The 72,089-nt window shown below is 48.1% G+C and overlaps 1 protein-coding gene across 1 annotated transcript; it reads left to right on the top strand.

Moving 5' to 3' along the window:
* Positions 1-62,244: 62,244 nt before the first annotated feature.
* On the top strand, positions 62,245-65,125 carry TIFAB (TIFA inhibitor; the record flags this gene model as incomplete). The annotated part of the gene is given in 3 exon segments (XM_079770273.1): positions 62,245-62,349; positions 64,428-64,971; positions 64,973-65,125. Coding segments are annotated over 3 exon segments (711 nt in total). The 5' UTR covers positions 62,245-62,335.
* Between the last annotated feature and the right edge of the window lie 6,964 nt (positions 65,126-72,089).

The following is a 72,089-nucleotide window of genomic DNA, read 5'->3' as shown; positions in this document are numbered from 1 at the left end:
ATACTCTTTGGTATTACTTTCACTCAGTATAATGTTTTTAAGATACAATCATGTTGTGTATATCAATGATTCAAACCCTTTTTATTTACCAAGTGGTATTCCACTGTATGTGTGTATCACAATTTGTTTATACATTCACCTGGTGTTGGACATTTGGGTTGTATCTGGCTTTGGCCTACAATGAATAAGGCTTCTATGAACATTCATGCACAAGTCTTTGAGCAGAGGTATATTTTCATTATTCTTGAGAAAACACCTAAGAGTAGAGTTCCTGAGTCATTTAAAAAGGGTATATTTAATTTTATAAGAAATTGCCAAACTGTTTTCTAATGTAGTTATAGTATTTTGCACTCCTGCTAGCAGTATATGAGAGTTACAGTTGCTCCAAGTACTTGCCCAGAATTGGTATTCTTATTCTTTTTAATATTAGCCACTCTAATGGATGTGCAGTAACATCATATTATAGTTTTAATTTGTATTTCCCTGATAACTATTAATGCTGAGCATCTTTTCATGTTCTCATTGGCCTTCTATATATATCTTCTTTTGTAAAGTGCTTGTTCAAGTCCTTTGCCCATTTTTGTAGTTATTTTTATTACAAACATATATTCAATGTATAATCAGATAAATATATCAAATATGATATTAATTCCCAAGCACCACTGTGAAGAAGACAGCAAAAACGAATAAAGTCAAACTCATAATGAAAAGTATTTCTAAAACAAAATCAATGATACATTTTTAAATTTTTAATCAGAGTTAACTACTGCTACTTATTTGTTTCCTTTGCCAATTATTTTACAATAAAAATAAGTTTAATAATAAACCTCTCAAAATGTATACAACTTTGTAACCAAAACATTAACAAAAACAATAATTGAGGCCTCCAGAAATAATCTGGACAACCAGGCAGACAGGCAACTCAACATGTGATGGAGGCTGCCTCAGAGTATGTTGCAAAATACACAAAAATAATAAAATTGGAATATTTGCCTTTGTTGAGCAAAGCAGATATAAGAGGAGCTCTGATCACAGGAGGAAGTGCAACCTGCTGGGGCCCAGAGTCATGCAAGACTGGCAGTATGCTTCCCTGGGGAGGAGCCTCAAGTGCCTGCACTGACTAAGAACTTCCTATCATGCTAAAGGGTTAAAATTTTACTTCTGCTATTCCAGAGCCCCATGCCAAGAAACCAAAACAACTCCATGTTATACTGAGTTCGTTTCCTATGAACTGATCACAAATGAACTCATTGATGTCACAGAAACATTAGTTGTAACCTAACAGACCATATTGGACTTAAAACTTTGGTAGGTTGTGAAACATGGTTTTAGTGAGGAAGTTTCAACATACAGTAGTCTCCCCTTTCCTGAGGGGAATACATTCCAAGACCCCCAGTGGATGCCTGAAACCACAAATAGTACCAAACCCTACACATACTATGTTTTCTTCCTATACATACATACCCATGATAAAATTTAATTTATAAATTAGGCACAATAAGAGATTAACCACAATAGCTAATAAAATAAAACAGCAATTATAACAATCTTACCTAATAATAGACAAACATGTAAAATTGACCGTACCTCCACTATGCCCACAGCCAATCAGAGTGAGTATGCAAATTAGAAGGCCAAAGATGCTGCCTCCCAGCTGCTCCAGGCGCGGAGTGGCCGGGCGGGGCAGGATGCCTGCTATGAGAGGGAGGGCAGGGGGTGAAGGGATCTACAGGAGCGGAGTGCCACAGCGAAGACAAGACTGCAGACTCTGGAGTCTGCAGTGAAGACGAAGATGGCAGACTCCAGCCAGAGTCTGCAGCGAAGACGAAGATGTCAGACTCCAGCCAGAGTCTGCAGCAAAGATGAAGAAGGCAGACTCTGGCCGGAGTGAAGGCCTGGGTCCCGGGTGCCGGAGGAAAACCGGTGCTGGAAGCCAAGGGAAGGAAGGCCTATTGCACAAATCTCTTCATGCAATGGGCCTCTAGTCTATATATAAAACCCTAATATGCAAATAGACCGAACGGCAGAACAACCGAATAACCAGTTGCTATAATGTACACTGACCACCAGGGGGCGCATGTGGAACATGGTGGGCATCGGCAGCAGGCTGCAGAGCACGAAACATGGTGGGCATTGGTGGCGGCGGGATGGTGGAGCAAGTGAGCAGGGGCATTAGGCGAGCCTCTGGTGGTTACTGAAAATTCTTTGCTCCCACGCACCGCAGTCCCGCTGGGCACTTGCACCTGCTTCTAGCACCAGCACCCCTCACACCCGCTGTCGGCGCCTGGCGCCAGCCCCAGCCCCGATTGCTTGGCACCGTCAGCGGATGCGAGTGGCAACTGCCAGCCCTGATCACCCCTCATGGTTTCTCCACCTCTCCCTGCTCCTGAGGGGTGATCAGGGCCGGCAGCCGCCGCTCGCACCCACTGCCGGCACTAGCCCTGCTCGCACCCACACCCGGCACCAGTCCCAATTGCGGGTGTGAGCAGCGGCTGCTGGCCCCGATCGCCCCTGCTGGCTTCTCCATCTACCCCTGCTCCTGAAGGGCAATTGAGGCAACAGCCGCCACTTGCACCCACTGCTGGCGCCGGCCCCAATCGCTCCATGCTGTCAGCGGGTGTGAGCGAGGCCAGTGCCATCAGCTTCTTTGTCAGATATATGCATTCCATCTATTTTTTTCCCATTCTGTGGTTTTGCCTTTCCATTTATAACAGCTCTATGACAAGCAGAAGGTTTTGATTTTTATGAAGTCCCATTTATCTTTTTCTATTGTTGTTTTATCATTCATGCTTTTTGTTTCCTATCTAATATATATTTTCCTACCCAAGGTTGCAAAAATTTTCTCCCAGGTTTCCTACAAAAATATTATATACTAGAAGCCCAGTGCATGATTTAATCATGCACGTGTAAGCTGTCTGTCCGCTGGTCGGCAGCTCCGAAGTCCCTGGGCCCCTAGGGCGAGGTGAGGCGGGCCGGGGGCGTGGTCCTCCTGCGGCCGGAGCCCAGGCCAGGGTCTTGCCTTTGCCTCCTGCCCAGGAAGGCTGGGCCCGCCGCCGCCACGTGCTCCTGCGGCCCAACTGCCGCCAGACTCCTCCCCAGGGAGCCGCGCCGCCCACCCACCGCCCGCCACCTCCAAACCTCCAAAACGCCTTCTCGGCTCGCTGCCCCAGAGGCCTGTCTGTGCCGCAGCACAGCCATGGTGCAGACGCTGAGCTCGCGTCTCCGCTGGCAACGCGAGCTCAGCGTCCTGCCGGCCCAATCACCACCCCCAGCCACCCCGAGTCCCGCCCCCTGTGTCACCCGCTGGCCCAAACATGGGCATAGCGGAGTGATGGTAATTTAAATATTACCTTTTTATTATGTAAGATTTAGCTTTCACATGTAAGTCTCTGATATATTTTGACATAACATATTCTTCTTTTAAAAAGATATCATGCTTCTCAATGGAGAAGACTAGGGACCTGAGATCCTTACCCTAATGGAGCTGGTGTCAAGGGCATGAGTTGGAGTTAGATGGAGACTAGTACAATTTGCACAAATTAAATCCCCATCCTTTGACCACACACCATTCACTAACCCAAATAATTATCTCATTGACTGCTGAGTGTTGGCTGTCAACAGTCCACAGCTACTTCCTTCAGAGAATTTCCCTCAGCTGGTGGGAGAAAGGAACAGGTTAGGTGGCTACCCTGTCCCCTCAGGCAGCCTGCATCTAATAGCCAACCAATGAAGGTACAAGATGGGACAATTTTTATGTACTATTCACACTGCAGAGCTTCATGTGGGATCAGGCTGAGACTGGACTTCAGCCTGACTTGTCTTGTTTCCCTCACCCCTGTACAGTTTTTACCTGAGAACACTGATTGATTCAATTAATCACTTCTTCAAGAATCTGATTCAGACTCTTTCCACCCCCCCCCCCCCCCCCCCAGGGAAGGCAACCTAAGGCAATTCGCCAGGCTTTCAGAAAAATGTGCATCTACCTGTTCGGTCTACACTGAAAGCAGGAGCTCAATATATTTCCTTCTTGGGGCTTAGTCTCCCCATCAGTCAGGGGATTTATTAAGATCCTTTTCTGTGCTCATATTCTGTCACCTCTAGTGCGGACTCTGTGCTCTAACTAGGACAAATGATGCCCTGTCCCCCTTCCTCTGCAGAAAAAGGTCCCCAGAATACACCATTACATTAGTTCTTATGAATCATCAGTATGCCTTCTACTCTGCCAGTTTTAATATAAATTATTTCAACCAATTATTGGGGATGCCTTACATCACTCACCTTAGAATAAGTGGTTCCCTAAGCTAAAGGTAAGCATCTGTTTTTGTTCATTATCCAGAGTATCATATGCAAACTTTGAGATGCATCATTCCACAATAGACTTGATTTGGGTGTCTAGAAAACACAGCCTTCAATTGTAAGCCCATGAAATGCTATACCATAATTACAGTTTCTAGGCACCTCTAATAACCCATTAAGATGGATTTGTTAGAGACTATGCAGCCAGCAGCAGGTGAGACTTTAGAATCTAGTGCTTTCTCTCTCTGAGGGCAGAGACCCATCAGAAATAATCTACTATAGAGGAAAATCATGGGGGAAGATGAGATTTTATTATGTAATACTCACCACCATAGAGAAGGCAAATCCTGAGAGTTTTACATTTCCTGAACTAAAAAATCACTTTGAGAATGAAGACCATCTTGTGCTCAGCTTTTGGGAATGCAAATTGGTACATCACTTTGGAAAACAATTTGACATTATCTTATAAAATGCTATTCACCCATTACCTTGGGCCCAGCAATTCAATTCCTGGTTATATATTCTAGAGAAACTTTTGAACCTGAATATCAGGATACAGGTAAAAGCAGCACTGTTTATAATAGCCTCCAAGTAGAACCAACTCAAGTATTCACTTTCAGGAGAATAGAGAAATACACTAGGATGTCAGCACACAATGCAGTATTAAGCACAAGTGAATACAACTATATAAATCAACATGAGTAGATTTTAAATAATGAATGAAAAAAGCAGGTCACAAAGACTTTATAATCTGCGTAATACCCCTTTTATAAAGCCAAAGATAAGAGAACGATAACCACAAACTTCAGGATGGTGGTCAGGGGCAGGGCAGAGAGTATAAGATATAGGTATAAGATATAAAAAGGAGACATAGATAGACATCCTGGTAATGGTGATTATAGTGGGTTGAATGGTGTTTCCTCTCCCCTCCACCCCAAAAATATGTCCAAGTTCTAACCCCTATGGCCTGTGAATATGACCTTATTTGGAAATAGGGTCTTTGCAGACATAATTAAGTGAAGACTCTTGGGCTGAGATCATCCTGGATTTAGGGTGGGCCCTGAACCCACTGACTGGTGTCCTTATAAGAGAAAAAATCGAGATATTTGAGGCACAGACACAGAGAATAAGGCCATGTGAAGATGAAGGCAGAGATTAGAGTTATGCTACCCTAAGTTAAAGAACACTAGGAACCACCAGAAACTGGAAGAGACGAGGAAAAATTCTCCCCTAGAGCCTTTGGAGGGAGTACAGCCCTACTGACACCTTGATTTTGGACTTCTAGCCTCCATAACTGTGAGAGAACAAATTTTTATTGTTTTAATCTACCCAGTTTGTGGTAATTTGTTATGACAGCCTAAGGAAACCTCACAAAGCAATACTCTAGATCTTAAACTGGAATGTTTCTGATTGCTCACTTTTTAATTTTGTGCCATAACCTACATAACTATACATGTGTTCTAGTGTTTGAAGCAAATACTACAAAAGATTTTCAGAAAAAAAAGGGTTAGGAAAGCATGTACAGGGTGGGGCAAAAATAGGTTTACAGTTGTAAGTATGGAAAATAAATAGTAATCTATACTAATAATAGCCCAGGGCCGTCACGACCAGATGGACAACCGGTCACTAGGAAGCGCATGGAGCACCTCTGGGTCCCGCCCCTGCGGCCCACAGGCTCCTATCACAGCAAGGCTGGCAGCCCAGTGGGCGGGGAGAGGCAGGTGCAGAGAGCAGGGCCTGGCTGCCAGGCACCAGGGAGAGCGTGCAGGCCCGCAGACAGACAACAGGGCCTGGCTGCCAGGTGCCTCGCCCGCAGACAGACAGCAGGGCCTGGCTGCCAGGCACTGTGGCGAGTGAGCGAGCAGGCCCGCAGACAGCAGGACCTGCCAGCCGCAGCGTGCTGACAGTCCTGCCTCTTACACCTGTTCTTACAGCTCATTGGCTAAGCTCCCTGTACACCACTTGCAGTGTTCTTGGTAACATGGGTAATAAGAATCCAAGAAGGTGATCTAGGGTTTTTCCACCTCACTCCTGGAGGAAAAAACGAAGGTTTGCTGCTGGAGGAGCTAAGAAATGTCATATCCTGCCCTAGCCAGTTTGGCTCAGTGGATAGAGCCTCAGCCTGCCGACCGCAGGGTCCGGGTTCGATTCTGGTCAAGGGCATGTACCTAGGTTGCAGGCTCCTCCCTGGCCGGGGCCCAGGTCAGGGCTCATGCAGGAGGCAACCAATCAAAGTGTCCTTCTCACATTGATGTTTCTCTTTGTCTTTCCCTCTCTCTTCCACGCTCTCTAAAAATCAATGGAAAAATATCATCAGGTGAGGAGGAAGGAAGGAAGGAAGGAAGGAAGGAAGGAAGGAAGGAAGGAAGGAAGGAAGGAAGGAAGGAAGGAAGGAAGGAAGGAGAGAGAGAGAAAGGAAAGAAGGAAGGAAGGAAGAAAGGAAGGGAGGAAGGAAGGGAGGGAGGGGAAAGGAAAGGGAAGGGAAGGGAAGGGAAGGGAAGGGAAGGGAAGGGAAGGAAAGAAAAGAAAAGGAAAGGAAAGAAAGGTCATATCCTATGGAAAGAGACATCTTGAAAATGCATAAAGAAAGTTGTCATTTTTGTGTGTGAAGGGAATGGAGACCATGTTGATGAAAACACCTTGGTGGCTGTGGCGGTCGGCAGTGGCAGCAGCAGCAGGGTAATGGGGGCAGTGCCTTCCCCTGATCAGCCCTGTCACCTCCTACAGAGGGAAGCCAGACTGCGGCTTAGGCCCACTCGGGCCTAAACCATCAGTAGGATATCCCCTGAGGGCTCCTGATTGGAGAGGGTGCACATTGGGCTGAGGGACCCCCCCCCCCGTGCACAAATTTCATGCACCGGGCCTCTAGTCTATAGTAATAAAAGCATAATATGCTAATTAGACCGGACAGTCAAACAACTTTCTAGATGACATTCTGGACGAAGCTGGGGCTGCAAGGGCCGAGGCAAGCCGGGGCTGCAGGGCTGAGCCCCTTGCACGAATTTCATGTATTGGGCCTCTAGTAAATAATAATACAAAAATAAACACTGTGTTTCTCATACTGTAAGCCTACTTTTGCCCACCCTGCATAAGCAAAACAAGAGTTCCTAAGCCTATTTAAGGTTCCTGAGAGATATGAGGAATTTCATGGGTATCCAGTCCCTACTATGTGCCAGGGATCATGCTAAGTACTTGACAGATGATATAACATTTGATCCTCAAAGCAATCTTGTGGTAAATAAGTTATCCATTTTGCCAATAAAAAAAAAAAAAGAAAGAAAGAAAGAGGCTGGGAGCAGTGATACGCTTGCCTGATGTAACACAGCTAATAAGTGGCAGAGTCTTAGCATGCACTATACAGATGAAAACAGACTAAAGACCTAGCAGGGATCATGCTAAGTACCTGACAGATGATATAACATTTGATCCTCAAAGCAATCTTGTGGTAAATAAGTTATCCATTTTGGAAAGAAAGAAAAGAAAGAAAGAAAGAAAGGAAGGAAGGAAGGAAGGAAGGAAGGAAGGAAGGAAGGAAGGAAGGAAGGAAGGAAGGAAGGAAGGAAGGAAGGAAGGAAGGAAGGAAGGAAAGAAAAAAAGAAAGAAAGAAAGAAAGAAAGAAAGAAAGAAAGAAAGAAAGAAAGAAAGAAAGAAAGAAGGAAAGAAAGAAAGAAAAAAAAAAAGAAAGAGAGGCTGGGAGCAGTGATACGCTTGCCTGATGTAACACAGCTAATAAGTGGCAGAGTATAGTATGCACTATACAGATGAAAACAGACTAAAGGCATGAGAACTAAGATGAAATCAAGTTTCCTCCTCCTTCTCGGGGTGGGGAAGGGGGTAACATTGCTTCTTCTGTAGCAATGAAGAGACCAGTAGAGCAATCAATTCAAGAGGGATAAACTCTAAGAAGACATTCTTCCTAGTTTGCCGAGGAATGCACCTATCTTAGCTATGCAAATCCCATATCCCAGGAACCCCTCAGTCCTGGGCAAGCCAGGACAGTTGTTAACCCTGCCTGGGGGGTAAATCTCCTTTTCTCCCAGGACCTGAAGTATTTACAAAGGGTGGGAAAGGGAAGCCTGAATCATCTGATTCAACCATCTACATCCTTCTAGGGCCCAGCTTGAAGCCATACCCGCTCCCCACTTTCCCCTATGAGAAGAGACATTTGTCAGACCCTGAGTCCAAGCCAGGATGCTGGGGGACATGCTCCTCCACTGGAACAGGTGTTGGCCTCATTCCTTGCCCTCAGCAATCAGTGGGTTTTGATGAATTGATAACCAAAGATCAGCTTCCAAAAGGGCATCCCAACTCCCAGTGGTCATCAATGCTCCGGAGGACAAGCTGTAGTGACACCTTGGACCAAAGTTCCAAAGCACAGGGTGCCTGGCCCTTGGCTAACACTGGCTCTTTAGATCCTGACTTCAACATTATGGACAAAAATGGCAGGTTCACATCCCTCTGTAGTTTATAAAACTTCTTGCATACAGTGGTTCGGTGGGTCCTAAGGTGAACAGCATGCACTATACAGATGAAAACAGCCTAAAGGCATGAGTCAAGAAATTGGCAGAGTCGGACCTGACACTAGGTCTGATGCCAAGCTTCCCACTGCTTCGTTATGCCAATTTCCTCTCTGAAGGGCTCTAAGAACAGCAGGGAAGAAGTCTAGAAGAAATCACCATTTTTACACCTCCCACATCCCTTGCCCCCTCCAAAAATGTATCATAATCCTGAAACACACACTCAGCAGATGGTTGATTCAGGAATAAATTCAGGGCTGCCAGATTTTTACCACAAAAACCTGACACTTCTCCTCCCCCACCACCTCACATACAGGATGGGAGATGAAGGTCCCTGGGATAAGAGCCAGCACCAGCACCTTACAGGAGAGGGGGTAGGGAGGTGCAAGAAGACCATAGGACCCCTGCCCTGCATGGTCAGTTGGAGGGTTCCCTACCATCCTCAAAGAGAGAAGGTTGGTTCAAGATACTTGCAGGCTGTCCCCCAAGGCCTGCCCCACAGTCCCCAGGCAGGGCATGACAGATGTGCCTCCTTCTGAGACACAAGTCATTTGACTCAAAAGAAAAAGCACACAGCTCATCTTTCGCTTCCCTGGCTATGAACCCAGGGTGGAGAGGAAATGGGGTGGAGACTGATCTGGTATATCCCAATCTTTGTGGGGGGAGGGGGGGCATGCGTGTGTGTGTGTGTGTGTGTGTGTGTGTGTGTGTGTGTACAAATAAGTATTCTCTAAAGATGGGGTTTTAAAACAGTGTTTGAACCCATTTGCAGGGATCATCTACTTACTGGGCCCCTGCTAAAAAGGCTAGACCATGTACTATAGGTTGTTAAGGAAGCAAAGACAGGTGGACAGGCTCTGGTCTCCAGGGGAAATGAATCATGCAACCACTGTCTTTATCCCAAGGGTACACTGAGCCAGGCATAGAGAAAGTGCTGGGAGCACATGGGAGGTTATTGTAAAGGCTTTCATTGCATTTCCAATGAAAGAAAAGGGGAAGAAGAAGTGGTGATGCTCTTTTAAAATGAGTTGCCTCCGTTCCAGTAAAAGAAATCAGGTATAAGGTAAAGAGCGAAGTGGATCAAGTCCCCCTGCCCCTTGTTTTCTACTATCATATAGCCATGTGGTCACCCAAAGCCTCCTCCATTGGCAGTAACTGGGGCAGATCACAGAGAAGGGACCACAGGCTCCTTCCAGATCAGACTGGGAGGGTCTAGGTTTATACTGATGCCTTATATAGGGTTCATTCACGTATTTAGATGGTCTCAATAATATATTACTCTTTCAAGGCCATCCTTGAAATGGCTCTTAGCCCTAGCCGGTTTGGCTCAGTGGATAGAGTGTCGGCCTGTGGACTGAAGGGTCCCGGGTTCAATTCCAGTCGAGGGCACATGCCTGGGTTTCGGGCTCAATCCCCAGTAGGGGACATACAGGAGGCAGCTAATCAATGATTCTCTCTCATCACTGATGTTTCTATCACTCTCTCCCTCTCCCTTCCTCTCTGAAATCAATAAAAATATAATTAAAAAAGAAAGAAAGAAATGGCTCCTAGTACAGGAATAGTGAGTAGAATGTACATTCCAAGGACAGAGAGAAGGGTAAAAAGCCTCTGATTGCCTGGATCCAGCTCAAGATCAACTGGCAGTCACTTCCTCTTGATGACCTCCTCCAACAACCACAGATGGGGTAGCTTATAAACAAGAGACATTTATTTCTCATAGCTCTGGAGACTGGCCAAGATCAGGGTGCCAGCATGGTCAGGTTCTGATGAGGAACCTCTTCTGGGTTGCAGACTTCTGGGTGTTTTTTTTTTTTAACTTTAATTTTTTAAAATGTTTTTATTGATTTGAGAGAGAGAGAGAGAAACATCAATGTGAGACAGAATCATAGATTGGCTGCCTGCTGTACACACCCTACTGGGTATGGAGCCCGCAACCCAGGCATGTGCCCTGACCTGGAATCTAACCTGTGCAACCTTTTGGTGCATGGGACCGTGCTCAACCAACTGAGCCACACCCACCAGGGCTGCAGATTTCTGACTGTGTCCTCACATGGTGGAAGAGTGGAGGAAGCTCTCTGGAGTCTCTTTTATAAGAGCAATAATCCTATTCATGAGGGCTCCACCCTCATGACCTAATCACATTCCAAAAACCTTTTATAAGGACTCACACTCCTTACCAGTTTCTAGAAAATTAGGGCAATTCCAAGGTTCCAATTTATAATGATCTGATTTGGACACAGTTTCCCCAAAATGTATTCTACAGATACAAAAAGCTACAACCTGCCTAGGACATGATGTCAGAGCCCCAGGCAATAAAAGATGGAAAAGGGGGCTCTTTTCCATCAGAGTATTCACTCCTATAGCTGCTCTGTGATTCTTCCTGTTTTTCAGCACTGTTTGTCAGGCTTAGGCTGAGCTCTAAGGACACCGAAAGAAAGACCAGGCCTAGCACATACCATGTACTCAATAAATATTTGTTAAAGGAATATGAGCTGCCCTGGAATGGGTTCCTAAGATGCTTACAGAACTTGCACCTCAATATTCAACTAACCCTTGACCATATAAAAAAAGAAAGAAAATAAAACTCCACTGTTGGTGATACCTCTGGAGCTCTCCCAGCCAGTGCCTTGCCCAGGCCCTCTAGAGGGAGAACTCCCTGGCATCTCAGGACAGCCAAGGAAAATGGCCTGCTGCTTCCCCAGGCATCCATCCCCAGCTCTGAAGCAAGTCTCCTGCATCTCTGTGCAGGACAGAGGGGCTGTTCCAGCCCTGCCTCCTTGAGAGATGTGGAGGCTTGAGCCACTGGCCATGTCAAATACAGCAGGCTGGGGTGAATGACTTGTGCCTGTGTAGTCACACACAAAGGGAGTCTTAATGATTCATCAGGGCAGCAGGGTAAATATTTAGAAAGAAAAGCCCTTTTCTTAGAGTACCAGCCTTTGTCTTCTTGCTCAAATTGAAAGGACTTGGTCTGATGGGGGCAGAGCAACCAGACCAACACTGTGGCCTAAATGGTGGAGGTGACCCAGTGGTGTGGGGAGAGCTGAATCAACAACTAGAGTGAGAGACCCTCCCCCATGATTCTCCAGGACACCCCTAGTGGAGCTTTGCACATTGCACCGTAAGCCCTGCCTTTAGCTCTCCCATAGTTGTACCCAGGACAATCTAATTTTTAAATGACTAGGTTTTTTAAAAATATAGTTTTATTGATTTCAGAGAGAGGAAGGGAGAGGGTGAGAGAGAGATAGAAACATCAATGATGAGAATCATCAATCAGCTGCCTCCTGCACAGCCCCTACTGGGGATCGATCCCGCAACCCTGGCATTTGCCCTGACCAGAAATCGAACTGTGACCTCCTGGTTCATGGGTCGATGCTCAACCACTGAGCCACACTTGGGCTGCCCAGGACAATTTTCATGCATCTTTCTCTAAAAGTAAATGTTCCCAAGGCTCCAGAGGACCGAGAGGCTCTGCGCCCTCTCCTCAGTACTTTCCAATCCCCTCTTTCCAACTACACAGCTGCTGTCCTCTATTCAGTTAAGCCACCTCTTGAGTCTATTTCCCAAACAAGGCTCCAGGGCCCTCCCCTGACAGCTGGCCAGTAACTCTGGGTGGTTAAATTCTTCCCATTCCTGACTTTTCACCTCAGGATGTTCACAACCTGATTCTTAGAGGGAATACCTTTTAAACCCCTCATGGTAAGAGGCCATTAGTGTTTCCTCAGGGATGTAAAGATTTTTTTTCAGATATAATTGGGAGGAGAAATAATGGAGTAAGTTCAACCTGTCCAAGGTAATTAGGAAGACAAGTTCCTCCCTGTCTTGGTGAATGCCAACTTTAATGGCAACTGTTAGCAGGAGCCATTCTAACCCACAAAGGGGAAACAGAATTCATATCTTGAAGCCTGCCTGAATCAGTCAAAACTTGTCATGTCTCAAAACAGGCTTCATTTTTTATAGCCTAAACCTGACTCAATGGCAAAAAATAGGGTATGGGTGAAGCCTTTCCTCACCCTCCGATCTCCTAGCAGAGCTGCTAGCTACAGAGAAATAGGTCTAAATCTCAGGTGGCTTATAGCGAAGAGAGGTAAACATTCAGTAGAAGCACACTCTGCATCTTGGGATGTCTTGTCCCTCATGGTATGAACTGGTTTTCTGTTTCTGGTAGCCCTCCATGGAAGCTGTGGTGTCTGATTAGATAAAGGTCCAAAAGAGCCACACTCTGCTTCTGTATGGCAGGCTAAAACGTGAGGAAACCAATGATAGCATCTGTGGACCACTCTGACCCCATCTGCCATTAGATAGTCATTCCAGTTTGGGACTAGGAGGACACTAGAGGCTGCTCACAAAGGTCCTATCTCTGCTTTTTGGCAATCTGGAACAACCCATTGGCCCACAGTGCCTATTCTGCCAGGGAAGATGGACATTTGTCCTATGTGGGGTCACCCAAGTATCCCATTTGCCCATCTAAACAACACTTCAATTTATTTTGGGCTTATAACCACTAGCCAGCTTGATATAGTCTGAGTGAATAAATCCAGTGGCCTATTGCTCATCATTGAAGATACAGGTCCATCTACACAGCCAGGCAAGTTTATGCAAGGTTCTCTCTGTAGATTTTGAGTCCTTAGCAAGGCATAGGGTAGAGGGTATACTGCCCAGACTATTCTTGAGTGTCCTATCTCTTGTCACTCAAGACCCCAGACCACCACTGCAAGGGATGGGTATTTGGTTGTGACAGATGTGATAATCTGTCCCCAACATCAGGAGCACAAAATGGGGAGCTCAGTGATGAATGAAGTGAGGGAATTGGGAGAAAAGTGTTAGAGACACAAAGCACATCCAATTTCACTGGACAGGGGAAACTGAAGTCACCAACATATGCTGATACTCATGTAATAAGCCAGGCTACATAGGCACCCAGTGGGGCCTGACATGAAAAAGGTAAAAATCCAGATGTCTTCTCTCATGGTCCTACGTGCCTTTTAAGCAAGTCACAGAGCCAAGTTCAGACAGCCTCCTCAAAGGCGAATAGTCCTGCCTATCAAAAAGAGTTTCCTGATCACCACTTCACATTGCTCACAGTTTAGGTGCCTCTGCCCTGCCCCTGTCCCTACCCTCAGGAACAAAGCTCATCCATCAACCACACCTGGGGTGTATATAGAAGTACAAACTGCAATGACAGAAAAGAACATGGGAGGTGACCTCATTTGGGTAGGGGGTATGGCCAGGGAAGGTAGTTAAACACTCAGATCTCAGTTTCACCTGACCTTTACACCCTCCTGAAGTGGCCCCACTTGTAAGTAAGTACTTATGGTCTCACAATCCCCTATTTCCAAAGGGGCCCTCTCCTGGCCCCAGGTATTCTTAGCAGCAAAGGGCATTCCCAGGGTCTTCCCTTGATTCCCCAAGGCTGCCTCCATGACAGGTTAGGAAATGGACTCATTAGGCGTTCGCCCATCTTTTCACTGCCCACCTAGTCTCTCTCCCCAGCCCGGTTCTTGTCTGCCTCACTAAACCAACAATGACACCTCTCTGGCCCAACTAAGTGGTCCCTAGTGAGGGGGAGGCCTGGCCTGTACCCACTGGTGGACCAAGGAACCCAGAAGCACCTGGCCACAAGCTAGCTCATCTTCAGTGCTCTCCAGAGACCAGGGTGGGCAGTGGGCAGCAGAGCGGCCCCACCCAGATAGAGCAGGAGCAGGAGGCTCAGCTCCTGACCTGTCAATCACAGCTGCCCGCAGCTGCGCTCTCTCCGAAGCCCAGCTCACTGCTCCTCCAATGGAGATAAACATCGAGAAATCCAATCCAGCCCTGCTTCAGAGATAAACAGATGTGCGGGCAGCCATCGGTCAGGAGATAACTCCCCCCGCCCTGCCCCACTCACCCACCAGGCCCTGCACCTGCCAGAGGCTACCAGAACATGCCTCTTGGGAGGCAGGCTGCGTGTCCTCCCGCCTCTGCGCCCCCCACCCCCACCCCCCAGCCTGGAGAAATGGGTCTCCAGCACCTCGAATGGGGGTGGAGTTAGAGAAGAAAGAAGCTCCATTAGTAACAAACTCATAATAGAGCCTGGGCTTTGGAGCCAAGTGCCGAGGTTGGAATCCTGGCTCTGCCACTGACAAGTGACAGCAACTCTGAGCCTGGGTGTTATCATTTGTAAGAGGGGGGTAATAACCACCTCATTGAGTTGGTACCACTGACATTAAAGGAGGTCACACAAAATAAGCCTAAGTAAATAGTGGTGGCCAACATTAGCCGACCTATAATCTGAATAAGCAGCCACTGCAGCCACTCTTTTTGGGCATTAATCCTTTGCACTCCCTTGCTTTTTTCTCGATTCCTTTATTCTAATGCTAACCGTGTCGAGTCACACTCGACATCCGAGTGCAAAAGGTTAAAGGTGGCCCAAGGTGTTTGAGGTGGGTGAAAGCGCTGTGGCCAGACACAAAACCCCAGCTCTAAGAGAGAAGAGACTGGATCACATCTGGAGTGGGCAAATGATTAGTGAAAGTGACACCACAATGGGGGGAAAGGGGCTGGGAGCAGGGAGGGTTGGGTGGGGGGACATCAAGGGAAGGCTTCTCTTTCCCTGGTACCCAAGGCTCCAATGCCCTTTATCCCTGGATACTTGGGAGACTTCCTGCTCAGAGGCTGCACACAACTCATTAATTTATTCCACAAACACCCCAGGAACATCTCTTAAGGGCCACATCCTGTGAGGAGCGAAATACGGCCCCATCCTCATGGTAAAGTTCAGGAACTCAGCAGTATCAGGGACAATGGTATACTATACACCTCCAGCTAGCCCTGTTGTTCCCTATCCTTCAGTGAGGCAACCATTTTTTCTCTACCCTCAGCAACTAGAATTAACTGACTCGCCGATGTATAAAGGGTTAATGGATCTCTGGAACTATATCTAATGTATAGTTTGATTTCTGCCCCTGAGACTACCATGCTGGAAGTTAGATGAGGGAAGGACACCCACCCTCCACCTCTCACTGGCCTCAGCAAATGTGGGTAGTAAGGAAATAGTTCACACAGCCACAGCCAAAGAAAGAGTGTTAGGGAGGAAAGGGGGGCGGCGGGGGGAGGGGGGCACTCCTGGCTCACAGGTGTGCCTGCTCCTGCTTAGCTGCCCAGCTGGCCCCAAGCACATTTCAAAAGTGTGGTGGATAGGAGGGAAGAGCCAGCCTCAGACAGACAAGTTGGAGACTAGCAGCTGTGTCGGTACCAAGGCTGCCTTCTTTTATTTCTTCCTCTGCCCACCTTAAGTCTGGAGTTCAGAAAGTGCCCAAGCCTCTAGGGTCGCAGAGGCGCCCAAGACACAGGGGTTCCAGGCAAGCTAAGGACTGCACCACAGGCCCCAAGGCGCCTCTGCTGGTGAAGTTAGAAGGAAATATTTGGTCCTGTGCACAGCGGCTGCCTCTGGATCTCAGAGGGACGCTGCAGGACAGAGTCTCCATGCCCCCAGGGGCCAGTAGGGTACACGCCTGCTCTCGTCGAGGTGCCGAGCGCACAAAGGGCGCTGGGACGCCATCGTGCTTACTAGTTAAGAGCTTATTAGACCCCTCGAGCAGTGTGATCCCACTTTGTTCCCGAACAGCCCGAGCGCGCCCTTTCATGCTATTGTGTGCGCCGCGATTTAGCGCGGCCTTTGTGGGCCTGAAAGGATCCCCGGCTTCTCGGGGCGCGCGTTCCCGCGACATCAGCTTCGGCGGCACCGCCATCCCCACCAGGCCCCAGCGCCACTGCACCCTCCAGCCAGTCAGTCTTTCGTGCACGACAGCTGGGGTCGATGGCGCAAACCGCAAAACCACAGAATCCTTTAGCCACCACCACCCCCGCCCCCACCCCCCCACCCCCCACCCCCGCTTCCAGTCAAAGTGAAAAAATGCATGGGGACCCTTTTTACCTCTACTTGGAGGCAATTGGACTGGGTTTAAAGGGCTATTGAGGCCTGGAGAGGCCGCCTCTCTGAATGGCTTTGTACAATGTTTGTAGAGACATTTGCATCTGTTTGCGCCTGGGGAAACGGCCCCGAAGGCTCGGTAGCCAGAAAGCCTGAGGATTGTTTTGTGTCGCCCTCCCCCTCTCCCTCCCGGCTCCACTCCGAGCTGGCCCTTTACGTGCGCTGAGCACAGGCATGCAAAACCCGCCCGGTTTAAAGATTGGGCGCTCTCGCTCTCGGCCCACTTTTAAACAATTGCTGTTAACAATGCAATTTTAAGCAGAAAATCGTCTAACTAGATTAAATCCACATGACATAAAAACTAGAGGGAAAAGGTCCGCATGGGCACAGGGGTGCGGACTCATAACAGGATAGAAGAGTGTGAAATGCATGCAAAGGTGGAGCGGTCGGCAGGTGCCCCGGCCTCTCTCTGGTCAGATGAGGGCTGGACCATCGCTCGCCTCCCTCCAGACCCGACGCCCCTGGAGAGTAAGGGGTCCCGGGGCGCAGCCGCACAAGGTTAGTCTACCACAAGGTTAGGCGACCCAGGGAGGAGTGGTGTGTGCCCGAAATCACCTCCTTGGTTCCCCAACATCCCCGCTACGATCCAACCCGGGCTGCACCCTTCCGTTTACAAGGGCCAGGGGCGCAGGGCAAGGCTGGGAAGCCGGAACGCCCTCTCCACTCGGGAGACTGAGCCGGCAGTTTCTTTAATGGAATCGAATCAAAGTCAGGCCTTAGAAAGCCCTATTGCTATGGCAGCAGAGTTCCCTGAAAGCGACAAAGCCCGCAGCCCCTCCCTCCCTTCCCAGACTAGCCCTCCGCTCCCCTTTCCCCGCGCCGCCGGGACGGGTTAATCACTGTAAAAACAAAGAGATGAAAGGCTCTCCAATTGGAGAGCTCTCAGCCGCCCGGGGAAGGAGAGGAGACCACTAGGACCGAACTTCCCTGGCGAGCTGGGAGGGAGCTCTTGCCCTCAACTGGGTGGGAGCCACATCCCACCATCCCCAGGCGACGCCGCCCACACAATCTGGCGCCTCCCGAAGGACAGGCAGAGGCTAGCGAAGCGGGGACAGGCTGTCTCCCCACAAACCCCCGCCAAACTCTCTCCCTCCTCCGCCCCCCTGACCAGCAGCCACAACCCCGCAAAACAGCACAAAGCCCCAAGCTTTTTTAAGACCCCTAGGGAAAGATTGGAGACTTGAAAAAAATTACTAGCTCTAAAAAAACAAAAAACAAATTGATATTAACATTTAATTAAATGTCTGTAATATAACATTGTAATTAGCCAAGTGTAAATCAACACATGTAGCCCTATAAAAATTAAAGTTAATATAGCACCTGGAGTCATTTTTATATCTTTGATATGTTGCAGAGTGCCACTAAGAAGTTTTTAAGGGCTTAAAGGTTTCATTGTAAACTCCTTGCCCCCTCCCCCATCCCCTTTCCCAGCCAGGGGCATGGAGTCCAAGGCAGATAGGTCCTTGTTTATTCTGTGACTGGCCCATTGGGGTCCCTTATACCTCGCCTCACCTCATCCCCACCAAACCTCCCAGGCTGACTAACGGCATCCTTTAGTGTAGCTGGAGACCCCAGATAGGAAGCAGGGAAAGGGCTTGTCTAGTCACTCAGCCTATCAAAGAACAGGCAGGAATGGGTCTGTGGTCTCTGGCTGGTGGTCTTTCCTCTTTCCATCCATTTCTGAGTTTCCCCACTTGGAGAGAATGAGGCATTTGGGGAGGTGGGGCATAGAGAGAGTAGTCTGCAGTGGCCTCAGGGTCCATGGCTCCAGGGACAGCTTTCAGTAACTCATTAGAGCTAATTGAAGATCTTTTTCTTTAGCCTGGACCACCCCAGCATCATCTAAACCAAGTGTCATCTAATCCCCTTTCTATGTTATCAATTCCCCCAAGGTAAAAAAAAACAAACAAAAAAAGCACCTATCTACCTCCCACATCACCCAACCTGATTTACTTCCTTAAAGCTCCAGACTGAGGGTCTAGAACCCTCAGATATTTCCATGGTCAAGAATAGGAGTAAGAAAGTCTCTTCCTTTCTGGGCCTCATTATCCCCACAGTAATAGTAATGGATTCCTGAAAAGCTTTGTGGGCAGTGAATGAAGGGGAAAGAGGCCTGTCAGATGTCCCTGGAAGTAGACCTGAGGATGCCTGGGGGTGGAGAGTGGCATTAGCTTCACTTCACAGCTGGATCATTGTGTGAAGTCTTCCAGGGTGATATGGTTCTGCCACCTCCAGCCCATGCACACAACCATTTGTCCTATCTGTCCTAGCAGAGCCCCAGATTGTTCTAGGGCAGTGGTCAGCAAACTCATTAGTCAACAGAGACAAATATCAACAGTACAACGATTAAAATTTCTTTTGAGAGCCAAATTTTTTAAACTTAAACTTCTTCTAACGCCACTTCTTCAAAATAGACTCGCCCAGGCCGTGGTATTTTGTGGAAGAGCCACACTCAAGGGGCCAAAGAGCCACATGTGGCTCACGAGCCGCAGTTTGCCGACCACGGTTCTAGGGGATCACTGGGGCAAGGCCCTCAATGATACAAATGCCAGGGAGAGAAGTATCTCTCTTGGTGAGCTTTGTGTCTAGCCTGACCCCCTCCCTTCAGTGAGGCAAAGGTTTCTCCTCTCTGCCCATTTGCCTCTCTGGGGACTGCCATCTGTCCCTGATTGCCACATCCATCACTGCTGGGGGAGGGGGGTGATGAACCCCATTGGGAGAGGGAACAGCATGGCCCCCAACCCCACCCACTCTGTCCCAAAAGCCTGTCAAGGAGGCTGCTCAATCCAGCCATTGGATCCACTTTCTTTGTTTTATGTGCTAGACCTTGCAGAGTCCTAGGACCCTCTCTGTGTCCTGCCAGAACAGGCCATCAGAGCAACATCTCCTGCCTTTAAAATCTATTTTCACATCTGCTATTTCATCTTTTGGGGACACAGGCTATCCTCACTTCCACCTTTCTTCATAGAAGAATATAATAAGAGGGTGGGGGTACAGTCTTCTGACTCTAGTGGAGCATCAAGCTCAGGGGCCAAGGCTGGGGAGCCTTGCCTTTCCCAGATTCCTGCCACAGAAGGTAGAGTGGGCTTCCCTTTCTATATGCCTCCCCACAAGACCAGGGGGATGCTGGGATTCCAGTTTCCCTCTTCTCTACCTGACCCCAAATCACTTTCCGAATTGGCTTGAGGCTGCAGGGTAGGCTCATCTTACAGTCATGGAAATTTTTGTTTAAAAGTTCAAGCTCTGAGTCTAAGATTGGCTCAAACCCAGATATACCTCCAAGACTCAGTGGGTTCATTTGTAACAGCCCCTCCCATGTAGCAGCCCCTCCCATGGGGTTGTTGATAGAAGTAAATGCCATAAAAAGTATAAACAGTTGGCACCTGTGCTGGAGGAACCACTCCACTAATATCAGCAATTATTAGTGTTCTCCATCAGTACTCTCATCTCCTGCCCCCACTCTGGGCTGGAAGGGGACTTTCCTCTAACTTTGAACATCCAGTCAATAACCTATCCTCTCTTCTCCTTGTCATTTTTACAGCACTTGTCATTTATTGAGCACTTATCCAAGTGCTTTCACATGCTTACATCATTGACACTTCATTATTACCCCAGGTTATTAATGGAGAGCCCACAAAGAAGCATAGAAATGTTGAGTCACCTGCCCAAGTTTCAAAGCCAGTAATGGAGCTGGAGATTCCTCCTGACTCCAGAGCCATGCTGTGAAACCCCAAAAGGCCCCTGGTCATTCCTGTGTCCACATCTGGTGTCCCACAAGATGGGAAAGGGTGGAACCTGTGGCCTTGACCCAAGACCCTGGAGAGGAGGTTTAGCACACCTCTGAATGGGAACAGAAAGCCCCAGAGGGGAAAGGACAACCTGAGTAATTTGTCTCCCCTCCATTTCCTTCTCAACTACATACATTTTGCTCTCATGGTGCTCATCAAAGGTGCAGCCTCTATGGTGCTTCCTACAGCCACTCACAGTGCTTTATGTACCCCTTTGACCTGAGGCCGATGCCTCTGGGCTGCACAGCTGGCAGGGATGCCACCATCCTGATAGGTATGCCTTGGCACTTCACCCAACTGGTCAGAGGTAAGCAGGTGGAAGAATATTCCACCCACTGGAGGGACTCCACTGTGCTCTTAGGATGAACCCCCAAGCTTTGATCTTGCCCCACAGATGGGGCCTGAGGGATGGACTCTGGCCCCTCTGAATCAGAGCCATCCAGATAAGCAGATGGAAGGGAGCTGAGGCTTAGCTTGGGCTCATCCCCTCAATGCTTCAACACAGACCAGCAGGGTTGTGCTCTGATCGCCAAGATCCCTGGGGAAAACTGGTTTCAGCCCCAACAGGAATGCTGGTCAGGGCCAATCATCTTCCCTGCTATCTACCTTGTCTAGCCAAAATTCTTGTTTGTTTGTTTAATCTTCACCAGAGGATAATTTTTCCATTGCTTTTTCAGAGAGAGTGGAAGGGAAGGACGGAGGAAGGGGTAGAGAGAGATAGAAACATCAATCTAAGGAACACATCCACTGGTTGCCTCCCATACTGGTTGCACCCCTACTGGAGGCTGGGAGCAAACCTGCAATCCAGGTACATGCCCTTGACTGGGAGTTAAACCCACGACCCTTTGATCCTCGGGTGGATGCTCTAATCACTAAGCAAACCAGCCATGTGCCCTGACCAGGAGTAGAACCAGCAACTGAGTCGATGCCCAACCAACTGAGCCACACTGGCCAGGGCCTAGCCTCACTTCCTCTTACTGCCCAAGAGCAGAAATATATTTAGGACTTGACTAGACCAAGACAATGAACTATCTGCCACTGATTGTTAATTAATCACGTCCAAGTTCCTTTTGGAAAGATGGAGAAACGGAGGCCCCGAGAAGCAGTGACTTGCCCTAAACAGAGCCAGATAATTAATAACAAGAAACCGGAGTATGTACCATCCACATGAGGAAGATGGTGTTTCCTTAGCAAATGAATGGACATCCCCTGCAGGCCTAACTGAACTCTAGGTTTCAGGAAAATACCTGTGAGGGACTTGTCTCAGGACTGATGGGTGTGACCTTCTGGGATGGAGGCTTAACCCCTCTTAACCTTTGATCTCTGGCCATCAGAACCCTCTTGGCCCCAACTCCTTCTCCCAGGCTAAGTGAATACAAATCTGGAGTCAGTCTACATAGAGGCCACCTGGGGGGACAGAGAGGCCAAGAGGCCCAGCAGGCATACAGCCCCTTTAAGCCAATCAGCCTTGCCCCAGTGAGCCCCAGAGGGAGCAAGGTGGCTGCTCCATAGGATAATTGCTGCAGGAGGGAAAAGCTGGGCCAGGCCCAGGCTCCCACAAAGGCCCCTCATGCCACAGACCACAGCCCATAGCTGGGATGTGCAAAATTCTCCCAGGACTTAGGGGAAAGCAGGCAGGTTAGAAAATCCCTTGGCCCTGTCTAGAGGGAGAGCGTGATGCCTGGAAAGGTCTCCACAGAGACTTTTAGCCTACTTGAAAGAACAAACAGTTTTCAAGTACTCTCTGGAGCACCTATTTCATGGCAAACTCTTGTTATGCTAATGAGAGGTCCTTCTTTATTCATTGGAGCACATCTCCAAAGACCTCCTCTTAGCTACTGTGTATCTGCATGCCTTTGTGTGTGAGTATCTAAGAGCCAAATGGGAGCTCCAGAAAACGGGGTTTAGGCTTCACAATACACCCCACTGACATTCCTCTAAATTAGAAGTCACAGGAAAGGACATGTCACCAACATAGTACATATTTAGAAGTCATTTCAAGGAAACCTGCCCCTTCTGGGAGCATCACTAAGATACAGGCAGCTAGTCAGAGAGAACAAGCCCAGAAAGAACAGGGTATTACATGTATGTCAAGGCCAGGTGCTTTTGAAAGCATTTGGTATAGGGCCTGCACATAGCAAGTAATCTCTCAAGCAGTCTCCACTGTGGTGGGCCTTGCCCTGGTCCCAGTCTCAGCACTCAGCACACAGATGGACCAACCCAAGATGGGCAGGTTTGAAATAAGACTTTGGAAGGGAAGTCCCTAGTATTTACTGGACGTGTGACTGCCTCTTGGTGACCAATTTGGATAAGTACTCAGGCATGCTCCACAAATTTCCTTTTTGGAAAAGTTAAACAGGTTTTTCATCTGAACAGAAGAGCCAACTTCCCAGAAAGCTTGAGTGCAGAGTAGATTCTTCACTTCTCTCTGAACCAGGCAGGGCTCTACCAGTTACCACATGCCCATGGTCAGTGACTTGGTCATATGAACTGAATTGTGTCCCCTGCCCCCAAGTTCATATGTTAAAGCACTAAGCCCCAATGTAATTGAAATGAGAGATAGGGCATTTAGGAGGTAATTAAGATTAAATGAGGTCATAAAGGTGGAGTCTGAATCCAACAGGATTGTGGCCTTATAAAAAGAGAAAGAAGGTCTCTCTCTCTCTCCCCCCCTCTCCCTCTCCCCCCCCCCCTCTCTCCACTCCTCTCTCTGCCATGTGATGACTCAGTGAGAAGGCAGCCATTAAGCCAAGAAGAGAACCTTACCAAAACCCAGCCATGCCAGTACCCTGAGGAAAAAAAAAATTTGTTGTTGTTTAAGTCCCACAGTCTATGGTATTTTATCATGGCAGCTTGAGTTGACTAATACACTTGCCACTCCATGCTTCAGTCTCTTCATCTGTAAAGTGGGGATAATATTAATAGTACCTTCCTTGCAGAGTTATTAGACACATTAAGGGAGCTTAGCTCAGTGCCAGGCACCATTGTAAAGGTCAATAAATGTCATCATTATTATAATTGTCCTTTCATGATGCTATACATCCTACCCACTATAATCCTGGTGGGAAATGATATGCAGACCCCAAATGATGCAGGGGTCTAGAGAAGCAAAATCTCTCAGGCATCTTCTAGGGTCAAAACTGACTTTCTGGAAGAGAAGAACATTAAACATTTTTCTAGTGGCTTTGTTGCCTTCCCCCTTAGGGGTAGGGAAGGATAAGATTTTAATAAGGGATAAGTAGCCAGCAGGAGGAAACAGCTGTAATATGGGGCTCACCTGTGCCCCCTTCCCCACCTCCCGCCTTACCTCTGTTCATTCTGGGGCCATGCAGGGGCAGGATGCTCACACAGAGCAAGAAGAGGGCTGTTGCCTTGGGGAAGAGAAAGCCCTCAAGAGCAGGCCACTGATCTCAAAGGGAAATAATGGGATTTTCTGGGATTCACATTGATCCCCAAAGGAGAAAAGCTTCTGTTTGCCTTTTTTAAGCCGCCAAACAAGGAACTAAAGCCTCTTTCAGCCCTGAGTCAGGGCTGTCCTTTCTGAAGTCCTTATTATCCCTGGGGCACTGGGAGAACAGGCCCCAGCGCCTGGCCCTCCACACAGGGAGCTTTCCGCTGGTCAGAAGCCTGCCTGGTTTCCTAGCGACCTACACCCCACTGGACTGCAAGCACTGGCACCTTGACCCACAGTTCTTGACTGTGCCCTGGCACGGGCCTGGCTCCTATCCTTGATCTACCCAGTGACATATTTCCACTCCAGGAGTAAACACAGGAAGCAATAGCTCTCCAAGCCACCAGCTGACCACCAATGATGACAATGATAACAGCAGTCACAATGATAGCAGATCAGCTGTTCTTGAGCAGTATGATGCTCCAGGGACTGTCTTCCTCTCCACATGGCCTTACCTCTGAAAATCTCAATATCTGGTGGGACAACCAGCCTTCACCCCCAAATTGTTGCTCACAGCTCTAGGTCTGCCTAAGTGATCCGGAGCTCTCCCTCTCATGGCCACACCCTAGATGTGGTCATCATCCACCACTGCTCCCCCTCTGAAACCACACACACACACTCATGCCCACATACTCACGGTCTCACACCCCTACAAATACAAAAATACCCCAAACTCAGTCTCTAACCTTTTCTCTGTCCGGCTCTTATACTCTCACTCCCTCAGAGACTCCTCCACTCCAAATGCTCTCCCCACCCCTGGCCAACTTCCTCAAACTCAATAAAAGGAAGCCATTCTCTGCCTCTCACTCAAGCCTGGTCCTCCTCCACCCACCAGTCACCCAGCCCAGGAATCTGGTTGCTACCTTCCTCTCCTCTGCCTCCTTCTCCCCCCCTCATCTTCTCATGCAGATGTGACTTCCTGAATGTTTCAGTTTAGGAACTAAACTACACTTTGGTGCAGTTCAGACTCCACACAGCACTTAGAGATAAAGCCAAAATTTCTTTCTGAGGTACATAAGGCACATGACTGAAGACTTGCCCATCCTTCCAGCATCAGCTCTTGATAGTTCCACCCCCCCCCCCCCCCCACACACACACACGGGTGCATATACACCTGCACACACCTCTACGCTAAGGTGACCAGATTTTAACATTGGTAAAGCAGGACACCATTGACGGGGGGGGGAGGGGGGGTTCTTTTCTTTTTCTTTTTTCTTTTTTTAAAAAAATATATTTTATTGATTTTTTACAGAGAGGAAGAGAGAGATAGAGAGTTAGAAACATCGATGAGAGAGAAACATCGATCAGCTGCCTCTTGCACACCCCCTACTGGGGATGTGCCCGCAACCAAGGTACATGCCCTTGACTGGAATCGAACCTGGGACCCTTGAGTCCGCAGGCCGACACTCTATCCACTGAGCCAAACCGGTTTCGGCCCGGGTGTGTGTGTGGGGGGTTTCCTTGATTAAAAATTTGGTCTATATTGTAATCGCTTTTGGTTTTTTAATAAAAGGAAATTCACTTCTTAGATCATCGTTGAATTTGCATCCTCTTTTCTTACTCATTATGTTAAAAATCTAAAAAAATAATTTAAAATTATATATTATAAATTATTATATACATATTGCTTAAAAACACAGTAAGTTGGTACATAATTACATGAACATATTTTATTGTTAGTTTATAAATTAAATTAATTTGATTGTTATAAAGTAACTATATTTTAAAAATTATTTTAATCCTATATTTCTTTCTAAATAATAACAATACTAACTTGTATTATTTTTCCTCTGAATTTGCCGTAATGTAAGTCGTAAGTGTCACTTTCAAAGCCGGCGCTAGACTTTTTGCCGCCACTATAAAATATAAATAATATGAGTACTGTCTGCTAAATTTAAGAAAATTTATGTATTTATGAAATAAATAAATTACTTACCTAAATTATCTGAATAGCTTATTTGTAATGACATCACTTGTTTAACTAGCTTACTAGCACGCAGTACGATGTGTATCGTCTGAGAGACAGTTACAAAATGTTTTCGTCGTTGCCAATCCCAAAATATGCCATTGTTCATTAAGTCCAAACAATGGTGGTCGAATTCTAACAACTGATCAACAATGCGAACTTTGATAAGCAGTTCTCGATAATCAGTTCTCAACAATTATTTGTTATTATTAAAGTTTAACATTATAAAATTAACAAAAATAATATAAAACTCATATCCTGGCTAAATAGCCACATGGCCGCTGAAAACCGTATATTCCCTTCCTGTTCTCCCGCCGTTCCCTAGCTTGTCGTGCATTCTTTCCAAGAAATCGGGACTTTTTTAAAACGGCGCGGGACGCGGGACAAATTGTTAAAAAAATCGGGACTGTCCCGCCCAAAGCGGGACGTCTGGTCACCTTACTCTACGCGCACACACAGCCATGCTGCTGTGCTCGGCTCCTGTGCCCGGCCCACTGCCCTCCGCTGTGATGGCCAGCTGCGCCTCATCTTTTAACACACCCAGGGGACTGCCCTCCCTTATTCCCATAGCGTCTGTGGCAGAGACAGTTGGTGGTCTTTCTCCTCCCACCGGAATAAGTGGAATTTTTTCAGCTCGATAAATGGCCAAGAGATTTCCCAGCCTCCATTGCAGCTATACGTGGTCATGTGTCTAAATTCTGGCCAATGGAATATAAGTAAAAAAGTGGCATGTGGCCGCCTTCAGGAACCTTTTTTTTTTTTTTTGAGAGAGGATTTAAACATGTCTTATTGTCAGGGGTGTCACTGGAAACGTCTCATCTCCTTACACAGCTCCCCCCAAATCTTTACCAACAAACTGGCTTCTTGAAGAATTGTAAAGTTACTTAAGTAAAAAGAATATATTTCAAATACGCGTGTTCTTTTACGTATGAATTATCGTGTATAGCGGACTATAAAGTAACTCGTGGAAGGCTTTACCTCGTGGCACGTCACATAATTTCGGCCACCATACTGGAAAAGTTTACACTATTAAACCACTGCGATGAGAACCACATGGTACAGGGAACCATCTAAAGACGCATTAAGCAGTTGGGCCCCGGGTCCGGCTAGCGTAACAGACAAAAGTCACCTTCTACCTCAGGCGGGATCCCCGGAGCCACCCAGGATGTCACTCGACGGAGAGGAGCGTCCAAACGGCTAAAAAACGGAAACTTGAACTCCCAGAAGCCCCCGCGCGGAGGCGGGGCAGAGGCCTCCCGACCCGGATGCTGAGTCCTGGGCTCGCGGAGGATGGAGGGAACTGGAAGAGCGCAGTTGGCACTCCTCCCTCCTACCCTTCCCTCGGCCTCCCCGCCCCTCTCGAGCCCTCTGCCTGGCACTGGTCCCCAGGGCCCCGTGCTCCCTTTCCCACTGCAGCGGGGCTGGCACTTCTGGGTCTCAGGTGGTAGGAGGCGGGGGAGGGGGGCGGCGAGGACCCGGGGCTGGGGTGAGGGGAACCCAGCCTAGCCAGAATGCAGCACCTAGGCCTCGGCGCCGCCGCTGGCATGAGCTGTGGCTGGAGAAGTTGGGTGCGTGGCTGCCTTCTTGCTCCTGGTACTCAGTGATGCTGTCGGTGCAGAGGTGCCCAGCACCCCCAGCACTCTTCAGGGCGTTGAGGAAGTCAGGAACCTTTCTTAAGAGAGAGCTGGAGTGTGCTCTGTGCCTCTTCTTCATATTCTTCTATCCTGCCACCGGGAACAGTGCTACCATCTTGGAGAATGAGATGAAAGCCATAGACTAGGAATGGAAGGTTCCTGAGGGTTTCACGGAGCAGAGCTGTCCTGTTAGCCAAGGACAGAAAATCTGAAGAGAAAAGGAAATTTTTGCCTTAGTAGCAATTCTTGTTTTGGATTTTGTGTCACTCCAAATAGTGTCTCTGCCCTCTTTTACCGCAGACATTTCTATCACTGTGCCTATCACATTGTGATACAACCACTTTTTTTTTTTAATCCTCACCTGAGGATATTTTTCCATTAAATTTTAGAGAGAGGAAGGGAGGGGGAGAGACAGAGAAACACATGGATTGGTTGCCTCCTGCACGTGCCCCCACCAGTGCTCAGGCGGGGGAGGAGCCTGGAACCTAGGTACATGCTCTTGACTGGAATCAACCCAGGCCCACCCTCTATCCACTGAGCCAAACTGGCTAGGGCAATACAGTCACTTTTAATGGGTTTAGCCTCCCTCTACCCCCCCTCAACCCCACCCCAACTGAACATGGAGCTGCCTGAGGTTAGGGGTTATGTCTAAATCTTCACTGTATCCCTACAATCTGGAGCATGGTAGGCACTCAATAATGAGTGGATAAATAAATGGACACTTGCTGATTAGACCAGACAGATTTGGGATGAAAGACTTATCTGGGAAAGGTACCTGTTAGGTGCAAAGCACAGAGAAACTGTTCCTAGACTCTGATCTGGCCTTGCTTTCCAGCTTTCACTGTTCCAGTGGCTGTTTCGGGACCCTACAGCATGACCAGACCTTACCCCTTACTTCCCACAACCAGTACATTCAACCAGGCCTGTGAGGCTGCAAGCAGGGGGCACTGCTGCTACAGGGCACTGCAGATGCCACCACTGCTGCCTTGGGACCTGGCTTCCCTGGTGACTACTGGAGGGCCAGGTGGCACAGCACAGGACAGAGAATTGATGCTCTAAGGGAGTGAACTTTGACCAATGAGAGACAGAAGCTAGCAGAGTAATTCTCCTTTCCTCCTCTGGACTGTTAGGAGACAAAGTAGTCTCATACCGCCTCTCTGAAGATGTCTTGAAAGATAGAGCAGTCAGGTTGTGCTAGTAACAACAGTGATTAGCTCATAACCCTCTCCCTTTTTTCCTCTCTTACTCCCCTTTCCCCTTACTCCTGCTTTCCTGGAATTGAATTCCCAATAAAATGTTAGCACTTGAGTTCTGTGCTCTATTTTCTAAGGACACTAATGGTTACCATGTTGAGGAGATAGTGAGCTGTCTGCTGTGGTCAGGAAGCAGGAAAGTGATAGGATACAAGGCTGGTAAAATTAGCTGGTGCTGGGTGAGGCACCCAGGAGTGTTTGATTGCCAGGTCAGGATTCTGTTTCTCCTCCTCCTCCTTTTTTAAAGATCGTCCATGTTTATCCTATATAATAAAAGGCTAATATGCAAATCGACTAAATGGCGGAAGGACCAGTCACTATGATGTGCACTGACCACCAGGGGGCAGATGCTCAACGCAGGAGCTGCCCCCTGGTGGTCAGTGTGCTTCCACAGGGGGTGCGTCGCTCAGCCAGAAGCCGGGCTCACAGCTGGCAAGTGCAACAGCTGTGGTGGGAGCCTCTCCCGCCTCTGTGGCAGTGCTAAGGATGTCCGACTCCCCACAGGGAGCGGGCCTAAGCCGTCAGTGGACATCCCCCGAGGGATCCGGACTGCGAGAGGGTGCAGGTCGGGCTGAGGAACCCCTCCCCCTCCCCCTCCCCCTCCCCCCAGTGCATGAATTTCATGCTCCAGGCCTCTAGTATGTGTGTGTGTGTGTGTGTGTATATATATATATATATATATATATATATATATATATATATATATATAAATTTCTGTGAGAGGAAGGGAGAGGGAGAGAAAGATAGAAACATCAATGATGAGAGAGAATCATTGATCAGTTGCCTCCTACATGCCCGCCTCCCCCCCCCACACACACACACACACTGGGGATCGAGCCCGCAACAACCCAGGCATGTGCCCTGACTGGGAATTGAACCGTGACCTCCTGGTTCATAGGTTGATGCTCAACCACTGAGCCACGCCAGCTGAGCAGTCTGTGTTTCTTCTTGAAGCTACTTGGGCATCATGAGGACCATGAGATGCCTGCATTGTCCAAGCCACAAGCTGGCCAGAAACTCCCCTTAGCTCCTACCCTGCCACAAAGCCAAGGACTTCCATAATGCACAGTGGCAGAGAAGGTTGGCTATGCTACAAACGAGCATTCCCTTTGGCCCATCATTTCACTTCTAAGAAAAGATCCTATAGGTCCACCCACACTTGTGTGCAGAGCTGAATATGTAAGTGATTCAAGCCAGGCCAATTAGACTCCATTCCAGGACCTTTGCTGGAATTAATGAGAGATCAGCACCCTCTTTTTGCTGGGTTGTTAAGCTCAAAGGACATAAACTTGGAATAGGATGGTGGCTTTCTTGCCTTCACATGGGGAGAGCCTCTCTGAGAACAAAGCCAGAGAGGAGCAAAGCCAAGAAATGGAGGGGGTGGGGCGGGGAGGGAGAGACAGTGGGGGGGGGGGGGGGGGCTAAGCCACTGTAAGAGCAGCAGGATCCAGAAGTTGAAGCCAGACTCATGGCTTTTCAACCACACAAACCAATACATTCCTCTTTCAATGATTCCACTTGGCCTTAGGTTTCCATCATTTGTAAGTGAAGATGTACTCATTACAATGTACAAGAGTGTTTACAGCAGTGTTGTTTTAATAGCAAAAATGAGATAAATGCCCATCACAGTGCCTTGTTTAAAAAAATTGAGGTATATGCACATAATGGAGCTATGCAGCCATCACCAAGTAGCAGTAGAGCTCCATTTGCCCACACAGAAAGGCACTCATGGTATATTAGTGAAAAAGTCAAGGAGTATAATAGTGTATATGACATTCTTCAATAAGTGTGTGTTATTTAAAGGATGGATAAGCATACATGCTTACACAACACATTTCCTTGGATTTACATGAACTTTTATGGAAATCACAACACAAGAGTTTGTTACTACACATAGTTTTTATGTGTGTACATTGGAGTGTGCTCAATAAAGGCATCATTCTGACCTCTCCACACATATTATCTCCTTTTATTCTACAAAATTCCAATGATATTGATAGAATTATTAGTCCATATTACAGCTGAAGAAACTAAGGCACTGAGAGCTTGAGCATAGACCTAAGTTACATAGTCAGTAGCCCTTAACTGGCTCAGGGTGTTGGTCTCCTCTAGGCAATGGGCATACAGGTCAGGAGGGGTGACTCACTTTTTTACACCGTTCCCTTCCACACTGCTTGTTTAATCATAAAAGTCACACATGTGCAGTGCAAAATGTGAACTAACTAAGGAAGAGCTTAGAGAGGACTTCCGGCAGTTCTCTATGTGGGTGGCAGCCAAAACAACCAAAACAAGCTGGTTTGGCCAAGGGAACAGCTCTGTAGCTCAGACAGGAACCTGGAGTAGCAGTAGGAGCCCCGAGTCTCTTTGGACCTTGGGTCTCTCTGTGCTGAGCCTGAGCTAACAGGCTGCCCAATGTCCCCTTGCCTAAGCAGGCAGAGCCTGCTGTCACCAGCCTCAAGGAGGTCAGCCTCCACTCTCCAGCTCTAAGGAGTCAGAGGGCATCTGAACCCTCAGAGCAAGGTCAGCCAGGGCTGGGAGTGTAGTAGCACCGCCCTTGCTATGAGTGACATTGCCTCAGATATCCAGTGGGTGTCTGTTACATTGGGCCTCCCCAATAGAGGCACAACCTCTCTGGAGGCTCCCACATTGCTGCAGTGACCTCACCACTCGAAGAAGACCTGGCCATCAGGGAGCAGCATGAAGAGCTGCTCTCTTCATGCTGCATCTGGCCATAGGCTGCCTGCTGGGCATTGTGAATGGGCCTGGCCTTGGGATTATCTCTGAGCTCAGAGCCCTCCTGTGTGCCAGGTAGGTAGTCAGCCCTTTGAGGGCATGGGGGTGGTGTTAGGGATGATGGGAAGGGCCCAGCAGATCTCTACTAACTCATTCAGTGCAGGATTAGCCTTCTCCTCCCCCATGCTTTCATCCCACTTCTTCAGTGACAATGTCCGCTGACCCCATCCCAATCCACCTGCAGCCCCAACTTGATAATGAGCCCTGGAGCTTGGAAGCCCCAATCCTCTGCTCCCATGACATGCCTTCTTACGAAGCCCGGGGTGGCCAGGTTGAGAGCCCAAGTTTGTCATCTGAGACCTGAGGGTTCAAATCCTAGGTCCAACACTTTCTATATGCATTCATTCAACAAACATTAATTGAGGCATTGTGCTAAGCCCTGGAGATAAAGGAGTGATAGAGTGATGAGAAAAAACACAGGTCCTACCTTCATAGAGTCTGGTGGGGAGAGAGACGTTTAACACTGTTTGTGTGGATCTTTTGATGAATGTCTTACTAGTACAAAGGCCACAAAGAAAAGGTATAAGTGAGGGGACTGCTGAGGGTGGGAGTGGTTGGGGGATTCTGACCTAATCTAGGAGATAGGCTACTTGGAAGAAAGATGTATAGGAGCTCAGTTTGGAAGAGAGGGGCAAAAGATATTCCATTCAGTAGAAGCAGCATGTGCAAAAGCCCCGTGATTTGGGGGAAGTGCTACATACTAGGGACTGACAAGAAGGCCAATGTGTAGTGCAGAAAATATGAGGGAGAGTGATGAGAGATGAGAGTGGAAAGTTCAGCAGGGACCAGAGCCATGGAGAGCCACTGGGGACAGAGGGAGGTAATGCAGGGGCTCCCAAGATCAGTTTGTGTTTTTAAAAGACCATTCTGGCTGCAGACAATGTAGGAGTGCAGTCTGAACAAGGCACACACCTCTGAGCCTCATTTTTCTGCGCTGTTAGAATGTGATGGCACCATTCCTGCCTTTGAGGTCATCGAGAGGATTACATGAGCTCCTCTGTGAAGCATTTAGCACAGTACAGGGCCCATGATAACAGCTGCTGTTACTGGGGACTGAGGCTGTCCTGGGACCTTGGGGTGAGGGCGATGGTGAGGCTGAGAAGTGGGTCCTGTTCACAGGGTCTCTGAGTCCTCATTTTGTTGAGTGGGCCAAAAGGCTCCCCCGAACACAGATGCTGCTGCAGTGACTTCTTCGGGGAAGGAACTAGAGGCATTCACCAAAAAGCGAGTTCAAGAGATGAGGACCAAGGCCAGAGCCCACAGCCTGTGGGCAGGGCAGGGAGGAGGGGAAGGGGGGAAAGTCTGAAGAGGGATGGCCTTCTGTGTAGGATGCCGCTCACACAGGCCTCAGTTCAGGGGCAGGTAGGGCAGGATTGTCTCCATTTTGCAAATAAGGAAACTGAGGCCAGGAAGGTGAAGTCAGAACCGTCTAGCTGGTGAGTGAACAAGGCAGGCTGTGAGCCCAGACTGTTTACTTCTGGGCTCACAGCCACAACTGCTGAGCCAGATTCACACCAACCAGGGGCAGAGGTCCAAGAAGGGGCAGAGAATCCAAGAGGGTAAGGGGTGGGGAGTGGAAGGACCGGGCCCACCCAAGAACTGCTGTCCTGTCCTTCCCAAGGCTTGATTAACCAGCTTCCTTAGGTGCTCAGGCAAGCATATCCTTTAAATTCCTTCTCTCCCCATCCCATCTCATTTTGCAGTAAGTCCTGCTCCAGACAGCCTGGCGGAACAGAAGGGTTCCTGGAGGAGGTGCAATGACTTCCAGCATTGAGGAATGGGCAAGAGTTAGCGAGAGGACATTCCACGCGGAGGCACATCAGATCAAAGGCCTGCCTGGAATGGGAACTGCACAGCCTGACAGGATAGGGAGCAGCCTGGCCCAGCTAGGATGAAGGGAGGGCAGGAGAGGAGGCACTGGAAGATGCTCTTGGGGCCAGCTCCTGGGGGGCCTTGAGCATCAAGCTTAGGAGATGATTGTTCATCCTGTAGACAATAGAGTGTGAGCAGATGACTCACAGGATAAAGGTGCCTCTTTATCATCAAGATGGACTTGGTGGGGGAGGGGGTAGAGCAGAAATCAGGTCAATGCCTTGGAGGCCCATTGGGGCAGGTGTTTGCCTGGCGGCTGATGGGCAGGATGAGGCAGGTGCAGAAGGCTTTGGCCCTGGCTCGCCCCCCCTTCTCCGAAAAGGCAGCTCCAAGCCAGATTCTGGCTCAGCTAGCTCCCCTGCTGATGGCTTGTGTCCCCCTCTCCTCCCCCCACAAAGCTAATCAGCTTAGGATGGCTGCAAACTGAAGGCTCCAGAACTGAAGGGCCCTTACTTTCTGCAGCTACAAATTAACACTTCAATTAAAAGCCAGCCAAGCCAGACCTGACATCCACACTCTCACTGGGTGAGAATTTAATTAAGACTTGGTGGAGAAGTGGCAGGAGAGGAGGCAACCTTGGAAGGCCCCACCTTGAGCTGACCATCTTAGTCAACCTTTTATTTCTAGCTCAGACTACGGGCTTGAGACCACTGAGCACACTGGAAGCAGCAGTTTCTCAAAGGATTTCTATTCAAAATACCCATTTCTAGGCCCCACTTCAGTGCCACTGAAGCCAACTCAGAGATGGGCCCAGGCATGTGCATTTTCACAAATTCCTAGGGGGCATTCGAGAACACTCACTTTGGGAACACTTTGGTAGGTTGTGAAAGCAATGTAGTGGGTCAACATTATGAGCATTTGAAACACTGGGATGAAGTGGAATGGAATATCAGAATAGGAAATATCAGAGGGCATTGTCTAGAGCGGGGGAAGTATTATTTTGTGAAACGTTGGCTTTAGTTATTTATGTGTGCTGCTTACATATTGGATTGTTATGAAAAAACGTATATGTGAAATAAATATATACAAAGTATGTGTGTGTTTTACTGTGTCAGTAAAAAAAAAAAGTTTGAAAGCCCCACATCCGTAACTCTTCAGCAACGAAGAGGTGCCAACGTCCTCCACAAAGCTCTAGGCACCCAGTTCATAGATGTGCCAACATCGAAACCTCACTATAGCTGTTCCTCCAAGCCTGCTGATCTGACACACCAAGCCCCTGGCCTCCCCCAGAAGTCATCTGCAGACTGGTGGGAGGGTGCAGCCACAGCCCCGTTCTTGACCTGGGCTGGGACAGATATTAGAAAGAAGATCCCCTTCCCCCAAAGAGATTGAAGCGGGATCTTGTACCAATGGCAAGCACAGAGCCCCCAGGCCAGCCTCCCACCCAGCCTCTGAGCCTGGGGCAGCACCAAGGTATCAACAGACACCTCCATACCTTCCAGAGCTCACTGCCTGCTTGGGAGATCAGAGAAGTAGGTGCAAGGAAGCACATCACTGGAGCAGAGGGAGGAACGATGGAGGGAAGGCCTGGGTGTGCAGGAGGTGGGGCGGGCAGGCAGGCTGCCTTCCCAGTGACACATTCCCCAGGCCTTGTGAGGCCACAGTGTCCCTGCCCTCTCTGCCTTGGAAATCCCTTTGAGCTCCAAAGGGCAGATGGGGGTCAGAGAGTGATGAGCCCTGGCCCCAGCCCTGTTTGAAATAGAAGCATCCTGGGCCAGGGGCGAGGTCTTCGAGGTGGGGTCGCCACCTCCAGGGCAGCGGCATCCTCCGGCCTGCGCCAGCCCGTTGCTAGGGCCCCTCTTCGGAGGCATCAGGTTATAGGGCCGCGTGGAGCAGCCCATCTGCCGGCTAACTTCTCACTTTCCCCCCTAAGGCTGCCTGTGACCCAGCTCCCCAGGCTCTGGCCCGTGTGTAAAGTGGCAGGGGGCCTTTATTCCCACTGAGCCCCTTCTCAGCAGCTCGCAGCCAAACTGCTCTTGGATTACATTTTGATGAGTTTTCAATTTAGACCCAGCAGACAAGGGGAAGGAGGGGAAGGGGGAAGGGGCAGGGGCGGGCAGGGGAGCCGGCAGAATAAATGCAACAGATGGGTCCAATTGTGCTGCCTAGGCAAATGAAGGAAGACATCTGTAGCTCCCGAATACTGGTGGTCTGAAACGCAATTAGCCCTCTGTGAAAGGGGCCCCTCGCAGCCCCCTTGGCCAATCCCCTCCGAGGCACTGCTCACGTTACAATGGCCTTGACCACAATCCATTGAGCAGAAAAAGGAAAAAAAAAAAAAAAAGAAAAGAAAAGAAAAGAAAAGAAAAGAAAAGAAAAGAAAAGAAAAGAAAAGAAAAGATTAATCCAGGAGTCGCTGGGTGGTGGGGCTGCAAGAAGAGTTGCTCTGCAGGAAAGGAAAGGTTACCTACATTTCTGCTTTTCTTTTTTTCCTTCTCAACATATCTGCTGTAGTTCTTATTAAAGAGAAGGAGAGGAGGGAGGGTCTTATTTTTTTGCACAGTGAGGCTATGTCGGCCCACATCTTGAGTGGTTATTAATCTGCAAGTTGCTCAGAAACCTCAATTTTCTACTGACGTTCAGAAAATAATGAATGAAGAAGCAGCGAGTCCCTGTGGTTGCCCCCTGAGGGGTGAGAAAGTTATGTGATAAGACCCCTCCTGCATGTGATAATTATAATGGTTGCTTCGAGTTGCAGGGAGTTGTCTGGCGCAGCTGGAAACTCGAATTCTGCCTGACTCCTCTGAGGACCTGCCTCTCCCCCACTATCAGGGAGCCCAACTGGAGAAGTGGGAAAGGATTGGGGCCTCCTTTATTCATGCATATTTATGATTGGTGGAAGAAAAGGGGGGAAGCCCAGTACAATGGTACGCTCTGCCCCTGGGGGGGTCAGGGCACCTTTAAATTACCCTCCTGGCTTTGTTTCCCTCTAAGCTCTCCTGTGCCTGATCCAGGAGCTGGCAGCTCTGCCCAAGGAGGTGAAAGAAAGCCCCCGTTTGGAAACACCCCCCTTGAGTTTCTGTTGCCCGTGCCTAGTGAGAGACAGTGGGCAGCCCACAAGCTTCCAAGCCCTAGTCTCAGGATCCCCTATAGGGCATGTACTCAGCGGTTCAGTCCTGCCTTTACCAGTAAGAACCTCTGTTAAGAGCCGAAGTGGCATGCTCCATTTGTTTTGTTTTATTTTGGCAAAATATACATAACATAAACTTCACTTTTAAGGGTTAGGGTTATTAAGCACATTCACACTGTTGTGCAACCATCACCACCATCCATCTCCCAAACTTTTTCATCATCCCAGTTGAAACTTGGTGCCCATTTATAATAACTTCCCATCCCCTCTGTCCTCAGGTCCTGGGCAAACACCATCCTACTTTCTGTCTCTACAAATTTCACTACCCTACGTACCTCATATAAATGGATCATATAGTATTTGTCCTTTTTGACTGCCTTATCTCATTTAACATAATGTCTTCAGGGACATTATCTGTGTTGTAGCATGTCAGGATTTCATTCCTTTTAAAGACTGAATAATATTCCATTGTATATATAAATCACATTTTGTTTATCCATTCACCCATCAACTTTGGGTTTTGTTTTTTTTTCTACCTTTTGGCTATTACGTATAGTGGTTCTTTGAGAATGGGTATACAAATATCTGTTGAATTCCTGCTTTCAATTCTTTTGGCTATATACCCAGAAGTGGAAATGCTAGATCATATATGGTAATTCTATGTTTAATTTTGTTTTGTTTTTATTTGGTTTGTTTTTCCTTTTTACTCCAAGTCTAGATGCTTCAGATGAAGGAAATATCATTTCAGTCCCAGGAAGATGCATTTTAAAAAAATGTTTGTATTGAGTTTTAGAGAGAAAGGAAGGAAGAGAGAAAGAGAGAGAGAAAAAAAATCAATGAGAGAGGAACATCATAGATGAGCTGCTTCCTGCATGTCCCCTTGCTGGGAATCAAGTCCACAACCCAGGCATGTGCCCTGACCAGGAATGGAACCGGTAACCTCTTGTTTCCTGGGTTTCCCATACACATATATGTCTTCCTGTTTCTCTAATCCCAGTAGTGGGCATAGAATCAGTTTGAAAAAGTTGGCAACCACCCATTCCCTATTTCCTAGGATTTCAAGTAGTACTATATTTCGTATGTCATGAACCTACTGCACAGTCCAGAAATCCCAGTGTTTCATCATCCAAACTCTCTCTCCATCTTGGTAATACGACAAAAGTCGGTGTCAGACCATAGGTCCCAGGGTTTGGCAAAGGAAGTTACATGTCCCCTAAGAATGTGGGGATCACCAGAGCCCGAGCGATATGAATGAATGGTCCCCTCTCAGGAATCTTCTCCTAAGTCTGTTCTAGTTCCTTCAACAAGACCAAGAAAATCCCCAATGAGTTCTGCCTCTGGGCTTCTTGGAATATGTCAACCAAGCAACACAATGGCTTATGCTCAGGGTCTTGCGCTGAGCTCAATTCCAAGTACCAACAGTTCCTATTAAACTGCCTAGACTTTCACCCCACTCCCCAACAAGGCTGACTTCTCTATTATACATGACACTCTTACCCAATCCATGCCAGATATAAGAATCCAGTGGGACTGGCTGATGAGACGCGCATTCTGGAGTGAAAAGGCAGAACTGCATACATAACAGACATCACCTGAAGTCATGCATGTGAGGCCATTTCTGCAGGAACTCCCAGGGCTGGCTCTCAAATATCCCTCACAGAAACTGCAGCCCAGACCTTGCTCACAGCTAGGATTGGCCAGGAGAAAAGAGGGCCCTGACCTGCCAATGCAGCCATGCTTTCTTCATGAGTGGGTTGCGCCTCAGGGCCTCGTCATGGAAATCTTTCACTCGCTTACATGGAATCAAGGTCCCACCTCTAGCCAGGCAGAAGCACAGGTGCACCTGGCTTTGCACAGCCCCAGCATCTAGAATTGTGCACATTATCCTATATATTAAAAGCATAATATGCAAATCTACTGAATGACAGAACAACTGGTCGCTATGATGTGCACTGACCACCAGGGGGCAGACGCCCAATGCAGGAGCTTCCCCCTGATGGTCAGTGTGCTCCCACAGGGGGAGCACCGCTCAGCCAGAAGCTGGGCTTATGGCTGGCTGGCTGGATAGCACAGCAGCGGTGGCAGGAGCCTCTCCTGCCTCCGCTACAGGCAGGCGGTAAGGAGTGATGGCTCCTGGACTATGAGAGGGCGCAGGCTGGGCTGAGGAACACCCCTTCCCCCAGTGCATGAGTCTTGTGCACCGGGCCTCTAGTTTTTAGAAAAAAGGAACCCTATGTGCAGGCTCAGCTAATACATATCCAGCACTTTAGGGGTCAGGAATCATTTTCAGATACAGCCTCCATTGGAAACTCCAACCACCCAAAGAGGCTGAGAAGACCATAAGCACCCTTACCCCATTCATCCATTATTTCCATTTATTGAAGCCATACAATGCTCCAGGCTCAGCTCTATGCACCCAGGATACTGCAGTGAGCAAAACAAGACAAAGGACCTTCTCTCAAAGTGCTTACCTGCTAGAGGGGCAGCGTCAATAAGCAAACAAATATCTAATATGACTGCCATGCTATGAAGAAAAATAAAGCAGTTTCCCTCTTTCAGGGCACTTGACACATGAGAGGTTCATATGACCTGCCCCCTGTAGTTAGGCAGAGGCATGAAACTAGGAATGGCCAATGGACTACAAGTAGAAGCAACACATGTCAGTGCCAGGCGGTGGTATTTCATTGCTAGTACAAGATTCTCTAGCCTTCTTTTTCCTCTGTCATAGTGACCCACAATGTTGCAGAGAGTGGATCTTCATTCAGCCTATTCCCTGAGGGATAATGGGTTATTATCCCCATTATTATACAGCTTAGCCCATTTCTATGAAAACACAGTCAGGGGCTAGAATAGGGTTTCTCAAAAGTTTAGGTCTCTTAAAAATTATCGAGAATTACAGAGAGCTTTTGTTTATGTAAATTACCTCTGTAGATGTTTACCATTTTAGAAACCAAGAGAAATATTTATTTAATTCATCCTAAAATAATAATCATAGGGAGAGACTAGGAGGTTGACACAGGAGATTCCTGAACTTTCCTCCTTCTATGGACACCCCAAATGTGAAGCAATTTCCTCTGAGAGAAACCCAGAAACTAGCTGAATGACTCCTACACATGGAGAAAATGAGAAAATACCCACATTCCTATAGGTAGGGTAGGAAAGGCTGAGACACACTCTCATCATAAACCTCACCACCAGCCCAATGCCATACAATCAAGAGGAAACTCTCATCTCCCAGCTTCTGCCTCAGGGGCAAACGGTTTGGACCCTACATCTAGCGTTTCAACTTTAAGCACTCACCTGGTGGACAGGCCCCCAAAACAAAGAGCTCTGAAAGTCAATGGGGCTATAGCAAGCACAGACACTATACTTAACGGGTGGTTAGCACTTGCAATGCTATCTATCCTTCAAACCCCACTCCGGGCTCAGAGGCTTAGCACAGAGGGGACAGGTGAAATCACCCATTTACTAGTATGGTTTGACTACATACTTTACAAGCTGCTGTCAGAGGGTCCAGAATCAGTCTGCATCTAGGGGCTGACTGGGATCTTCCCTTGGGGACACTGATTGGTCTTGGCACACCCTCTACTACTGGGAGCCACTAAGAACAAAATATGCTGCTTAGACAGTCACAAAGACCCTAAATAGCCAAAGCAAACTTGAGAAAGAAGAACAATGCTGGAGGCATCAGTGTTCTGATTTCAAACTATATTACAAAGCTATAGTAATCAAAAGAGTGTAGAATTGGCATAAAAACAGACACACAGAACAATAGAACAGAATAGAGAGCCCAGGGGAAAAAAAACCACCCATGCATATATGGGAAATTAATTTTCAACAAAAGAGCCAAGAATATAGAATGGGGAAAGGATAGTCATTTAATAAGTGGGGTTAAGAAAACAGGCTATCCACATGCAAAAGAATGAAACTGGACCATATACACAAATCAACTCAAAATGGATTCAACATCTTGGTCTTAAACAAATGGTCTTGAACATAAGACCTGGAGCCATGAAAATCCTAGAAGAAAATATAAAGGTTGAGCTCTTTGACATTGGTCTTGGCAATGATTTTTTTGGATTTGACACCAAAAGTAAAAGAAACTAAAAATTAACAAGTTGGACTACATTAAAATAAAATACTAAGAAATCATCAGTAAAATGAAAAGTCAATTATGGAATGGGAGAAAATATTTGTAAACCATATATCTAATAAAGGGTAAATATAAGGAATTCATACAACTCAATAGCAAAATAGCAAAAAATCCAATTTAAAAATAGGAAAAAAACTGAAATAGACATTTTCCCAAAGAAGACAAACAAATGGACAACAGGTACACGAAAAGGTGCTCAGCACCAATAATCATGAGGGAAATGCAAATCAAAACCCTTATGAGATATCACTTCACACCCATTCAGTTGTCTATTATCAAAAACACACGAGATAACAAATGCTGGCGGGGATGTGGAGACAAGGGAACTCTTGTTCACTGTTGGTAGGAATGTACAGCCACTAGGAAAAACAGTATGAAGGCTCCTAAAGAAATTAAAAATAGAACTATAAGATCCAACAACCCCACTTCTGGCTATATACCTAAAGGAAATGAAGACACTATCTTTTTAAAAAACTATGTTTTTATTGATTTGTTTAGAGAGAAAGGAAGGGAGAGGGAGAGACAGAGAAACATTGATCGCTTACCTTCTGCACACCCACTACTGGGAATTGAGCTGACAACCTGGGCATGTGCCCTGACTGAGAATCAAACTGGCGACCTCCTGGTGCATGGCATGATGCTCAATTAACTGAGCCACACCGGCTACAACTGAAGACACTATCTTGAAGATATAGCTGTACTCCCATGTTCATAGCAGCATTATTTGCAATAGTCAAAGTATGGAAACAACCTAAGTGTCCATCAACAGATGAATGGATTAAAAAAAAAGTATTATATAATTATATCACAGTCTTAAAAAAGAAGGGAATCCTGCCATTTGTGATAACATGGATGAACTTGGAGGGCCTCATGCTAAGTGAAACAATCCGGACAGAGAGACAAATACTACATGGTATCACTTAAATGTCTTTAAAAAAAAAAATAATGTCAAACTCATAGAAGCAGAGAGAAGAATGGTAGAATGTTGACTGCTAGGAGCTTGGGGGTGAGAAAAATAGGGGAGTCTGGTAAAAAACACACTTTCAGCTATAAGATAAAGTCTGAGGATCTAATGAATAACATGTGACTATAGTTGATAATACTGCCTTGTATAAGTGAAAGTAGAACTTAAGTGTTCTTACAAAAAACTAAAAAATAAATATGTGAGGTGATGAATGTGTTAATGTGATAATGGGAACTCTTTCAGAATGTATATGTATATAAAATCACACTGTACACTTAAAATATATTAACAATTTGTCAGTTATACCTCAATAAAGCTGAAATGAATAAATAACCCATTTCATGTTAACATAGCATTTTTAATTACAAATAACTATACTTTTCAAAATGAAAAATTAGTGATAAGGGTGACATTGCTTTACATCTTTTTAAATGTCTGGCTTAATAGAAGATAACTAGATTCACATACCTACTTCTGCATTCAAGCTGGCCTGATATGTTGTTGGATATTTCATGTTGGACGTTTCATGTTCCTATGAAAATGCAGTCTCAACAAACATATAACTGGAAAAGCAAAGCCCCTGCAGATCCCACGGGAAGGTCTTAAGGATCCTCAGGGGTCCTTGGAACACAAGTTGAGAACCACTGGGCTATGCTGAGAGTACTGGCAATTGGAGTGGGGTTGCCCAGCCTAGAGGCAAGGGTGGGTTGAAAATGAGTGGGCAAGAGAGAATAAGCTGGCAGGTTGAAGCCATTGGCCTGGTTCTTTGGAGGGTGAGTTGTGGTCTGGCTCTTTGGAGGGTCTGCCAAACAAGAAGGTAAAGTAAACAATGGTGGGCCTCAGTTTCTACAGCTAGGAACAGGTGGAGCAGAACTCAGGGCCATCTAGGATTCTGACATCAGCCTTCTCTGTCTACTTGTCCCTCATGTAAAATGCTAGGAACTGGCATTTAAGCCAATCTTCACCTTTACCCACCTTCACACCATTTATTTATAAAGCTATTTATCAGATGCTGAGGTCTTAGTCAAAGACAAATGCCCTTGGACTCATCTGAAGGCATCTGGGAAGGATGGATCAGGGAGAACTTCAGCCTTCATCCAGGTTCCTGGCATGGCCTGGAGGTTGCAGGACACCAAAGGTGACTTCAGGACTGGTGGTGGTGAGGAATCGGGACATTTACATGAGGAGCAGATACCAAATAGGATATCGAACAAATCTGATGCTATGAAGGAGCGAAGGAATGAGCCCTCCTTGTAAGTTTCTATCTATCATCTATCTATCTATCTATCTATCTATCTATCTATCTATCTGATAAAATTATAAAGTAAATGTGGGAAAATGTTAACAATTGATGAAGCTGGGTATTCAGGAGTTTTGCAACTGTTTTGTGTTTGAAATTGTACTAAAATAAAAAGTTACTAACAAATTTTTAAAAATAATCTCAGTACAATGATTAAAATGGAAATTTGATATTGACATATGCTAATATCTAATGCACAGTCTATATTAAAATTTCTCCAATTGTTCCAATAATGTCCTCTTTACCTATTTTCCCCCAGGTCAGTATTTAATCTAGAATCACAGATTGCTTTTGGTTGTCAAATCTCTTTAATCTCCTTCAATCTGGAATTGTCCTTTAGCCTTCCTTTATTTTTCGTAACCTTAACCTTAACATCATCTTGCATCATGTTTCTCAGCATAGACTTTTCTGATGTTTTCTCATATCAGGTTCTATCACTTGGTGGGAGCACCACAGATGTGACATGTCCTCTTCAGTGCATCCCACAGAGGAGGCACTTGGTGTGAAAGTGTCCCAATATTGGTGATGTTAACTTGAATCACTTGGTTAAGTGATGTTTGCCAGAACTCTCCACTGTGGAGTTCCTATTGTTCCTATGTAATTAATAAATAATTTGTGAGGAAAGTCAGTAAGACTAAATATTCTGATCCTCACCAAACTTTCACCCACTAGTTTTAGCATCCATTGATGATTTTTGCCTCAATCAATTACTACTTAATGTTCTCAAAATGACAATTTTCTAACTCCACCATTCTTTCTACATTCATTAGTTGGCATAATACATAAGGAAAAGTTTTTCCTTCTACCCCATTTATCATTCATTCATTCATTCATTCATGTTATATTAGCTTGGATTCACAAATTCTTATTTTAGTCAATGGATATAGTTTTTTACAACAATTTGTTTTGATGTTCAAATTGTTCTAGATATGACTGCTGGGAGCCTCTTGATTCTGGCTTCTAAGTCACTTTGCTATGTCCCCATCATTCTTTTTGGCATAAACAGAGGCTCCACACTAATCTTGCACTTTCCTGCCCCAGCTCTCCTCCAAGGAGCCCTAGTTCTTTTTAGTAAAAAAATGGTATTTAGAAACCAAGATCTAATTAGTAACATGTAATTAGTGCAACTGGGGTGTTTTTGCTTCTAGACCCTTTCATTGTACAGAGCTAGGAAATGTATGTAGATATACTTATACTGTATGTACATTTGTTTACATAAGTATGTATTATATATTTATGTGCTGATACCTCCCAATCCTGCAACTCAAATCCAACTCACAGAATTCTTCCTAGCCTTCCTCTATTCCATATTTTTTATTTCCTTCTCCAATAGTGAGAATCTGGCTCTCAACATTACCCACATATTCACTCATTTGCTTAATTCTACAATACCAGAAATCTGCTATATCCATTCCATTGTGACAAACACACCTCTTCAGTAGAGTTTAATATTTGCAGTTCTTTTTGCCTTAGACTAAGGATATATAGTCAAAGTACTATGTTCAAAAATTTCTTGAGTTATTTTTCTTTTTCTTCCTTCAGTATGATTATGTTGTTTATGTTGTTGAGATTAGGTTCATTAGTTTCTATTTTTATTCAATTTCAGGGTTTCCTACATCACTGTTGATTTAATGGAGCCTGGACCCTCAATTCCTGTCCAGGTAGCATGGGCTTTTGGACATAGTTCTATGGTTTTATCTAGTCGCTCAACAACACATATTTTCATCCTGATTTACATTTCTGGGAGACTTCCCACCATCTTTTCCAAACTTAGCAGCTGCAAACTCTCTTCTCTCCTTCCAAACTTGAGTTGTACTTCCCTCACAGCTGACCTCGGTATATGCCATTTCTTCTCTCAGACCTCACTGTCTGTTCTTCAGGCATCAAACCATTCAGGGCCCATCCCAAGTCCCATTCCTCTGAGCTAGTGAGGGTGCAGGCTGGGCCCAAGGAGGTCTCCTGTAGACTATTAAGTGTCATCCTAAATGGCTCCTGTCCTCGCGGGTACCCTTCTGCCCCTGCCTCAGCTTCTTCAAGTGGAGACCTAGAGGAAGAAAGTTTGTGTGAAATTTGCACACTGGATGAAGCAAGTCTTCCTACAATGTGCAGGGAACCGGAGCGGAGCGGGTCGCTAGCAAAGGCCTGAGATCATGGTCTGGAGCAAACCACCGTGGTTTCTCTGTGAAGAGTCCCTCCTGCAGGAGCAGAGTCAGTGAGCTTGGGGATGCAAGGAATGAAGGCTGAGGTCTGGAGCAGAACCTTCTCTTCCATCAGCCCTTGGCAAACAACCATCCGAGGATGCATTCCCTTCATGCCTCTCTGCCGGACCCCATGTGAGGAATTCACTCCAGGAGAGGGGAATTTAAAATTGCATGCCAAATATCATCACCCCATAGTTAAACAGAGTAGTCCCATTACAGGGTCCCATCAAGCCCTCTTTTGTCTTTTTGTTGTTGTTGTTAATCCTCACCTGAGGATATTTTCCCACTGATTTTTAGAGAGAGTGGAAAGGAGGGGGAGAGACAGAAACATCGATGTGAGAGAGACACATTGATTGGTTGCTTCCCGCACACACCCCGACCAGGGCCAGGGATCGAACCCGAAACAGAGGTTGCCTTTGACCAGAATCAAACCCGGGACCCTTCAATCTGTGGGCTGACACTCTATCCACTGAGCCAAGCCAGCTAGGACAGGCCCTCTTGTTTCTTAGCCAACACCTTCAGTTCCAGGACTTAGACCCTTCTTTTACCTGGGCTGTTCGGCATGCAGACCATCAGGTTGCCATCTGGGGCTCATGAAGGTTAAACCCAGTTTGGGTGTTTAATATCTTGCCACTGAGAGATCCCACCTGGTTCACTTGCAGACATCTGGTCCCTGCTGACACATGCCCACAGGATCACAGCCTACATCAGTGATGGGCAACCTTTTGAGCTTGGTGTGTCAAACTTCGCCAAAAAACTGAGCATAACCCGGGTAGTGTGTCACTTTGAGGAAAAAACATTATTTCGCAAATGTTTCATCCTCAGGAGCAGCAAATGTTTTATCCTCGGCATGCGGCCGCCTCAGCGGCCGCGTGTCATCAGAAATGGCTACGCGTGTCAGTGCTGACACACGTGTCATAGGTTCGCCATCACTGGCCTACATGATGAAGCTCCCTGAGCCAGGTGGCCCCGGCCTGACTGCTGCAGAGACTGGCAGATGCTGCCGCATCCTGGGGGTCGGGGCAGTCTGTTTCCACTTGGGGACAGTGAGGGCAAATTTAGCTCTTGTTACCAGGACACACCTCACTCCGAGGCACTGATAATGAGGCAGCACATACACACACACACACAAGCTGTTCAACTGCGGACACGCTGCAGCTTTCCAGTAAGAGAGGATTTCAAGGGTGTATTTTTATAAGGAAGAAATGACATAAGCGCCCGTCTTTGTTATTTAAATTTCATGAAAATCAACTATAGATGGTGTGTAATTGAGCACAGAATAGGGCCCAGAATATATTCTGAAATAACGGGAGCCCTTTTATCAGGATATATATGAAGAAAAGAAAGTCAAAGAAAAGCAAAATCTCCATGCAAAATAATGAACTATTTGAAGGGAGAAAAAAGAGAGAGACTGGGGATCAAGCACAGCTGGGAGAGTATTCAAGAGGCTGGTTTTGAGAAGTCGCTTGGGACGGGTTTAGAGGTGGGGTGGGCTCTGGTCATTATCGGTTGACTTGCAATCAGAATCAGGCTGTATACGAGGAACCAGGGCCAGACAAGTAAAAAGATGAGAGCCCCCAAGGTTGGCCAAGTGACCCAGGTCCTGCAGAAGGACAGGAAGGCTGTAGATCCCGAGAGTACACCTGCCCATGGCTCCCCTCCCCCCACCTCTGTACCCTGTGGTCAGCAGAGGCAATGCACTTGGGCAGCCAGGTGCCAGGTGATAAACCAGAGCTGGTCTGGCGCCTGAGTCAGGGGCAGCCTGATGGGGGCGTGTGGTCAGGAGCTGGTCTGACTTGGGAAGTGGCCATCGCTGCCTCTGCACTCATATGGTCTCTTCTCCAACACCAGCAAAGGGGCAGGATGACCCTAGACTCCCCAAGCATCCCTCTCTGTGCCAGCAGCACAGCGCCTCCCCATTTGCCACTCACCGTGTGTATACCTGCACCTGAGACTTTCATCTCCGAACCTCCATGACCTGCCTAACAGGGAACATGATGTCACCTGAATGGATTGCTGTGAAGCCGAGTACAGTGTCTGCCACTGATCCCCTTCCCTTCTCCCTTCCCTTACAGGCTGCTGCTGTCCCCATCCCCCACGCCCCCTGGATCTCTCTTTGAGGCAGGAGCAGCCCCTAGGTCTGGATATAGTGGACACCCTGTAACCTAGGGAGACAGCAGCTCCAGAGAGGGTGCCTAGAACACCATCATGAAACTCTAAGGAGCCAAGAAGTCCCCAGGAAACAACCACACCGCTGCTATTGCCACTGCTGTTGTTACTGCCACCGCGGGGCCAGGGCCACTGATGTCTGCCCTCCAAGCAGCCTCCAGAATGCCCTCATCTACTCTCCTTCATTTTTGGAACATCACTTGTGTGCCCGAGGTGCCTGGTCTCAAACACCCCCTCCCCCCGCCCCCCCCCCCCACCCAATCAGGCACAGTCCTATGAGAACACTAACTCCAGCCTTTTCCCCAGACGTGCAAGGCTACCCAGTCCCAGAGTTAACTGCTGCCGCAGCCCCCAAGCTGCCCAGGACCCTTCTGTCCTAGCTGTGGTCACACTGAATGGCAATGAATGGCCTTTTCTGTCCTCCCCATTGGACCATGAACACTGAACACCCAGCACACAGATGGGTCCGGGTACTCAGTAAGTGCTACATAAGTGTCTGTTAAAAGGAAAGTGAAGAAGCAGCTCTTGCTCTGACAGTGTGGGCGCCTCCCAGCGGGTCTGGGATGGTCTGTCTGAACCTCTGTATCTTCCAGCTGGAACAGAACAGGAGCGGGATCGGTGCGCCATCTACTGGCATTTTCACAGACTGCCAGAAAAGGGCCCACCCAGCGATGGAAACTGGGCACCTCTAGCTGGGATGGCCCCTCCTACGTGTGATGTCAACCTATTTGTGAAGCTGCTCCGGAGCCCATGCTGCAAACACTCTGCACACTGCCTGGAAATCACCAGCAGACTTGGCCGCCTCATTGAATAAAGAAGGCTGGGGCCCCAGAGTGATAACAAGTCCTGAATTGCAGTGAGAATATCCAGGAATGGGCTCTCTTCCACCAGCTACTCTTCCACCAGCTTCTCCAGGGCAGGAATTTCCCAGACACTCTCCTCACCAGGAGGCCTTGGGCGGAGTCAATGACAGCAGTTACTGCAGAGCTGAGGCAAGGGTCTGCTCCCTGGGGGACCAGCAGGCTTTCCTAGCTGTGTGACTGAGGGCAAGTTGCTTACCCTCTCTGTGCCTCAGTTTCTTCACCTGTAAAACAAGCTCCATGATAATACCTCCCCTATCGGGTTACTATGAAGGTGAAAAATCATATCTATAACCCAGATGCCCAGACACCCATGCTACCAAGGGTCTTCTCTTTGGCGCCCAAATGGCATAAGACCCACCCAGCTTACACCCTCCTTGGAAAAGCTGTGACTAGCTTCTATCAGGCTCCCCTCCCGAGTGTTTCTGGGAGCCTGCAGGTAGGTATACCCTTCCCTCAAGTCCTGGTTGCTGTTCTTCTCTCAGTCACTTCCTGACTCAAGCTCCCCACTCACTTTCTTTTTCTCTGGTGACCTCCTGCCACCCCCTTAACAAGCTTTCCCAGGCCCTGTTTGTCCCCAGACGTCCTCTCCCCAAACCCAACTAGGACCAGACTTGTCTGAAAGAATGACAAAGGGGAACTACCGAGCATGAGAGAAAAGCCCAAACCAGCTCCTGGGTGTGAACAAGCTCAGAGTTCCCAGGCCCCAGGTCCTCTTGTCTTTCTCCCTCTCTGGGGTCCCTGGCTACCCGCTCTGGGATAAACAAGAGTCCCAGCCATGTTGCCCCTCCCCAATTCCAGGAACCCCCAGATTTTTTTTTTTTTTAATTTCTGCAAGCAAACTGGCCAGAGACACAGCTCCGTCCTGAAGGAAGACAGCTTTTCACGTGTTTATACAAAACAAAATTCTCAAATGTTTTTAGTTTGGTTCCTGAAACCCCTCCATCCCAAACAGCATCTTGCCTTTTTCTGTGTAAAATCAAATACCCTGTTAGTTATTTTTGCCATTTTCAGAAAACAAAGGAATAGATTGCTCTCAAGGTTGTCTCCTACAGAAACTAAAAATCAATAACAACAGTTAACCTTTTTTTGGTATATCCTAGTCCAGTGGTCGGCAAACTCATTAGCCAACAGAGCCAAATATCAACAGTACAACGATTGAAATTTCTTTTGAGAGCCAAATTTTTTAAACTTAAACTTCTTCTAACACCACTTCTTCAAAATAGACTCGCCCAGGCCGTGGTATTTTGTGGAAGAGCCACACTCAAGGGGCCAAAGAGCCGCATGTGGCTCACGAGCCGCAGTTTGCTGACCATGGTCCTAGTCTAAGAGCCTGCTGTCGGCCCTTTGCCTGTTTTAAGATCCTTTTGAATCGTCACAACAACACTGGGTGGCAGTCACCATCTTCCTCCATTTGATGGAGGAGGAAGAAAAGAGGAATAAGGAGGCTATGGACTCCCCCAGGGTCCCACAGTTAGTAAAATGTCTGAACCAATTTGAATGGCAATGCAGCTATGTTTGCCACAAACACTTAGACCAAATAATAAGAGTTGTGATGTTAATCATTAAAAAGAATGACAACTTGATGCAAAATTGTGTTCTTGGTTTTTCTTGAATGCTAGTGTTGTCAAAACAATTCTGTTCATACCAAAATATCCTCCAAGCCCTCACACTTGTGGAGTAAAAGATGAAAGAGAGAGAGGAGGGAAGGCGCAGTCCTATTCCCTCACAGACGTTTCTCTTCACTGGAGGCTGAGGGGGACTGAGTCAATGCCACCAAGAGGGAGTGGTGAGTCTGAAGGAGTGAGGAGGGAGCTCTGGCCCTGAAGGAGGAGAGGCTTTGCTGGGGTCCCAGCAAGCTGTTTGAGTATGGGACAGTCTACCCCACTGAGCATCCTACCCTCTAAATATACAGGCAAGAATCCAGCAATCATGCTCCTGGGTACTTACTCAAGTAGGTTGAAAATTTATGTCCATCTAAAAACCTGCACACAGATGTTTATAACAACTTTATTCATAAATGCCAAAACTCGGATGCAACCAAGATGTCCTTCAAGTGGGCAAATGGATAAGTAAACTATACTACCAGACCATGGAATATTGTTCAGTACTAAAACGAAATGGGCTATCAGGACATGAAAAGATATGGAGGAACCTTAAATGCATATTATGAAGCAAAAGAAGCCAATATGAAAAGACTACATACTTTATGATTCCAACTATATGGCATATTGGAGAAGGCAAAACTTTGGGACAGTAAAAAGATTGGTGGTTGCCAGGATGGGGGATGAATAGGTTGACCACAGAGAATTTTTAGGGCAGTGAAACTATTTTGTATGATACTGTAATGGTAGACATATGCCATTATACATTTGTCAAAACCCATAGAATGTATCAAGAGAGAACCCTAACGTGAACTGTGGACCTTGGCGATAATGACGTGTCAGTGTAGGTCCGTGGATTATAACACATGTCCCACTCTGGTGCAGGATGTTGATAGTGGGGGAGGCTGTGTGTGTAGGGGCAGGAAGTATCTTGGAAATCTCTGTACTTTCTGCTTAATTTTGCTGTGAACCTAAAACTTCTCAAAAAAAAACAATAGTCCATTAAAAAAAAAAAATACTGGCAATAGGTTTTGAGCACACAAAAGTTGTCCAACAGTGCCCTCTAGCACCCACAAACTATAAACTTCCTCATGGAGAGTAGGGCTTGTGTGGTGTGTGTTTTTAAATATCTGAGAGCAAGAGTCTGGGGGAATTTTGTTTCTCTGAGCCACACTGATCAATAACTTGTGTGCGCTGGGGGTCAGAGGGTAGGAGAGAAGGAAGTAAGGAAAGGCAGGCGAGGCTGGCATTCAACAAGCCCTGGCCCTGGTGTTTACGCCTGGCTCCCAGGTGTCCAGGCAGCCAGATCCTGGCTTGTACTAAATGCTCGCAAAGGCCTGCCACGGTCGAGCTGGGAGCCCTGGGCTGTATTTAACGGTGTTAGAGGCATTCCACCGTCTGGCAAACCCTGCAGTAGTAAGGCATGCCTGCAGATGATTGAGCCACGGTGGCCCGGGGCCTCAACTAGAAACACCTCCACTCTACAAGTCATGTCTCTGCGGGACCTGGGCCCACAGGGAGTGTGTGCCCATCCCAGAGCCTGGTCAGCCAAGAGCAGACAGAGGCCAACACTTATACAGCAGGGGCACTTTGGGTCAAACAGCCAAATGGCTACCAAACCGAAACAGCCACGCATTGGGCCACTGGGCTAGGCCCAGATGGTGATTTACGCTTCGTGAGGTGACGCAGTCCCAGGGAGCCTCTGGAAAACCACTTGGAGAGAGCGCTCTGTAGGCAGGATTTTTCATCTTCTCATCACTTTTCCATTTTCATGATCTAGCTCCGCCCTGGGGCCGAGGGAAGGGGAAAACGTTCTTGATATTATATTAGTGGCCATGTGGAAAAGACATATTGCCCATGCCATTTGATTAGGAATGAAGACGCACATTTGTAAAGCACATGTGAAAAATGTCACACAGGAAGGTTATGAAATATTTGTTGTCATGGCTCCAGCTAGTTTTGTGAAATATCATAGGACAGGGAGAAAATTTAAGAGTGAGAAACCATTGGGGAGGACGTGAACTGCTGGTCTTAAGGCACCTTCGCAAAGCACGGCAGCAGTGGTTAGAAAAGAGGAGGGTGGTTAGACTACATACTCAAGCTTGCTTGTGCCTGCACGAAGAATAGCAGGAAGGATACACGGACACTTACTAAAGCGGTTACCTGCTGGGAGGGGTGAGAGAGACTTTTCACGCTACTTCTTTCTATCTTTACAAAAATTGTGAACTATGTGACTATATTACATTTTCAAAACATTACATAAAAATAAAACAAAGAGCCTTTTGTGAGTCTGCATCTCAGAACAGAACTAGAACATTCAGGGAAATGTCTATTTTGACAAAAAACAACAACAACAACAAAACAAAAAAACTAAACTTTCTCCCTTCACCCATCCCCTTCTCTGCATCCAACGATTGGCCATCAGCCACCCTCCAATTCACACGCCCTGCTTCTAAAGTGAACAATCCTCTCTCAGGGAAGTCTTCCCTGCAGCCAAACCACAGCCATCATGCTGCTGTTTTAGGCTGTCCCCTTGCTTAGCACTCTAAGAAGGTGGAAGGCTGATGGTGATGTTTTCCAACATAGCAGGTGTTGAGGTGCCGAGTTAGCAGTCAACCTCTCTCTGTGTGAATTACTCTATGGCTGGCGAGCCCAGCTATGAGCTTGGGTGAGGTGCAAGCTCCTGAAGTCTTTTACAGCCTTGACAAGTATGCTAGCAAGCTGGGAAAGAAGACTCAATTGTGTTTCAATATTAGGTCTCCCTTTTTTCTATAATAATAGAACTCTTCTTTTGTCACTGAGCACATAGCCACCCAGCCTCCCTTGAAGCTAGATCTTAGATCTAGCCACTGGCTAAGACTAGGCCAATAGGATGTGAATGGAAGTGATGCAGGCAATTTAAAGGGAGAGGCTGTGTTCCTCATGCTTGCCTCTGCTCACTCCCATTGGTTATGATGCAGATATGGTGGGGGTGAGCTGTTTGGAACCATGTGGATGAGAGCAATACTCTGGGGTTAGCAGAGTGACGAGTTGGAAGGAGTTTAGGTTGCTGACACTGTGGAGCCACCATTATGAGCCCTGGACTGCTTAGAGGGAGAGCCTGGAGGGGAAGAGCTGGAGGACCTGGGGGTAATGTTGACAATGGAACCCCAGGTGCCTGTGCAGAGGGCTGAGCACGTAGCAGCCTGCTCTTTCTCCCACAGCTGTCCCATCGTCTGATTCCCTCACACTTGTGGGTGAGCCTTTGCTCATGCATAGCTCCTCTTGGGGTGCTTGCTCCCCCTTGTTAATTTAGCCAACTCCTGCTGGTTCTTCAAGGCCTGGCCTTGGCATCATCTCTGAGGAAGCCCACCTTATCCCACCAGGCTGGTCTTGGCCCTTTGTCAGGACACCCTCATGGGTCCTACTGGCTGGTACTTGTCTGCGAGCCTGTCTGCTGCATAGGCCTGAACCTCCTTGAACATGGGAGTTGGCCACTGCAGAGCCCATCTGGGGCTGGGTACAGAAGAGGCCAGTTCACTCTGGGTGCAACTCGCTCCTTGGGAAGAGGTCCAAAAGCACAAGTCCACTGGAACATGGCTCTGGAGACCTGCAGGGTAAGTTCCCTGAAGCAGGGGAGTCTGGAATGCCTCTGTTCGGTCCTGTGAGTGGAGGTGGCTATTAGTCCCTAAGAGCTCAGAGCACATGTACACAGGGGTGATCCTACCACCAGAGCCTCTGCTCCCCAGAACTCTCCAAAGTCCATCTCTTGGTCCCAAATTGAAAGGCAAGCCATGTGGGATCTGTCATCCATTCCAAAGTGAGATTTTTGTCTGTTGCAGGTTTTTGAAATTCCAGTTTGTATTAAATTAGTAAAGGAGAATTAAAAGCAGATGATTTGATTTTGTAAAATAAATTCACAAAAATTGCTGGAGGGCTTTTCCTTTGTTTTGGCAAAATCAAGCCAGATGGCACTCCCCATGGTGACAGCAGCTTCCTGAGGTGGCCTTCGAGGCTCACGGCCTCAGACTGGGCCAGGCTATTTTCCTTGGCACCAGAGCCTCTGTGATTTAGCATTCTTTCAGGAAACATGGGTCCTCTTCCAGCTCCCGATGACTATCCCAGATGCAGGAGGTGGTTTGAGCTGTTCGAGGCGGCAGGAGTGAGTGGACACCCAGTGTGGGCAGCCCAGGCCTCTCAAAACCCCACTTGTGGTGGTGCTCTGCACAGTGACCAGTTTTCCTTGCGGGTATTCCCCAGCAGTTAAAAGAATCAAGCTTCTAGGATAAATTTTAAATTATGAACAAATTCAAAAGTTTGGAAATGCCTTGAACTTCTGGGTTTTGTGGGTCTATCCTTTTTGGGGGAGGGGGGAGTCAGAAATCTGTTTACGGGCTCTGAGTCTAGGGCCTAAACCCACAAAAAACAGTGCTTGATGGAGATCATTTGGCCTTAGCTTTATTTAGGGGCCCATGGTAGGAAAACATAGTGATAACATTAATCTTTTCCCTGAAAATCTCTGACATCAGGGACATCCAGAAAGTGCAGCGAGCGAGTGGCACAGGATCCAGCTTACAGAGGAAATGGCAGACTTGGTGCCTGGCAAGTATCCCAGGGCATGGGCTGTTCACTGACTCTCACTCCACACCTGCCTGAGATTGATGTTGTTACACACACTCCACACTTGTGCAGGAGGCAACCAATCAACGTGTTTTTATCATATCTATGTTTCTCTCTGTCTTTCCCTCTCTCTTCTACTCTCCCTAAAACTCAATGGAAAAATATCCTCAGGTAAGGCTTAATAAATAAATAAATAAATAAATAAATAAATAAATAATTTAATAAAACCTAAAAGTTGAATTTGAGTGTTTTTTATTGCTATCAAGACATGCAAAATTCCTATTCAACCAAATTTATCAGCCATAAATTTTACCTTTTTAAAAAATAACTTTTACTGACATAAAGGAAAGTTGACAAGCTTTTCCTGAAAAGGATTAGGTAATACATATTTTATAAATTTTATCTTATCATAATTTTTGTAGAAAAACTGGATATGCACATGAAGTTGACCTTTAAACCATATATAAAAATCAACTCAAAATGGATTAAAGATCTAAATATAACAAAAAATTACAAGACTTTTAGAAGAAAAGCTTTATGACATTGGATTTGGCAATGATTTCTTGGATATCATTGGCTATCTTGGATACCTGGCGCTTTTCACCAAAAGCACAGACAACAAAAGTAAAAATAGGCACAATGGACTACATCAAAATTTAAGACTTCTGCGCATCAAAGGATACAATCAATGTAAGAAAAGGCAAGATATAGAATGGGAAAAGTATTTGTAAATCCTACATATGATAATGGGTTAACATTCAGAATATATGAAGAACCCCTACAACCTAACAGCAGAAAAATAACTAACAATTAAAACATGGGCATAGGATGTAAGTAGATATTTTGCCAATGAAGGTAGACAAATGGCTAACAAGCATATGAAAAAATATTCAACATTAGTGATCCTTAGGGAAATGCAAGTCAAAACTATAGTGAGATATCACCTTATGTCCATTAGGACGGCTACTATAAAAACAAACCAACAGAAAATAACAAGTGTTGACGTGGATGTGAAGAAACTGGAACCCCTGTGCATTGCTGGTAGGAATATAAAATTGGCAGCCACTATGGAAACAGTATGGCTGTTCCTCAAAAAATGAAACAATTACCAGATAGTCCAGCAATCTCACTTCTGGGCATATATCCAAATGAATCAAAAGCAAGAAATCTAACAGATATTTGCACGCCATGTTCATAGTAGCATCATTCACAATAGCCCAAAGGTGGAAGAATCCCAGTGTCCATTGACAGATGAATGGATGAACAAAAGTGGCATATCCATACAATGGAATATTATTCAGCCATAAAGGGGAAGAAAATTTGGACACATCTACAACATGGATGTTGCAGAATCAACCTTAAAGACATTATGCTAAGTGAAATAAGCCAGTCACAAAAAGACAATACCATACAATTCCACTTACTCGACATATCTAGAGTAGTCAAACCCATAGAAACAAAAAGTAGAATGGTGGTTGCCAGGTGCTGAGGGAGGGGGAAAGAGCAGTTTTTGTTTAGTGGGTATAGAGTTGGTTTTGCAAGATGGATAAAGGTCCTTGAGATTGGTTGCACAACATTGTGAATATGCTTAACACTGCTGACCTGTGCACTTAAAATGGCTAAAATGGCCACTTTAAGTAACATAAAATAAATTAATTTTATAACATGTTCTGTGCATTATTTGCAGAGGAACAGCTGCTTTCCCTCCTGCTGCTGTCAGGTCTGAACGGAGGACTGGGAAGCACTGGGATCCACCTACAGTCCCACAGAGGGTTTCTCATGGTATGTTAAAAATCTGCCTTGAAGGCACACTAATTTCAGAATACGCTTTATTCCTAAATTATAGTTAAAAGTATTTATGCTAAGCTTTTACCTCACTTAACTAAAAACAAAAAGTCCATGTTTGATGTGTGTTGTGCTGTATTTGAGGACATCTTTCCTGGCCAGCTGCATTCTTTAAATAAGACCAAGCTGTGTTTCTTCAATACCAGTTCTAGACTAAAAAAGAAAGAACTCCTTGGCAACTCTGATTGACCAAGTAAAAGCTGACTCCTGTCAAAGTACTAAATGAAGACACTGACTATAGGGCAAGGGTGGGGTGGGGATGGGGTTGAGGGTTGGCAGGCGTGATTATCCATCCTACAGATGAGGACACTGAGGCCCAGAGAGGCGAAGCAGCTCACTGTGAAGTATGTCCATGGTGGAGCTAAGGCTGGACTCCCCATGAAGGGTCCCTTCCTGCCCTCTGGACCTCTGCAGCTCTGGATGCAGTCAGTGAAGATAGAGGGGACAGCATGCAGGCCAGGGGAGCAGCCTAAAGGACAGCCCTTTAGTTCAGTAGATAAAAAGAGGTCGAAAGCTTGAGCTGATTGCTGGGCTTATCGACACTGGCTCCCTGTGGCCTGATGACCCCACCCCAAGGTAAGAGCCAGGAAGGCCCCCAGAATTTCCAAGCACCCCAGGCATTAATTAGTCAGGGATCCAGGCATTATTGGATTTAGCATTTAGTGAAATTGACATATATTAAGAATTTAGAACAATATTGAAATTGGGCTTCGCAAGGACCCCTAGAATAGGAGAGGGAGCATGGCCAGAATGGCAGCAAAGTTGATGTGACCTCCTCTCAGCATTTCTTGCGGCTCAGCAGATGGAGGCCACCCAGGCCATAACGGCCAGCCTCACCTCTGCAAGGAGGCTGGCCAGTAATGCTGGGGGTCTTTCCCAGCATCTAGAAGGGTTCAGGAATCTGGAGAAGGCGCTGCATGTAAATTAATAAAGAGACTAGAAATATAATGCAAATTTGTAATCCATGGGGGAGCCAGAGGAGGGCTTAGCTTCAGTAACCAAGTTCTGGACCCCTAGCTCTTTATTAACACAAATTGCCCTAAAACAAAGCAGATATACATATCAAAGGCTAAGGTTTAGTATACAGTAGGCGTTGTCAGTTTGGAGGGAACTGCCTATGGCTGTTCAGGTGTTTGGCCAGCAGGAGGCAATAACATGTAGATTAAAATGCCTTCAGCTGTCTGGTAACAGACAATAATATATGCAGATCTTCAGGTTTGGGGAAATGCCTTTGGCCATTCCAGTAGGCAATAATATGTATTCAGCCCTGCTGAATATAGAAGCCCATCAACCTTTTGAGGACTTCTTGCATTTAGTATGACATGCTGGAATTAGCCTCCAGCAGGCCAGCACTCTGGGAGGAATGCCACAGGAGTAAGCAATCTGAACCACTCCCCCACCCCCATAGCCACTTGCTTACCACCAGGGTTTGGGTCAGGAGACTAGTAGAGGTCAAATCCTGAGAGATCACCCAGCCCAGCCCTTGGAGGGCACAGAAGGTGAGGGTAAGGATTTCAAGATCAGAGCTGGGTTTGAGATATAACCCTGTACATATTATATGGGTGGTCTTGAGTAGTTACTTAATCGTGCTTCAGTTTTCTCATTTGTGAAATACGATTAGTACTGGGACTTATCTCGGAGTTGCAGAGAGGATTAAATAAGACAATTCACATAAGGACTCAATAAATGGTAATGTTATTGTTTTGAAATTCAAGCACCACTCCTGTTATCATTCTTATTAGCTTATAGAGCAGGTGAGGCAGAGCCATTTCCAGAATATGGGAACCTGACTCCCACCTTCCTCCACCAGGTCCTTCCCACATACCATCTGTTTCCACATGGCCAACTCCTAACCATCTTGCAGCAGTCAGCACAAGTGGTCCCCTCCTCCAGGAGGCCTGCCCTGGAGTCCTCTCCATCCCTGGGGTGTTAGGTTCCCTTCCTGGAGGTCAAGGTCCTGTGAATCCTCCCTCACAGCACCCATCTCCACAAGTTACAGGTGCTCTTTTTCTTACCTGAGAGCTCAGTGGGAACAGGGAGACTTCAGTCCTGGTGATCATAGTAACAAACACTCCATCCATATTCTGAGCACTAACTACAGATGAGGCCCTGGCCTAGGCTAAGTGCTTTGCATGTATGTCCTTGCTTGGCGGCCCCTCCTTAAAGTGGATCATCATCACTCCATTTTATAGATAAGGGAGCAAACCTGGCACTAAGTCTACGTCCTGGGTGGGTTACTTAACCTTTCTGAGCTCACCTGTGCTTGGAACTGCTGCCCCCATGGCCTCAGGCTCTGACTTCCTGCTTTATCTCCATGCTCAATGAATTGGCATCCTCTGGTGAGTTTTGCTGTGGATTCACATTGGGCCAGCTTAGGGCATTTGAGTTGGAGAAGCAAGGATCCTGTCCTCATCCCACTCTGATCACTTGGCCTTCCTCATCCTCTCCTCCCCAGCAGTCCCTTGATTTTCACTGTCCTCACCTAGCACCTTGAAGAGCAGACCACTGGGTTTAGGGATGCTGCCACCTGGTGGCCGAGGGCCATAAGAACATAGGGGAGAAGTAGTTTACTGGCTGGGTGGATTGGAAGCAGGGTCCCTCTCTCTGCCTAGTGAACTGCCAGCAGCCAGCTGTAACAGATGTTTGGAGAAGGTGGAGCAGCTGGACTCACGAGAGCACCATCCATCAGTCATGATAGCTTCATGGGTAAGTACAAGAATCCCACAGACTGGACCCAAGTGCTGGTTTTGACACCTTCCAAACATGTGACCTAGGTCTAGTCAACTAATTACTATGAGTATCAGCTTCCTCATCTGTAAAGTGGGTAACCTTCCCCTCCTGTGTTAGGACCACATTCCCAAACAATAAACTGAAGATTCTTCCTCGAGAATCCTTCTGATCTCATTATTGTTAACAAGGGAATTTATGTTAGACTCATGCAAATTATGTATTCAACTCCAAAATTATGTTTGTTTTAAGCAAAACCTGGAGCCTTCTGAGAACCTGGGGTTTGTGCAGGCTGCTAGTTTGCTCTGCCAGCCCCTCTCCCCAGGATGCCTCTTCACTCTATTCTGCTGGTAAGGGTTCAGCCAAATAGGTCTCATTTATCTTGGAACTTGGCATTTATCTTATTTAGCCCTCATACAACAACAAATTACCCTCATTTTCCAGAGCAGAAATCAGGTTCAGAGAGGCTGAGTAACTTATTGAGGTCACATAAGCCTCCGACCCAAGTCTCTCTGACACCAGAGTCCTTTTCTGCCCACGCCTGTAGAAAGCCCCAGAAGCTGTTGTTCTGTCCCTGAGTTCTCCAAGGAGCACATGACAGGGCACATCTGCTTGCTGATGTACGCGCCCCAGGGTCCCAACACCAACTGGAGGAGGTCATCCTAGCCAAGGAGGACAAGCAGAGCAAAACTAGCACCTCCACTTCCCCTGCTTTCGTTCTACTTCCTGCTGGCCTTTGGAAGATGCAGCCTGGGCAGGACTTCCTCTTGCCAGATGCATTCCCCTGGCAGTTTCAGTTCTCTCTCTTGCTGGGAACTGCTCTGAACCAAGTTACCCAGGAGCCATGAACACATTCCTTCTGCCCGCCCACTCTCTCATGCCAGGGAGTATGGACATAGCACTCCTCTTACCATTGCAAGGAACAGTGGGGAGGATGTGTCCCATCCCCAAAGGTGGACAAGTAAGGCCCAGAGAGGGACAGGACTAACCTGAGGTCACACACGTGGCAGGAGCAAAGCTCCTTGCCAGGCTTCTGCCTACGGCCCATTGCCCTACAGTCCTGGTGGGCAGGAGTACCTGAGTATTACCGAGATTGGAAGGTAATGAGAAGGAGGCCCTTTCCCATGGTCCAGAGACCATGGCCAGGCAGTCTGGGCCAGGGAGACCGATGGGCAAAGAGGAAAGGCTGTGGAACATGGCCCATCACCTTCCACTCTGTAGGCTCAGCCCCATGTGCATTTACAGCCCTTGAAGCTCTTCAAAGTGGCCATATGAGCTTCTGTTTATCCATCCATCCATCCATCCATCCATCCATCCATCAGGGAGGTACAGCTGTCTCTACTGAGAGGGGGGTGGTACTGGCAAGAGCCTGGGCTCTAGCTTCACTGCCCAGACTGCACATGTCTCTCTCACAAGTCAAGCAGCATGCCTGAAATGCTGTGATTAGAGCCACTGCCTGGAGGGAGAATGCCATGGATGAAGGCAGAGCTCAGGGTCATGCTTCCATAAGCCAAGGAAGCCAAAGATTGCCAGCAGACCACCAGAAGCTGTGGGATGCCTGGAGCAGATTCTCACACAGCCCTCTGGAGGAAACACCTCCAACAAGTCCAAACAAGCTTGGGCTTCCAGCCTCCAGGACTGCCAGACAATACACTTCTGTTGTGTAAGCCACCCAATTGGTGGTACGTTGTTATGACAGCCCCAAGAAGCCAATACACCAGTGGGTACATCTCTACAGACTCAATTCAATATTCTGACCTCTGTTACCATGGGCTAGTTTTGCCTGTTCTTGTGCCTCATAAAAATGGAATCATCCATCTGTGTCATTTGTGCCTGGCTTCATTTGCTCTGCATATGGTTTTGAGCTTCATTGTTCATTAGTTCATTATCTTTTTATTGCTGTGTAGCATTTCAATGTACACATTATACAATTTGTTTATTCATTTCCCTGTTAATGGGCATTTGTGTTGTTTCCAGTTTTTGGTTAATGCTTGGTTTGCTCCAAGGGCAGATACAGTTCCCATCTCTGGGGAGCTGGTTCCCTGGGAGACCCTTGGTGGTAGTGTCGCACTGGCTGGGGCAGGCAGGGCCAGGTAACTGTTTTCAGAGTTCTCTGTTTTTCCTTCTTAGTGACTAAGCAACCAGAATAGAGGAAGCAGGCTAGGTTCCCTGAATAGCTCCCAGAGGGCTCTAAATTCAATTGTCCCCTGGGGTGTGGCCTGCTGAGACCTCTGGGACCTCAAGGGTCACCCTTGAGCAGTGAGTAAGCAGTGGGCCTGGGGACAGTGAGGCAGAGCAGGGAGGCACCTGCTGGTTGATGGGGGTGGCCTGGCCTGCACCACTCCCCTGTATACCCTTCTAGAGTCCCCAGGATAGGGTTTGATGGGAGAAAGAGAAAGGATTATGCTGCTAGCTCATTCTGGGACCTTGGGCCAGACACTGTCTCTCTTAGGGCCTTAGTTGCCTCCTGTGTAAGATGAGCACATATCCATTGCCGGCTTGGCATGTTGGTGGGTACCAGGGAGGCAATGTGAACACACCAGCGAATTATGAATAGCTGTGTCAGGTGAAGAATTAGCACCATTGTGACACTGGGTCACTTCTAGAACAGGCAGAGTCCATAGTGCTGAGCAAGCACCATCTTCAGATGGCCCTCGAAGCCCAGCAGAGCCCAGGAGGAGTGAATAGGGAAGGTGGCTTTCTTGCTGTCCTCCTGCAAGAGAGGCCACCCTGTGTGAGTGGCTGTTTTGTTCCTTCCCGAGGCCTGGCCATTTTTGGAGATCTCAGGGGGTTGCCACATTGCCCACAGGTCCCTCAAGCCACCCCAGCCCAGTCGTAGTTCTCTTTTCACAATCTCCCACATGCAGTGGGGCCCCCTCCTTTGACCCTCTGTCCAAAGAGGCTCCCCTTTCTAACAAGCCTGGAGTGCTTTCCCCCACCTGACTGGCAGGGGAGAAGAAGGACATGGCTAATACCCTGAACACAGTTCCCAGGGTCCCTGGGGACGGGGCCATAGAAACTGGCCAAGCTGAAACCCAGGAGGGAGCCCATCTACTAGAGGCATCTAGCCGAGGGCCCAGGCTGGGGTTTCTCAACTTCTCAGCCATGGATTGCACTTCTGCAATAGGAAGTCACACTTCCATTTTCTGTCCTAAAATGAAAAAGAAGGAAAAAAAAACAAAACTGATGAGCATTCTGACACATCACAACCCTGAACCGCAGCCGTAAATGTCATCCTTAGAAGTGTCCAGGCCAGGACTCACTTCCTCCCGAGAGCTCACAGCAAAAGTGCCAGAGCCAGATGTGCCCTTGGAGGTAAGGTAGGTGGAAGGTAGAGGGATTTGAACCCACAGTGAGGGGAGGAGGCCTACTGGGGCTGAAGCAGGGCCCTGTTGGTTTCTTGTCAGGCACACACCCCAGAGTGTCTTCCTCCCGTCGAGTTCCAGAGGCGGCATTGGCAGGGCTGGGCTTCTGCTTCCCCAGATCATCTCAGTCCTGGAGAAACGAGTCTCGGCTGCTCCGGCCAGGGTTTCTGTCAGCTCTGGACTGCTCAGAGAATAAGTCACAGGAGCAGTGGTGAAGTCTTCTTTCTGAGGGATTCTCTTAGGGTCCCTGAGCCATGGGATTGGTTCCTACGAGTGAACTCTGAGTTCTGGCTAGGCCTGGTGACGTGGCTGCCAAACCTGGCTGTCCTGGACCCGGCTTACATCACACCCCTCAGGAGGAGGCTTTCAGTAGGTTGGGGCCAGAGGGGGATGTGGGTGGAGGCATGTATTTGTGTAAACATGTGTGTTAGAAAAAAGAGAGCGTCTTGAGGGGCCTAGCCAGGTGGGCCCCTCAAGAGACTGGAAGATCCTCACCATTAGCCAGGTTCATCCAATAGGCAGGAGGGACACTGAGCCTGCACCACACGTGACAGGCTCCCTGTCTCACAGCCTTTAACGACCAGAGTCCAATTGGGGTTTATCTAAACTTGATCTCATGTGCTTTTCATGTGTGTGGACTTCTCCTCATTCAGACATTTGGCAAATGTGCCTCCAGATACTTGCTGTGGCCAGGCCCTGTCTGCCCTGGGCAGTGGGACACAAGGCAGTGCGGCAGCTCAGACCACACCCTGCCCTCGGGAGGCCTCGGAGAGACAGGAGGAGAGGAGCTCCGGCAAGACAGACTAGGGCCCACAGAACTCTGACAAGTCATGCAAAGATGGACTAAGTGGGGGTCGGCCAGGTGCCCCAGGTGCGGGGAATCTTCCTGTATGGGGGTCAGAGGGCAGAAAGAGGAAAAGAGTGTCCTAGAAGAGGTCACATTTGAACCAGGTCCGTAAAGAGCAGTATCTGGATACAAACTGTGTAAGCAAAAGCCTGGTGCCAGGAAAGTGTACAATCCTTTGTTCAGATCCACTCAGCCCTGTCGAAGGTTGGTTTCTGTTGAAGGTGGGGCAGGTCCCAGGCCACATGGGGTTGGTGGCTGTGGTAGAATTTGTATTCCTCAAATCCATGCAGGAGCAAAGCTGACCGCTGTAAGCAGTCTCCCCACATATGCCAAAGAGATTCTAAAGGACACGTTACTGGAGATGGAGTTGCTGGGACCGACCGTGTGAGCATTCCGCACTGTGGCAGATATTGCCGGTGGCACTCCACGGATCCCCCATCAGTTCTTGAGCAAGAGACCTCCCTTGTCAGGATCTGCCTTCTGCCTCAGACAGTGAAGATGGGATATTCACGGTGTTCAGGCCCATAAGCACATGGCTTCCCATGGGAATGTGCTAGCTGTTTTTATTCCTCCTTCGGGTTCCCAGGCAGCCTTTCTGATCTCCCCGGAGCAGGCAGGGTTCCCCTCTTCTGTGCCTCTCGATCTGCCTAATTCTAGAAGCTCCTGTCTCTCCCACCCGCTGGGTGCTCGGGAAAGCAAGGGCTTGTTCTCTTACATCTGCTTAACCCCAGCAGCTGGTGAGAGGAGGGCTCGGCAAGCGTTCGTCATGTGACTGTCAGAAATGAGAAAGGTGTATCCTGTCTGTCTGTCCTTCCCTTTCCATGTAGCAGGGCCAAACTGTCCTCAAATACAACAGGTCACCAGAACCCTACCCAGCATCCTGGAATGCCTTATACTTGGCATAGGCAAGGTCAGGCATACCCATATTACAGAAAAGAAAGTGAAAATTCAGAGTGCAGGTGGCATGCCTTCCCCCACCCCCCCCGCCTCACAGGGTCTGGGGAAATGAAGCTGGAGCTAGAACCCATGGGCCTTGGCTCCCTCCTGGCTTGACCAGAATAACAGCATCCACGGCCAGTGCTTGGCTCTGTTTGGCTGCAGGTGGTCCGGGGGTCCCTGAGGTGGGCAAGCGTGTCTGGGCTCAGGGAGCCATAAGTGTGTCTGTGTTCCATCCTTCCCAGGCTCCCGCCCATGGAAAGACCCCTCACAGTCCTGCGGATGAGCCTGTACCACCCCACCCAGGGCCCTGCTGTCTTCGCCACTGTCCCACAGAGGCTGCAGCATGACACCAGCCCGCTTCTGGTGGGGCGGGGCCTGGACTCCCACCTCCAGCTGCATCTCCCCCGCCTGTCCCGCCGACACCTGTCCCTGGAGCCCTACCGGGAGAAGGGCAGTGCTCTGCTGGCCTTCAGCCTCAAGGCCCTGAGTCGCAGGGGCTGCGTGTGGGTCAACGGGCTGGCGCTGAGGTTCCTGGAACAGGTACCCCTGAGCACCATCAACAGAGTCGTCTTCGCGGGCATCCAGATGGTGGTCCGTGTAGAGGGGGGCACCTCCCTGGAGGCCTTTGTCTGCTGCTTCCATGTCAGCCCGTCACCCCTGATTGACAGGCCCCAGGCTGAGGAGACTGATGAATGGGAAGACATCCCCAAGGAGCCACCTGCCCCGGGTTCAGAGCAACCGGTTCCAGGTCACCTGGGCTTTCTCCATGGCCCTTCCCAGACTGCGGGCAGCTCCCCCCAGCCAGGCACTGGAGGAGGAACAGAAATACAGCTCCAGAGGGAGCCCGCAGACGGCGCGCTCTGCTAGCCCCACTGCCCCCCGGAGCACGCCATGGCTGAAACAGGACTTGAAATATACTAACTACATCGTGCGACGTTGACAGGCGAGGCCTGCCTGGCTAATAATGAACCAATTCTGCAAACATGGACAGCCTGGGGCGGGGAGGGGGGCGCGCCCTCCCCGTTTCCAACTCTGCACAGCAATGGGAACTTCATATACTTTTAGAGGCCCTGAGGGGCCCCGGGAGCCCCTCGCAGCGTTTCCCCACATTTCACGGTCTCGTCTGACTAGGAGTTACTTTATGTTGCTAATTTGGTGTGCCGCTTAAGAGCGGGAGTTTGAGGTTGCGGCAGGAATGCGTGGACACATGTAACAATTACGTTTGTGGTAGCTGGGGGTTACCTTCGGCTTTCAAATACCCACAGGCACTGGGGGCTTAGGGAAGCCTGTGTTTAATAAACTGCAAGTATTTCATTAAACTGGCATACCCAATAGGATTCCCTGATCCCCAGATGGGCTGCACGCATGCCACGCTGTCACGCAGAGGCAGGGGCGGGAACTGAAGAAGAGGTGTAAGAGGAAATTGGAAAGGTGGGGGCTCACATTTCTGAAAAGAATGCAAGCAGAGCTCAGGGCGTGGGCGTGGGGAGCGGGGCCTGGGCCTGCCTGAACTTCTTTGTCACCGGCTTCCTCCTCATCCTCACGCTCCCCGGCTCTCAGTTATTTCTGGATCAAAGCCTTGGCTGACCAGAGGGCACAGGTCTTCAGGAAAAGGTGGCTTCCCAGAGAGGTGGGCTCGTGAGAGGTGTGGTGGGGGGTTGTGTTAGAATTCAACCCAGCAGTTATTTCACTCAGGGGAGGTCTTTTCAAATAAGGGACCAGTGGGGGGCCAGGCAGGCCATGGGAGGAATAGTTTTCTCAGAGAACAGATGAGCAGAGCAGCAGTGTCTGTAAGTGAGGCCCTGCATCCCCTCGAGCCCCATGTCAAGGGGGACACGAAAGTCAAGAAGCGCCGTGAGGACGTGATGGCAGATGCACCAGAGTGTTGGCCATGGTCTAGGGCAGTAGTCGGCAAACTCATTAGTCAACAGAGCCAAATATCAACAGTACAACGATTGAAATTTCTTTTTAGAGCCAAATTTTTTAAACTGAAACTTCTTCTAACGACACTTCTTCAAAATAGACTTGCCCAGGCCGTGGTATTTTGTGGAAGAGCCACACTCAAGGGGCCAAAGAGCCGCATGTGGCTCGCGAGCCGCAGTTTGCCGACCACAGGCCTACTGCAAAGGCCATGGCTGAGCACGGGCAGTCCTACGTGGGACATTGGCACACTGCGCCCACAGTTTCCGTGTCTGTTTCTCGTGAGACCTCACGCTCCACGCAGATAGGACCACGGATTGCTCACTGTTATGTTCCCGGTGGCCACCTTGGAGCTGGGCAGAGGATAGACAGACAGACAGGCATAGTGCCCAGGGAAGCAGTCACCTTGGCTGTGCTAAGGCAACTGCCAGGTTCCCCAGGGCAGGTGAGGGTAGGGTAGGACAAGAAGCAGGTTGGACAGCTGGGGCAAAAAGGGCGAGAAGTTGCCGGCAGACAGTAGAGGCCCACTTGCGGCAGCCCAGACTCTCAGGCTGGGTCTGAACGAGGCTGGTGCTTCTGCCTCATTCTTGAGTCTCTGCAGCCCAAACCCAACCAGAAGTCTGCGTGTTTGGTCTTCTGTGTGGTGACTACTGAGGAAGGTTGACGGATCTGACAGTGCCCCATGTCACCAAGAGAGCTGTCAGCCAGCACTTCCTGCCCCAAACAGAGGCACAGAGGAGACAGGCACCTCCGGGAGACCTGGGAGGGCTGCGAGCAGACGCAGTCAGGATGGCTGGACTGGGCCTTGGCCTGTGGCTCACCAAGTCTCCCCCAGCCCTCACCTCTACCCAGTGCAATGGAGGCCAACCCATGCAACCCTCCTCCCCCAAACACACACCAGGAACATCCTCCCTGTATCAACACTCCACCCACACAGACCAGAGCTGTCTCTTTAAGAGATTCCATGTGGCATAGGAAGCTAAGATGTTGCCTTGCTGGAGGCATCTGCATTTTCAAAGACAGGACTGGAGAGGGTAATGCTGGCCGGGAGGAGTGAGCTTCCCTGTAGAAAGAGGGGCCCTTAAAGTCCCACAGTAGGCAAACATTTCCCCTTCCCCTCAAATGGATGGTCCCTTCATACATGTATAAAGCAAGATGTAATCCAGGGTCTGGCTCAGGGTCTGAGCCCCTGCTCCTTGTGACTAAGTCATAGAGCGAGCCCATCTCCTGAGCCCCTGCTCCTTGTGACTAAGTCATAGAGCGAGGAGGAACTACGAACTAAGTTTTTCTACAGCAGCCCACTGAGCAGCCAGGCTGCAGGCAGCAAAGAGATGTGCAGAAGCATGTAAGCCCCAGTCACTGTGGAAGGTTCTCACCTCCTGCACCACCTCCCCCACCCGCACCCTGCGCTGCAGGTTGGGAGACCTGCCTGCCACTGTATCTACTGTGCGCGCTCCATTCTCCAGCTCCGCTCTGTGCCCTCTTCCTCCTCGGCTCCCAGTCCATGGCATCTGGTGGTGCTGTTGTTGCCATCAGGTTAGCTGGTTCCCAAAGAGCCACACAGGACCATTAGGACCCTCGAGCTTCTCTTCTCTGTGGCAGCTCTGCCTGCATTCCCGTGCTCCGGACACTCACCACCACGCCAGGCCCCCATAGCCGGTGCCAGGCTTTGGGGAGAGAGTAAACCAACCCAGCTCCTCCACCTGCGTGATGCTGCAGTTAATAAACTCTGTTCGCATTGCAGGGCTGTGATCCCTCTTACCTTGAACGTGAACTCACAGGCGGATTAAAGTGAAATAAAACTTACCATTTGAGTCACATTCTCAGATGATTGGAAACATGCATTACCTCCCCATGACCGGGCTGTGAGAAGGGAAGTTATTATCTTTCTTCAGAGTTTGTAAACTCTTTATGGCTGAGGCAGCTTTAATCCTGTTGGAGAAAAAAATGATCCGGGAATAAATTGCTCTCATTTACCTTTGTTTTCCAATCACATGCTCCAGTGGGAACAAAACATCCTAAGTGAGGGGATGTGGGAAGCAAGGTGATCCCAGACAGAAGAGTTTAATTATTTTTTTCTTTAGGCACATGAGTTGAAAGTGCTTTCCAGTGCCGTTTGGCATGGGGCTCGCTCCACAAACATGTGCACTCCTGCGCGATGCCAGTACTCCTCAGCTCTTAGTCTTCTCTGCCTCTTTCCCCACAGCACCCACTTCTTTGGGGCTGGGGGGGGGGGGGAATTGCAGCTTCGATGCCCAGCTCCAGGCGTTAGGAACGGCCAGGAAGGAGTCTGAGAAAGGACAGATGTGAATAAAAATGAAATCACAGCCCTGGAAGGAAGAAGAGACCTTGGGGTTTGTGTTTCTGGAGGGGTTTTCTTTCCTCCTTTGTTATTTCTGTTCCCCAACCCAGAGCTTACATAGAGCAGATCCCAAGCAAAGCCACCAGGCCGCCCATTCGAACTGCTGGAAGGAGCCCAGCTGAGACGTCTGCCTGCTTTCCTTTAAAGGTGCAGAGGCAGGGGTCGGGGTGGGGAATCTTCAGAAGAAAGCAGAGACTGGGGCCTTTGGAGGGAGAGCTCAGTCAGGCAGCCAGCCCTGGGGTTTTCATAATTGCATCTTCGATAACATTCTTCCAGTCACCTGTAATTTGCTGGGCTAAGAAAATGGACCCTATTTCGTCATCTTGCTTGGGGGTGGGGGTAGTGTAGGGCTGGGAGTGTATCAATCAGGAAAACAAAAATCACTCTAAGTATTTAAAAAGTTTAATTCAGGGCATTGGGTACGCAGGTGATGGTGTCACTCAGAAGTCACACAGACAATGCAGTTCAGAGATCAGCCAGAACAGGAAGTTGTTACCCTTGCCCATTCCTACCCCTGGGGCTGCAGGGCAATTGAGAGAGGTGGTGGCCCTCGGAGGCAGAGGCTGTCCAGGGGGAGCGGATGCAGCTGCTGCCAGAGGCTTTCCAAGGCAGAGAGAGAGAGAGAGAGAGAGAGAGAGAGAGAGAGAGAGAGAGAGAGAGACACCCTGGTCTCTCCCCTGCCCCACACCCCAGTAGGCTCCTATTGGCTGAGCCAGCCAGAAGGCAGCTAACAAACAGCCTAGGCAATGCAGCCTGGAGGTGGGCTCCCCTGCAGTCCAGAGCAGAAGAGGGAAGGGAGAGTGATGGATCTGAGGGTGCACAGTCAAAGCCAGCGTAGGGAGTAATCTCATTTCAGTGACCTTCAGCCCCCACCTGGGGCCCTGCGGTGGCCACCCAACATGGAGAGGGGGACACAGTGTAGAGGACTCCACAGCCCCGAGGCCTCCCAAAGGAATAGGCCAACACAGATTTTCCCTCCACCAAGGACGTCCCAACCCATGTGACCTTCGGTGTCCCCTAAAAGGACAAGTGCCATGCAGTGAGGTACAGAGGAGAGCTGGGTGCACGCTGGCCTAGCCCACACAACCCCTCCCACTGGGACACCTGCTTTGAAAGCCCCTCCCCTCACTTCAGAGATGGAGCAGCGTAGCAGGACCTATATCCCCTCTGCTCTCAACTTACTGACTCAGGAATGGCCTTCATCTCCTGAGCCCCTGCTCCTTGTGTATTAAATGTGGACACTACTAGTTCCCACCTCGCCTCTCGAAGACCGAAACACACCTTGCAAGAAGGAACTCCGTGCGTGCACCTTGGAAACGCTCAATAAACACCAGCCGTTCACCTTAACCACCACCCATCCCCAAACGTTCCTCGCTCCAGGACGCGTCCCTGACTTTTTCCACGAAGGAGCCGCTCCCTCTTAGCTCCAAGCCAGTGTTGGGATACTCAGGGATTTCCAGCCAGTGATCCATGGGACAAAAGTTTCCCTCGGCTGGGAATTTGTGTTCTTACTGTGTGCTCTGCGCCATGCTGGAACCTCCCACGAGCAGCGCCCCTGCAAGGAAGAAACTGTCGTGGACTTGGATGGAGCAGCCACCTGGCACCCAGTAGGTCCTCAGTAAGGGTCTGTTGACTGAATCACAAGACACTGAGTTAAGAGAAAGAATTTGAGTGGTGTAATAGCAGACCTTTAGGAGGGAGGCTTTGGGAAGAAGCTCAAACCACAACAAAGCTCCTGGTTAAAAAGTTAAAATGCACTTTAAACAACTAATTGCTCAGGGTGAGAAGAGGCCAGAGTGAGTGATTTGCTCAGTGAATGGACTCACTATATGCCCAGGACCCGAGCCCAGAAGCCAAGGACAAATCCCAGGAGAACCATGCAAGGCCCACACTCCCGATTCACCATCCACCAACAGGTTTTCCTGTTTTCAGATGCGTCCTGCCTCCATGATGCAGCATGACCACCCAGCCCTTCACCACTCAGAAACCCACGCACGAGGTGCTGAGCTCCCCGACTTGGAGCTCTGCCCTGGGAGGCTGGATGCTTGAGATCGGAGGCTTCCACAACCAGCGAGGGGCCTCATTACTGAGGAACACATGGTCCCCTGGGGACACTCATTGGAAGCCAAGCAGGGAAGCTAATAATCAGGAGGTTCCATCTTTCAGTTTTACGCTCCTCTTCCCCTAGGCCCGTGGTTGCTATGCAGATTTCAAGTTGAAACCTCAGGAAAGCCTCATGTGGTCTGACTTCTCCTTCCCCACTCCCTCACCCCCAGCACACCAACATGCATGCGCGCGCGCGCACACACACACGCGCGCGCACACACACACACACACACACACACACACACACGCTTGCCTCTAGGCTCTGTCAAGCACCCCAGGTAAAGTGCCGGCTAGAAAACCACAGGGTAATTATGAGCTGTGAGATTTGCTCCTCAGTTACAGAAAGAAAATAGCTCCACTTGAGATTCTCAGCACGCTTTACAAACCAGAGGGAATGTTTTGGCTCAGCTCAGGGGAAAAATAGAAGCCTGGGAGAGATCTCATTAGAGGAATGGTGGGGGGCATTTGGAGGAGGCCAGAGTGTTCTGAATAAAGAAACACCATACACCCTGGAAACAAGATCCTGGGAATGCTGGGACAGCTCTGGCTGTAGTGTTTACTGATTTCCAATTTCGGTGGTGTAAATTCTCCCACCATGGTCAATTTCAAGGCACCAAGATGACATCACTGAACTTGGAGTTGGAAAGAGATGCACAATGATCACACCATTACAGAGCATTTCCACCATACAGATATGCATGTAAACATGGGAATGACCTCAAGAGCACAGATAAGATAAAATATAGGAATATAACTAGGAAGCTGTGAGTTTTGATTATTTATTAACTTTGTACTTTATATAATTTAACTGTAAGTTTACACAATTTAGTTTTTAATAATGGATTGTCTAACAATCAGTTCTTACAAGACAGTGTGAGATAGCTCCAGCACACCACGGTATTGAAAAAGTCGCAGCCCCTTGTGCAAAATAACCAATGTGGACATGAAGGTGGTGCCTGCACAGAAGCCCTGGAGAGGTCAGAGTAACCATTCTAAGAAACACACACAAATTTGTATAATATTTTGCTATTGAGAAGTGAATGTGTTTATATTTATAACATTAGAGATTCAAAATAATCTTATGAGGATGTTAAACCATCCCATACTACAGATAAGGGAACCAAGGCCCAGAGAGGGAAACCATGCCCAGATTCACTCAGCCTGTAAGTGGGGGACCCGGCATTTGATTTATGCTAGATCCTTGCTCTTTTCCTCACCCCTTCTATCCGTGCACGCCTGGTGAGGAGCGGCCTACTGGCTCTGGCTAAACTTGGGTTGCAGAGCCCCACTGTCAATGCCCATCTAGAGATGTTACCAGGTAATGGTCCACAATTGGAGTGCTTGTGCTTGGTCCCTGGAATCAGTCCTCTGACTTAAAACATGCAACAGGGGAAATAAGTAAGAGACCACACCCACCTTTTCCCCGGGACCTCTCTCTCTGAGCTCGGGGCAGTGACAGGTCACCTGGCATTTCGAGGCCACCTTCCTTCTCATACAGAAGGAAAGCACAGCTCTC

This window comes from Cnephaeus nilssonii (assembly GCF_951640355.1).
Source record: "Cnephaeus nilssonii genome assembly, chromosome: 5".
Lineage (NCBI taxonomy): Eukaryota > Metazoa > Chordata > Mammalia > Chiroptera > Vespertilionidae > Cnephaeus > Cnephaeus nilssonii.
This window is presented reverse-complemented; position numbering and strand designations above follow the sequence as displayed.